This window comes from Engystomops pustulosus, chromosome 11, assembly GCF_040894005.1.
Source record: "Engystomops pustulosus chromosome 11, aEngPut4.maternal, whole genome shotgun sequence".
NCBI classification, from domain to species: Eukaryota; Metazoa; Chordata; class Amphibia; order Anura; family Leptodactylidae; genus Engystomops; species Engystomops pustulosus.
Genome location: NC_092421.1, coordinates 82,577,485 through 82,648,671, shown reverse-complemented (window position 1 = coordinate 82,648,671; position 71,187 = coordinate 82,577,485). Strand labels below are relative to the sequence as shown.

At 41.5% G+C, this 71,187-nt stretch overlaps 1 long non-coding RNA gene across 1 annotated transcript; it reads right to left on the bottom strand.

The window, feature by feature from the left end:
* Positions 1-10,639: 10,639 nt before the first annotated feature.
* LOC140106533 (uncharacterized) lies at positions 10,640-41,391 on the bottom strand. Its single transcript, XR_011850801.1, has 3 exons — positions 41,242-41,391; positions 11,533-11,723; positions 10,640-11,040 (listed from the first exon to the last, which is right to left on the bottom strand). It is a non-coding gene; the product is annotated as an uncharacterized lncRNA (long non-coding RNA).
* Positions 41,392-71,187: the final 29,796 nt, after the last annotated feature.

Here is a 71,187-nt window from a genome sequence, read left to right as displayed (position 1 = left end):
ATCACTTTTGGGTTAACATTGTGTTTGAGTTTACATTGCATCTGCTTTCACATTACGATTACGTCATTTTATCGAATTTGCATTAACATCGCGTTTGCTTTTACAACTTGTTTGCTATGTAAATTGAATGTACACACAATGTGAACACAATGTCAACGGAATACTAGCCGATTGTGTTTACAGCCTTTAGCTCAATATTGTTCATAGTAGCTTCTTGGACACAGCCTGCTGCTGATTGGACAGTATGAGAGAAGATTAGCATAACACACGCCTCCAGCCCCAGCTCCTCCTCTCTGACCAATCACAGATTACAATGGTCAGATACCAGGAGTGATAGCTCTGCAACCGTGGGGGCTAGAAAGAAAATTCAAAGAGCCCCTGAATCTGTGTAGGTGCCCCTATAATCTGCACATGTGAGGCGGTGAAAGGTCCTCTTTAAGCTCTAAAGCCCACCGGTAACCAATCAGGGCGGAACATTATGATGGCGGCTGTTGGAAAGAAATCCTAAATCTGTTTTCTACCTCTTTACATACATAGACAGCCACTTACAGGCCCAGATTTATCAAAAGCAGTGCAACGTGTGCTAAGCGCAGGTCGCCTCCCGAATGTGCAGGGTGTGTAGGATTACACACGAGTACGTTAGGAGTACTCGTTCAGTCTTCCATTATCTGGCTCCCCCTGAAATTCTGGGAAGTGCTATATGCAGGCAGCAGGTTATAGAGCAGGAGGAGCTGAGCAGATTGTACATAGTGTCCTATCTGCAGGCAGCATGTTATAGAGCAGGAGGAGCAGAGAAGATTGTACATAGTGTCCTATCTGCAGGCAGCATGTTATAGAGCAGGAGGAGCTGAGTAGATTGCACATAGTGTCCTATCTGCAGGCAGCATGTTATAGAGCAGGAGGAGCTGAGCAGATTGTACATAGTGTCCTATCTGCAGGCAGCATGTTATAGAGCAGGAGGAGCTGAGCACATTGCATATAGTGTCCTATCTGCAGGCAGCATGTTATAGAGCAGGTGGAGCTGAGCAGATTGTATATAGTGTCCTATCTGCAGGCAGCATTTTATAGAGCAGGAGGAGCTGAACAGATTGTACATAGTGCCCTATCTGCAGGCAGCATGCTATAGAGCAGGAGCAGCTGAGCAGATTGCACATAGTGTCCTATCTGCAGGCAGCATGTTATAGAGCAGGAGGAGCTGATCAGATTGTTCACAGTATCCTATCTGCAGGCAGCATGTTATAGAGCAGGAGGAGCTGAGCAGATTGCACATAGTGTCCTATCTGCAGGCAGCATGTTATAGAGCAGGAGGAGCTGAGCAGATTGTACATAGTGTCCTATCTGCAGGCAGCATGTTATAGAGCAGGAGAAGCTGAGCACATTGTACATAGTGTCCTATCTGCAGGCAGCATGTTATAGAGCAGGAGGAGCTGAGCAGATTATACATAGTGTCCTATCTGCAGGCAGCATGTTATAGAGCAGGAAGAGCTGAGCATATTGTACATAGTGTCCTATCTGCAGGCAGCATGTTATAGAGCAGGAGAAGCTGAGCAGATTGTACATAGTGTCCTATCTGCAAGCAGCATGTTATAGAGCAGGAGGAGCTGAGCAGATTATACATAGTGTCCTATCTGCAGGCAGCATGTTATAGAGGAGGAGGAGCTGAGCAGATTGTACATAGTGTTCTATCTGCAGGTAGCATGTTATAGAGCAGGAGGAGCTGAGCAGATTGTACATAGTGTCCTATCTGCAGGCGGCATGTTATAGAGCAGTGGAAGCTGAAGTTATTGATTAGATTGTATGTGTCTTCTTAACTTAACCATGAATGGTGACATCTGACTTTTGCTCCTCTAGTTGTGTACAGCAGACAATCATGTAAAACCACAACATCCTGTAGGGGAATTCTGTATAACTAGAGTAAAGTTCTATATAAGCCAATCAGTGGACAGACATTGATTTAAGTGGGGACTTTGTAATACTACAGTGAGCCTCTGGGGGCGCTGTAGGGAAACTGATCACTTGCTGAGAAATTTTCTGAACACATTCTCAATTACTTGGAATCACCACATGAGGAGAAGAGGCCATTATAAAAAGAGTACAACCCCTTTAAAGAAATTAGGAAAAGATTGTGACGACAGTGGGCAAACACTGAGTCCCAGTATTCTATACCCCGGAAGAACTTGGGACACACAGATCCTCAGTCCATGTAGTCCACAAAGAGTATTACTCAGCTTTAAGTTACTGTTCATTGTTCCAGTTCCGTAATTTCCAAGATTTTCCATTAAAACAAATTCTCGAATATTTGTCCAAGATGGCCGCCCACTGGCACCAAATAGACAAGGCTCGATGAACTGTGAAACATTAAAAATAAACCTTGGAGGTTGGATCCGCAGCAAACTATGGCTATCTGTTCTTCTTCTGTGGCACACGTCGGGGCGTTAGGCTGTAAATGAGAATTACACATGGACAAAGTCTGTAAAAGCGATCAGAGACTGGAACCGAGAAATTCTCCTGCCAGCGAACTAGAAAGAGCCGGGTACATGTACAGTATCAGGCATTAACCGCGGCTTTTACAGATTTATATGCCTGGATGAGTAGAAATAGAACACGGGCCCGGAACATGCCGGAAAATACAACTACAAAATCCAAGCTAAAGGCGGTGTTAAAGGGATCGTCCCATCCTACATCATTGATACTAGAACATCCCTTTAAATAGTATCTTCTATGCCACCAGAAGATTCCATAGGGGTTAGTTATGTCACATAATGTCACCTCGGGATCATGTTATGTTGTAGTTTGCTTCCGGAAACATTCTATCACAACTAACCCTTGCCACACCATGGCATACCGGTGCATCCTGATACAGTAGTGTGTGTATGAAGAGGGTTCCTGGACTGAGTCCTCTTCATACAAAATTGGGGGGGGGGGGGGGCTTATTCCTGCAAGAATTCACGCAGGGGCGTAACTTGAGGGGGTGAAGAGGGTGCAGTCGCACCTGGGCCCAAGAGGTTTAGGGGGCCCTTATGGTGTCACTTTCCTATATGAGAAGACTATTACTATATACCCTACATTATAGTCGGGGGCCCGGCACAGACTTTGCACTGGGGCCCATCAGCTTCTAGTTACTCCACTGAATTCACGATTATTATTACTCCACCTACGCACCACGTTGGCCTGGAGGAGAGCGGCCATCGGCAGAGTGGGCCGGCAGGGGGTGACAAAGCTGCCGGGGGTATTTAGGTACTGTCAGTACTTGGGAGCCACCATCTTGGGCAATGTCTTGGCCCCAGGGACGTTAGTGTGGGGGCGGGGGGTTGGGCTTGTTGAGACAGGCGGGAGTCTATGTGAGGCTTCGAGGTTTGTTATTCAGCACCAGTTATTTCAGCGTGCCGACGGATCAGGACGAAACTCCCCACGGTACGTATTGCAGTATATGTTAGAATAGATGAGACCCCCTAAGGTTCAAGTGTCAAAAAATACATTCAAAAATGTTTTTAAAAAGTAAAAAAAAATAAAAAAATATATAATAAAAGTTATTGTCCTGTGAACATTTACATTTTTAAATCTACATAATAAAACCTACACAGATTTAGTATCTCCGTGATCATTCCGGCCCAAAGGATAAGGTGATTTGGAGCAATCAAAACTTGACCTTAAAGAAAAAGAAGCACATGTGTGTTTTAAGTCAATTTCACCACATTTGGAATTTTTTTTCCATCCTCCTAGCAAGATATTCCTTCCAAGGGATATTAAATAACCTCACTAGGAAGTAAAAATTGATACACAGAAAACAAGCCCTCAAACTGCTCTATACATAGAAAAATACTAAAGTTCTGGATTTTTGGGAGTGGGGAGTGAAAAAAACAAACAAAAAAATGGGCTGTGTACTTAAAGGACATCTACCACCAGGATAAATGATTGTAAACCAAGCACTGACATACATGCCATGTGTGAGGTCCCTCTGGACGGATCTGATCTTCTTTTAGCTTCTTATGCCCTAGTTTTTACAAAACGCTGTTAAAATTAAGCAAATTTTCTTCAGGGGCTCCAGGCTCAATTAACACCTATGGAGCCCGGAGCCCCTCAGGCTCATTTGCATCATTTTTAAAGCCTTTTTTCCTCAAATCAAGGACATAGGAAGCTTAAAGAAGAGCAGATTCTGTCGGAAGGGGGCACACACCAGTATGTAAGTCCACATACCACATCCTGGTGGTAGATTTCCTTTAAGGGAATTAAAGGAACACGGATATGTTTGGGCAGATTTAATTCCAAAATCAATTCAGAATTTGTGCAGCACATTCATTACGTATTTTAGACACTTCTTTCTATTCTGTTATCATAGGGGGTGGTGTAAATTAAAAAGGGAAATAGCCTTAAGCCGTTTTCCAGGCTAAATCTTTGAAAACATATCTCTAGAATAGGCCGTCTGATTGGTGGCAGCTCAAAACCCACAACCCCGATTCCCCTAAAATAATTTTGTGGTATGCATATATTTCGGTCCCCAAATATCCATAGAATGGGGTCTATTGGCATGTATTTGGCGCTTAGAAGGGGAAGGGCAGGAATCACCCCGATTCCCATCTCCATGCCAAGTGGGTGCCAGGATCTGGCCAGACCTGGTGTAGAGCGGCATGTGGCGCACCCTACACCAGCGCATGACTAATACTTCCATGTTTCTAATCATTCCACCACCAGGCACAGGGGCGTAACTTAAGAGGTTACGGATTATAAACCAAATACACTTACATACTGGTGTGCGCCCCCTTTATTAGGATCTACTCTTCTTTTGACTTCTTATGCCCTTGATTTATAAGAAAATATACTTCAAAAATTATGCAAACTAGCCTAAGGGGCTCCAGGCTCCATTAACTTCTATGCAGCATGGAGCCCCTCAGGTTCATTTTGAAGCCTTTTATTGTACAATCTACGGCATAAAAAGCTTAAAGAAGTGCGGATCCTAACAAAAGGGGCACACACCAGCATGTAAATGTTCTTGGTTTATAATCCATAATCCCAATGGTAGATTTCCTTTAAGATATCAAATTCGGGTTAAAATTCTTTCCCCCATTTGTACAAAGGGCTGAAGCTTAAAAAATACCCGAATAAATAAAGTACTTGGTTCGAATCCCATTCGGTGCACTTTTTTTTTTTTTTTTTTGATCTGTCATATTTCCAACTAAAAATATTTTATGTTTACAAAACTACACAGAAGTTTTTTTTTTTTTCTACTTTTTTTTTTTTTCAAATTCACAATCGCTCGTTAGATAATCATGTTCAATGCTTCATTTAATTTCGACAATTTTGTCTCACTCCTGCTATTAAATCAGTCGAGTGACAGGTTTGTGACAGTGTAAAACACCACAAGAGATGCTTCCGAATATTTTAAAATCATTAAACAAACAAACTAACCGGAACATTTAAGTCAATTACTGCCGTTTCACCAAAGGGTCGCCCCCAGTAGGTCCAGGAACAGGCTGACGGGGGTAACATAAGGAACCTTTTCTGATTTTTATCGACCTCATAAATCTGTTTAGAATTGAAATGACTCTCGGCAATCGTTTCTACGGATTCCCTTCGTTTTGGAAATAGTTGGGAAAAAAAAAAAAGTTACAATTTTGACTCCGATTGCGTAAAGCTACAACACACCTATGTGTCAGCCCCTGAAACAATGGGTGACAGAACAGGCTGTAAATTCTGAATAGCCTGTTTCACATAAAGTGTGTTTTATAGGGCAGGTGTGCCTCCGTTTATCGATATTGTAAAGGAATGAGATCATGCCGGTAATAAAAAAAAAAAAAAAAATCTATTAATTAAAAACGTGATAAGCTAAATAAAACCGAATGGGGTCTTTAATAAATCTATATGGCCTTTGGTATCAAGTTATTTATACTGAATGCCAAAGCGCTCCAAAGTGTGTTATATACGAGGTGGAGGAACATTTCAACGGGGGGAGGGGGGGGAAGAAATCGTAAAAAAAATTAAAAAAAATTCCTTTTTTGGAATTGTAAAAAAAGTCGAACGCCGGATTTTGGAATCAAATTAATAAGAACGTTTTGAAGAGCCAAAAGTATTTTGTACACCTATTAGGATATGAATGGGAAAAATTATAAATAGGATATCCTGCAAGAGGTTTTATTACTGATTTCCTTTAGGGAAGATGTTATTGTTCGACGCTACAATGAGCAGGGAAAAGGGTGTAAAACGAGACAAGGCGTGTGACACACATTCTTCAAAGACTTCTGAAGAGTATTTTTGTATTTTTTTTTTACATGGCTATTAATAGGTCTGGTAACACACAATATGTAGGATATGTTTTGCTCTTGGCATAATGTTGGCGTGAGAGATCTCCGAGAAAGTTTTATTTTTTTTTTAAGATAGGCCGGCACATTTGTGACTAGGCAACATTTACAGTCCCTGAATAAACAACGATTTAAATAAAGAAAAAGTGGCTTAAAAAAAAAAAAGCAATACAGGCGGTCCCCTACTTAAGGACACCCGACTTACAGACAACCCATAGTTACAGACAGACCCCTGTGACCTCTGGTGAAGGTCTTTGAATGCTTTACTATAGTCCCAGACTGCAATGATCAGCTGTAAGGTGTCTGTACTGAAGCTTTATTGATAATCCTTGGTCCCATTACGGAAAAAAATGTTTAAACTCCGGTTGTCACTGGGGCCAAATTTTTTTTTATCTGGATCTACAATATACAGTTTCCACTTACATACAAATTCAACTTAAGAACAAACATCTGGACCCTATCTTGTACGTAACCCGGGGACCGCCTGTATACAAAATGTAAAATATTATTTGAATGACAAAAAGTTATTTAAAAATCACAAATTTTTTCACAGACTCGACTTCTGAAGAGTATTTTTGTATTTTGTTTTTACATAGAAAAAGCGATGACTATTAAAAGGTCTGGTAACGCACAATATGTAGGATATGTTTTGCTCTTGGCATAATGTTGGCGTGAGAGATCTCCGAGAAAGTTTTATTTTTTTTTTTAAGATAGGCCGGCACATTTGTGACTAGGCAACATTTAGGCCCCTTCCACACTTGCGTTGCAGATCACGTCAGAGTCTGATCAGGGTGCGATCAGGGTTTGGTCAGTGAAAAACGCACATTTTGCATCAGAGTGCAATCAGTTTTCAGTCAGAGTTTGTTCAGTGTCTCAGTTTTTCACGTGCGTTTTCAATGCAATTTCAATGCGTTTTTCACGCGCAGAAAATATGCGTGAAATGGACTCAGGACTGAGCTCTATCTTTTCTATGGCAATTGATGCGTGAAAAACGCATTGCACTTGCATTGCACTTGTGTGTGTCTCAGAGTGCGATGCGTTTTTGATGCGTCTCCATAGACTCCATAGACTCCAAAACGCGCGTGTGTGCGTGGAAAAAAATGCAAGTCTGAAAAGACCCATTGGTTACAATGGGTCAGAGTGCAATGCAAGTTCTGCACGTCAAAAGCACGCACAGAAAACGAGCGTGAAAAAAGCAAGTGTGGAAGGGGCCTAACAGTCCCTGAAAAAAACAACGATTTAAATAAAGAAAAAAGTGGCTTAAAAAAAAAGCAACATAACGTACAAAATGTAAAATATTATTTCAATGACAAAAAGTTATTTAAAAATCACAAAAATTCTAAAGAAAAAATTGAAAAAAAAATTGAAAATGACAACAAATTTAAAATAAAAGAATCAGTAATCTTTTTAAAAAGCTTACATCTTATTCTTAACACACAAACACACCGTAGACCTTGACAGCGGCCCAAGTTTACGCTTTCCAAGTTCCTTTTTCCAGGAAACTACAAAAAAAAAAAAAGAGACACACAAAGCGAGTGTCGTCAATTTGTTTAAGGAATTCTTCATAATTATTCCAAGGCCTGATCTAATATCATCCCGTTGAGTCTACAAACAGCTCGCTCCAAGTAAAGTGTCTAGAATGGGAAACAAATCCGTCTCCACCATCAAAAAAACCCACAATTTTTTTAATTTTTTTTTTGCTTTAAATAAGAATTGTATGTCCTGAAAACGGCATATTAAGCCGGCAGAATGTTAACTGCAAGGTAAGAGTGTTGTTTTATACCCTCAGTAACCAGACCAATTATCTGTAAAGTTTTTTCATATTTAATGTATCCCCAGTCTCTCTTCACCATCTGCCCTTCCCCCCCCTTCTAACATTGTGGAATTTTTATGAGATACGACAAAAATGGGCACTTTCCTTATTACCATCTCACTGTGGAAATCAAATATGCAAGGAAAGTAGTGTATATACTAATTAGTGCTGAATTCATAATTACTGTGTTCATTGATGGAGATACATTTGAATACATTCAGCCCCTCTGGGAGCGGAGCAGGCTGTCCGGAATAGTTTGAAAAAATGCCCTCAGCTTCTTTTCTTCTTGAAATTAGGGATCTGTGGCAAACAGTAATGTATAAGAAGAAGATTCAAAGTACCCGCAATTTCTTTAAATATAATTAATCAAGTGAAGCATGTAACCTAATGAATGTATTTGATATAAGCTACTGTTCAAATACAGATTTTATCTCTTCCTCTCTCTCTCTCTCTCTCGACGCTGAAATTTCTAAAGGAAACGATGGGAGTATCGGGGAATTCTTGTTGAAAAGCTGACTCTTCATGTCTTGAAGGATGTCAACAGTAGGCAATGCTTGTCAAATTACAGACTGACACACAGCCACAATTTTTTAATTGCCGGAAATTAATAACAATTAGGTTTTTTTTACAGAACATTGGGAAAGACGAAGAGGTAGATAAAGGGATTTTTTTTCGAGAAATATAAAGAGCGATGGGTTTTATTAATGGTTTGCGAAATATTTTTCATGTAAATTTGAAGGAGCAAAATGATGAGTAGATGCAGGGTTTTTTTTAATCCTCTATAAAGGATGATTATTATTTTATTTTTTATTAGTATTTTTAATACCAATTCTGTGTGGTCTCCTCAACGACCATGGTACATATTATATTTAATATTTGGTAAAATTGAAAATTCTTCAAACAAAGGAAGGGAGTGATGTTCTCCAATATGAAGAATATATGGTGGAACTGAAAATGTTTTCGTAGGTGGGGGGGGGGGGGTTTGCTGGGTTAGTTTTAGTATTGTTGATGAGCCAAACCCAAAGCCAGAATTCAGAAGCTCTGGTTCGGTATTTGGGCTCAGCCCCCTCCCTCTGGTCGCAGGTGTTATCTCTTTAAATGCCACTGGAAAAGCCACCCGTGTGCGCCACCATATACTCTGGGATCGTGACTCCCTGATAACGGAGATGTACGATCCTTGGAAAAATTGCAGTAATGGCGGTTGCCATTGATAGGGGGTGTTACGGCTAGGGGTGAGCTTCTGTTCTGGTTCAAAAACTGAAAAGTTGTGCTCATCCCTATTTAGTATATATTATTAATCTTGGACAAGATCCAGTTGTTGGCCATTTTAAGACCAATGAATCCTTTCCAGACTGATGAATCCAGCCTTCCCCATATGTGCCTGCCCTGGCCTTCAACTTGTACATTGGCTACACTGCTAACCTCTGACCTCCCTGAACTAATCCCTATCACTTTAAGGCCAAAAAACCAAACTAGGTTGGTAACACAATGGGGCTCATTTACTAAGGGCTCCGCGGCCGCACTTTCGTCAGGTTTCCCGAATTTTTCCGTTTTGCGATGGGATTTTGGTGCATGCAATCGGATTTTGTAGCAATCATGCCGGCTTTCGCGTGACAGAAATGGGGGGCCGTGGCCGTTGGACAACCCGACGGATTTGGAAAAAACCCAGAATTTAAAAAACAAAATGTGTCGCAAGATCAAGCACTCACATGCACCGAGAAGAAGAAGGTGAACTCCGGCGGACCTCGGCGCCTCAGACGCACAACCTTACTGAATCCCGGCAGAACCCGAACAGCACGCCGCGATCCCGTGGACAACACGCAGCGGGATCGCGACAGGACCGGGTAAGTAAATCTGCCCCAATCTGCCCAAATCTGCTATTGCATGTGCTCCAACTCATCTGTAAGCAAGTATCATGGCCGGCCTTTGTACACAAACAGAAGCTGTGTCACCACCAGCCTCTTTATACGAACAGTGATGGGGGGTGCTGTCGAAGAACGGAAGTCAGGAAAGAGGTAAGTATAAGTTCTATTTTACTTTTAAAGATCCCCCAACCATGTAATAAAAATAACTATTTCTGGGCAATCACTTTAATACATAGTCATTGAGTGGTTTCCTTAAGAAATATATATGAAATCTGAAAAGTAATGAGACAATCCCTTTAACCCAAACTTCCTAGAAATGAAAAGAATTAGATTGAATCGTCCAATACAAGAGATGTCTTCATCATGTGTCAAAAAGACTTTGGGTCCACATATGGTCACCTAGACCTTCCCACCATGTATAGCTCCGCCCCTGGAGAAGCAGGGGGACAATGAATTGGTCAATTAGGGCGACAGATCACATCAGGAAGAAGTGACTCACATGCAAACAAAAAGATTTATTTATGGAAGTCACAAAAACAGGACAACATTTTGTAAAGTAATTTTATTTCTCGTTATGAATGAAGGTACCGATGACACGTGGACATCTCCGCACATGAAATACTCTACCTTACTGGAAGTTTACAAACACCACTTTGTGCATTTTACATCTATTTGATTTCATAGCTGATTTAGAAAATTTATGTCCAACTCAACGAGCCATGTTTAACCTCTATTTTCACTCCTACGTGTGCCCTTTTTCTGACCCTCAGGCCAGTAAAGTAATTTGGAAATCGAACTTTGCCTGAGTGTTAATGATGAAGCACTGGGAAGTTTTGTCTGTAATGAGGCACCATACAGACGGAAGTACCAGTTGGGATTTCTATTACAGCCATATGTGACTCCGATGTTGCATGCATTAACATACGGCGGGTCAGGTTAACATATGTACGCTGAAAAATGACTAATGACTTATCACACTGATGTTATTTTTGGACCCTCTTCCTTGTGTGCAACCTTTCAGAAAGGAACAAGTAAAAGCAGTTTATGAATCCTCAGCCTTGGTTCCCTGTGAAGAAGCAGAAAAGTTAAACCATATGCTGAGCAGGGAGAGGAAGGAAAATTAAAGCATATTGGAAAAAAAAAAACAGCATGGGGGCATCGGCATCCGGTAGTAACTAGCCAAAGGGGATGAATGCCCAGCAATGTCCCTCTTCCTGGCAGACAGCAGTAGGCTTGGATGACAGATGCTACCAGCTTTGTCCCACAGGCTAAATTTGGTGCCCTTTGTGCCACTCATACAGATATGGCTGCAGGGGCACCAAAATTAGATTGGCAGAATGCAGAGAGTCAACTTTTTAATGCCATCAATTCGGGACGGAGAAGACAGGTATTAGCTCTGGGATCTCCGAGGTCCCCACATGCCATTAGTTTCCTTTACAGCTGCACTGGGTTCCGGATTATGAATTTGCCGCGGTTGGTCATCCATCAGTTTCTCGTCCTCACGCCAGCACAATCCAACAACAACAAAAAAGAGCCCAACACAAAGCGTAAACTTTACCTGCTGAAATCCCAGTTATCGGTAGAGATACATTTCATCAAGTGATGAAGCCTCTTATACATTATACAGGTACCAGTGAGCTCATTATTTCTACTCCATACTGCCCGGCTCCATAGGAATAAGCCACTTCCTTACTTTTCCCTGTTACACAGGAAATCTTTAAAAACTTGGCTGTGGAGTTCTGGAATTACCTGTGGAAACATATTGAACAAGGTCATGCGGAGAGGTCAGCGCTGTCAGACACCGTGTCACAATCCTTGCATCCACCACTGTAATTTGTTTTTCTAGCAATTTTTTTTCTCTCCTCCAGGATATGTAGCTGCAGAGACCTAATCCTATAAAGTGTGAACTTTACATGATGGTTATTGTTCAGTTTCCTTAAGATTTTTTTTTATAGATGTACCGTCAACTTTTTGTAATATTTTTGTAATAGTATGAAAATTAAAAAAAAAAACAGGAACCTTTCCCCACTTCTTCCTCTGTGTATTTTTACACATCCTTTTCTGCTTTTTTGTTATATAAAAACTTTTTTATCTGTGTTTTATTTATTTTGAACTATGATCCATTTCAATGTATTTATTATTTTGTGTTCTAAATTTTTAATAAAAAGGGGCCAAAAAAGTTAAAAGGGTTATCTTGTTTTAGTGAACAAAACCTGTTGGGTTGAGACTTTTTACCCTTTATCCCACCTTCACACCAAGTGAGCATAGTGGGCCAGCACTCCAGCTATAGCCTGCACCGCTATTTTGGGAAGGGCTTGACGTAGAATCGTCTGGATGTGTAGCCATGCACCAAAAATACTGAAAGTGCTTGGGGGAACTTGAAGTACTGTTGCATGATTTTTTATGAATGAAATGGAAGCAGCCAAGCAAGGATCTAGAAAACTGACATAAAAAGTATATTCTGAAATGTGTTTTCTGAAATTGGACAACCCCTTTAAAGCACAACTGAAACATTTTTTTCACAAATCAATAGCTCTTGGCATATACAACAACTTTACCTATTATCTTTGTTACATATATCCAGCAATTTCTTTGCTATCCTCCACAGTTTAACCTGGCTCTATACTAGCTGGGTCCTTTGTCTTTTCTGGTTACTCTTATGAACCATTCATATGTAAACAAGGTACAGAGTGAAAAAGGGGAGGGGATGCTGAAGAAGAAGAGCGGAAAGTCATGCGATAGGGCTCTCTGTGTATGTAGCAGTGCTGAGTGTGTTCAGTGTTGTGGATACAGATATTTCCTACACAGAATAGTATGATACAAGATCTCCCCTGTTCCCTATTAGTCCCTCCATCCCAGTCTGTGATTCTACAGAACTTTCTCTGTCTCTCTCTCTGCAACTCAACACTTCACATAACTTTTTTTACTTCCCATTCTACCACCTATTACATGTTCCATGATCCTCCATGTGATGGAAGCTGCCAGATCACTATATATATCCTGTATGTAAACTATGCAGTGTTCAGTTGACTTACTTGTAGGAATCTCACTGGATTTGCTGCTAAATTACTGAATGAGAGAACACGAGGTATTATGGGAACTGTGGGCAGAGTGAATTGGACTCAACTGCAGGGCACATATAGGAAGAGGTTAGTCTCTGACCACTTCACCACTAGTGAGAAGGATTTTTGTCAAACACTTTTAGAGCAAAAAATGTTTCCATAACTTTGGAAAGAAAATGGTGAGTAACACAATATGGGCATAGTTCTGTTTGTTTCTAAAGCGGGAGGGGGGAATCACATTTTGGTAAAATTATTATGATTTCAGATTAACGCTTTAAAGATTAGTTAACAGATGCATATTGTACCCATATTTAACAGTCTTCAGTATGTTCAGGATGTTAAACTGGCTTCCAAAACTATAAGTATCGAAGCATCTACTAAAGTTGCAGGATATATTGGTGTTACCTTACCAAAGGAAAAAAATAAGAGAAGTGACTACAACAAGCCCATCACAATGAGGCTTCAATTTACTAAAATCATGCACTTTTGTTTCGTTTGTTATCTAAAATTTACAAATCTTGCCATATGATTTTGCACACAATGGATTAATGGGATTGAACTTCAAGAATGACCTGCAAATGTTCTTTTAATCCTATGCAGATCAAGCAGATAATTCTCTAGTTATAGAGAATATAAAAATATATAACCCACAAACTTGCATTAATCTTTTGCAAATGAGGGCAAATTTGATTATTACAAAAGATAAAGAAAGAATAAAATTATCCTTCTGTAACAATAACAAAAAAAATCATTTGAGACTTTATAATTTCATCTAGTAAAAGCCGGGATCATAAGGCGGCACACACATGGCAAAGTACAATAAAATCCGTATATGGGGGCCCCTAAAACATACCATGCAATTTCTTGGGGCCCTAAAAATACAGGAAAAGGTCTTCACTTAGTTGTAGGACGCAGATGACTCTCCAAGGTCAATAGTTACAAAATCAGCCTATTAGAGACCTACATCCTGTATGAATGGCAGTTCAGTTTAAAGGGGTTTCCCAAGAAAGAAAATTCTCAAATTTCAATCCCCTGGTGATGTTTACACAATAAAGATAATTTTTACCCCCTTACTTTACAATTTTATTTAGTGTTATTGCTGTTTTACCTCCTATCACTCAGTGATGGTCAATGTAAGATTCCAGAGCAGACACTTCATGATCCCTCTGTGCTATGAGATGCTGTGTGCTGACAATGTGCTTAGATTATGAAGGTACAGGGTTTATCTACACTTTTATTTACCTTCTAAACATTTACTGGTATCTGACACATAGAAAGAGAGATGAGACATATCAGCGATGAGATGATCCATGAGATGCATAATACACACAATGAAACAGTCAGCTCTACTACATCTCTGCTCTGCCACAACACACTATCAGATCTCATGTGCCTCCGTCCCCCTCCCCTGGATAAAAACTTATCTACCTGTAGCTGTGTAGCTCACCTCTCGCTGCTGCTGTTGTTTGCCGGCCGGAGGTCAGTGTCAGAACAGATATAAAGCAGCACCAAGTTTACGATACAAATACAGCAGTAGAACCAAGCTCTCCGAATGTAGCACAAGCACCAAATGTAGTTTTTTTTAATAGTATCATAGTTTATACTGATGAAAAAAGACACTTGTCCATCAAGTTCAACCAAGGAAAGGAAGGGATGGGATGAGGAAGGGATTTAGGGGAAACAATTCTATATAGCATAACTATCAATGTTATTTAGGTGTAAAAAGGCATCTAGACCCTTCTTGAAGCTCTCTGCTGTCCCTGCTGTGCTCTGCGCCTGAGCTCTCTGCTGTCCCTGCTGTGACCGGCACCTGAGCTCCCTGCTGTCCCTGCTGTGACCGGTGCCTGAGCTCTCTGCTGTCCCTGCTGTGACCGGCGCCTGAGCTCTCTGCTGTCCCTGCTGTGACCAGCCCCTGAGCTCTCTGCTGTCCCTGCTGTGACCAGCCCCTGAGCTCTCTGCTGTCCCTGCTGTGACCAGCCCCTGAGCTCTCTGCTGTCCCTGCTGTGACCAGCGCCTGAGCTCTCTGCTGTCCCTGCTGTGACCAGCGCCTGATATCTCTGCTGTCCCTGCTGTGACCGGCGCCTGAGCTCTCTGCTGTCTCTGCTGTGACCAGCGCCTGATATCTCTGCTGTCCCTGCTGTGACCGGCGCCTGAGCTCTCTGCTGTCCCTGCTGTGACCAGCGCCTGAGCTCGGCTATTCCACAGATTGACAGTTCTCATAGTAAAAGAGCCCATAGTTCATCAATGCGATACTAGAAAAAAAGTTCAGCCCATAATTCTATTCCCTGACATCAATTGTAGGAGCGGTAAGTGTCACAATTTCAAGAGTTTTCTGTAGATATAAGTATAAATCCTGAATAAAGTGCAATTGCTAAAAACTGTAAATTCTTTTGTAAACTTTCTAAAATCAATTAGATCTCATCTAAAGAAGAACAAGCAACGGCTAAAAGAAAAAAAACAAACATGCAGAACACACTTTGGTTGTCAAGCAGCGGTATAAGATGTATATAAACCCGCCTGATAGCTTATTACAGGCACGACAACAGAAAAATAACACAAAGCATTTCAATTTTTATGTCAACGTAAAATGTTACCACTGCCACTGGCGCATAACATTCACAGGAAAGATGTTAAATTTCATTGTTTCAATTCCGTTTGATTTTTCATTAAGTAGTAACACGCCGATCCGTTTTTTTTTCCCCTCCTTCTTTTTTTGCTCTCTCCCTGCCATTAATTCCGAAGGTTTTAACCGATTCAGCCTTTTCCGCTTAAAAGTTCTGTTCTTTTCAATTTCCCTGTCCCTCCATCCTGGCCGCTCCTAAATCAAGCCCCCGCCGCGTCTGCATATACAAATAAGGTTAGACACCTTTGGCCATTGGCAGTTCAACATTATTACAAAATTAATTTTTCAAAATGCGATTCGGATAAAAGCTTGTCCCGCCGTCGCTCTCTCTCTCTCTCTCCGAGCTACAAGATTGAATCAAGCATTTGAATAGAAATGTGTGTTACAGCCTTCTTTAATATTTAAGCGTGACATCCATTGATTTGTTTCCTGTTTTCTGCAAAAGCTTGACAACATGATAAAATAAATCATAAGAAGAAAATATAGTGGTAACATCTTTTATGGACTTCACATAGTCATCAATCTCACGCTGTGAGTGAATTATCAGCACAACAAAAAGATCTATGTTTTAAGAGCTCCAACCTCATACGAGCCGGAGGTTTTTTTTTGTTTTTTTTTTCGCCAGCAAACTCAAGGCGAGTGACTGATAAGCATCATTATTGTTTTCTGAGAGCCTAGTTTATAGTGTGCGGTGAAGGTGTTGGCATATATGTTTCAGGAAACAGAGGTTTGATCAATTCTAAGTAGACATCTTCTAACGTATAAAAAAAAAAAAAAAAAATCTAACAAGGTTTCCAGCTGAGCCGTATTAAAGTACCCATCATACCATGTCAGCGTGACAGGACCCGTGGTGTTGCCTCCTTATATTTAATGCCAAATTAACCTTTCTTATCGCATTGCCATGCACAAGATGCATGGATCACGGCGTCTCCGTAGTCGGAGCGAAGGGATTGCGTCTTCAACGTGACCAAAAAAAAAAATAAGAAAAGGTTTGCCAGAAATTTGCAATGTTTTTGAATTATTCTTCTTCTATGTAGATTTATTGGTGATAAATATTATATTTCCGCAAAATTATGGTTTTTCCATAAAGGTTTTAGATTCTAAAAAATGTCATTATTACCAGCACAGAAATGATATATTGCAGCACCAGATAAATAAACATGAAACGGAATGACGTCGTATGTAATAGAAGTTTGTTATTATTGTTATTTATAGTAATAAAATTATTATTCATGCATTTTGTTGCATCTACATCTTTAATTCGCAATTTTTTGTTTGAAATTTTTTCATTTTTTTTAAGGATATTTTAAAATTCTAAGCAGCAAAGTTTCATTTTAAGATACAAAAATGAACAAAAGCTCAAAATGACGATGCGCCTGTAGCTCCAGTGACTCATGGGTCAAGGTATACTGACCCACACTGACTCTGACAGTCTTTGATATCTCAATGGGGCACCGTCCGAGGAGTTCATGCAAAGTGCATTGTTCCGACGATCATGCACTGTGCCACGATTCACTAAGATCATGCTCCCGATATCCTGCATGTGTCGCTTCCCCGCTCAGGTCTGTCGGGGTTCACCTTCTTCTTCCCGTCGGTTCGTCAGATGGCCCGCCCCCCCCCCCCCGATTTGTGCCAAAATTTGATCCCGTGCGACACAAACCCCTGCTAAATACCTGTCACAGCGGCGCAAATCCCCAAAACCATGAACAGTCCGACAAAAGTGCGATCCGCGACCCTAAGTAAATAAGCCCCAATATGTTGAAGATAACTTTAGGAATGGGACAAATTCCCCCACATGTAAAATTGTGTAGGGCACTTTATACGTTTTCACTGTTTCCCAGAGACCTGCTATTTCAGAGAAAATTCGTTTTTTATCCTTATGCAAATAGAAATCTCAGTGGCCCAAGGGTGGAGCCATGCAAAATACAGTAGGTCAATCATAGTTTAAAGGGGCAGTGGTGCATCATAAAAAGAATAAAACAAGTGCTTTAGCAGACATGGTTCCATCTCTATTAAAAAAGTCTAAAATTACAAATCGCTTGGAAGCAGGAAAAGTATAGATGGAAAGTGTATATTGTTTATTCTTTATGGCGGATGTTAAGATGGCTACTAACCTGGACATATTGGGGGCCTGGATACTTTTCTTCAGAGAAAAAATATCATAGGTTATGGAAACCAAATGTTGAGTAAATTGTATGTTGATGAATCGCGAAGGATTGTTGGGTATTTTGTCTTTCTCTTTGACCAACACTATCGGATTTATAGGTTGGTCTTGATGGACCTTCATCTTTTTTTTCACCTTAACTACTATGTTACAATAGTATTTTATTTGTGTGAATATCCAATAGGGATACTGGATGAGAAAAACAGACTACTAACCTCTTCCGAAAATAGTTTTATTAGGTTCAAAACTTACTAGCACCTTCTTTAGGAAGTTTGTGAGAGCCGGTGTATTTGGGGGACATCACTATAATAATGTAGGTAGGTATGGAGCCTTTGGGAATGTAGGTTTATGTCGGTGATATACCATATATACTTGAGTATAAGCCTAGTTTTTCATCACAAAAAAAATGTGCTGAAAACCAAAACTCGGCTTATACTCGGGTAAAAAAAAATATAGGTTTTACCAGGTTTTGTGGTTAAAATTAGGGGCCTCGGCTTATACTCGAGTATATACGGTATTTATTTTTATTGTTACTGTTAGAATTAAAATATGTTTATGCTATTATTCCTCATATAATTTGGCATCAATATTTGTATGAATATGTATCTGAGCTTGTCAAACCCTTTGGACACCCAGGTAGACCACAAGATTGATCTGAGAAATCAGTCCTGTAATTGTTGGTTATTCTGCAATGCCGAAGGCAGGTTGGACTCCTATAGTACATGCTTTATCACTGTTATTTCCAGAAGTGTCAAAATCCATTGTTTGATTGCAACTTACTCTTCTACACGTCTTTTAGGATCTTGAAGAACATTACTTTTCAGCATCCAGCGTTTATTTCATATAGAGCTAGGATATGATATCATCCTTCAACATTGCCAATTCCGTCCAAGAATTTTAATAAACACACCAAGTGAAAAATGTTGTGACAAGGTTCCGAGTACCCTTAAAATTATTTCATATGGACAATTATGTTTGGAAAATGGAAAAATACAAAAGGCTCTTGGCACAACAGAGTTTTACCTGCAGAAAAGAAATAAGAAAAAATCAGTTCGAGATCGAGACTGAGGAGGGACCAGGGCAGATCAGGTAAGAGGAAAACAGATAAAACAAGCTGTAGGACAAGGGTTCCGGCTCTCCAAGTGGTTAACTTGAATAGCAAAAGAAAAATGTTACATTTTAATGATATGCATTAAAATCGGATGTGATCACAAAAAAGAAAAAACAAAAAGACCCATAAAGAAGGGCAGTGATGCGTTTCGGACTATTTGGTAGCGTCTTTATTTATATAACTAAAGAACACAAGGCAGCCAGACGCCCTATATGCAGGTAAATCCCAAGATGGGTGTAGCAATATGGCGTGTATCATAAAGGGAGGGGGTAACACACCAGACCACATGATGCAGGTGAATGGAAGGTAAATGCAGCACAGTTTTAACTGCAGTATTGAAAAAGATCTTAAATATTTTTGAATCACTTAAAAAGTCTACTCTTGGTAGAGCCGGCTCCCTAGCCATTGTCTCTGACTGTTCATGTTATGGGGATATGTCAGTATCTTGCTGCCTCTGACTATTCCTTTTATGGGGGCTACATCTGTCACCTGCTTATAGCTCTTGCCTTTGACTATTTTTACTATTGGGATTCTTGTCTTTGACGGGTCCCGTAATATGGGTCCCCTGTCTCTGACTCTTAGGGTTACAATGGTCCTGCAGTACGCTGTAGCCAAGCCATTGCCTCCGACTGTTATTGTGATGTATGCTGCAGTGTAGCCCTTACCTCTGACTGTTTTGGTTATGTGTTCCTTTCAGTACCCTGCGGCCGAGCCCTTTCTCTGACTGTTTTTGTGATGGGGTCCCATCAGTATCCTGCCGTGTAGCCCTTTCCTCTGACTGTTATTGTGATGGGGTCCTGTAAGTATGGTGCTGTGTAGCCCTTTCCTCTGACTGTTATTGTGATGGGGTCCTGTAAGTATGGTGCCGTGTAGCCCTTACCTATGACTGATCCTGTGATGGGATCCTGTAAGTATGGTGCCGTGTAGCCCTTACCTATGACTGATCCTGTGATGGGATCCTGTAAGTATGGTGCCGTGTAGCCCTTACCTATGACTGATCCTGTGATGGGATCCTGTAAGTATGGTGCCGTGTAGCCCTTACCTATGACTGATCCTGTGATGGGGTCCTGTAAGTATGGTGCCGTGTAGCCCTTACCTATGACTGATCCTGTGATGGGGTCCTGTAAGTATGGTGCCGTGTAGCCCTTACCCCTGACTGTTACTGTGATGGGATCCTGTAAGTATGGTGCCGTGTAGCCCTTACCTATGACTGATCCTGTGATGGGATCCTGTAAGTATGGTGCCGTGTAGCCCTTACCTATGACTGATCCTGTGATGGGGTCCTGTAAGTATGGTGCCGTGTAGCCCTTACCTATGACTGATCCTGTGATGGGGTCCTGTAAGTATGGTGCCGTGTAGCCCTTACCTATGACTGATCCTGTGATGGGGTCCTGTAAGTATGGTGCCGTGTAGCCCTACCTATGACTGATCCTGTGATGGGATCCTGTAAGCATGGTGCCGTGTAGCCCTTACCTATGACTGATCCTGTGATGGGGTCCTGTAAGTATGGTGCCGTGTAGCCCTTACCTATGACTGATCCTGTGATGGGATCCTGTAAGTATGGTCCCGTGTAGCCCTTACCTATGACTGATCCTGTGATGCGATCCTGTAAGTATGGTGCCGTGTAGCCCTTACCTATGACTGATCCTGTGATGGGGTCCTGTAAGTATGGTGCCGTGTAGCCCTTACCTATGACTGATACTGTGATGGGATCCTGTAAGTATGGTGCCGTGTAGCCCTTACCTATGACTGATCCTGTGATGGGATCCTGTAAGTATGGTGCCGTGTAGCCCTTACCTATGACTGATCCTGTGATGGGGTCCTGTAAGTATGGTGCCGTGTAGCCCTTACCTATGACTGATCCTGTGATGGGGTCCTGTAAGTATGGTGCCGTGTAGCCCTTACCTATGACTGATCTTGTGATGGGGTCCTGTAAGTATGGTGCCGTGTAGCCCTTACCTATGACTGTTTTTGTGATGGGGTCCCATCAGTATCCTGCCGTGTAGCCCTTTTCATCTGACTGTTATTGTGATGGGGTCCTGTAAGTATGGTGCTGTGTAGCCCTTTCCTCTGACTGTTATTGTGATGGGGTCCTGTAAGTATGGTGCCGTGTAGCCCTTACCTATGACTGATCCTGTGATGGGATACTGTAAGTATGGTGCCGTGTAGCCCTTACCTATGACTGATCCTGTGATGGGATCCTGTAAGTATGGTGCCGTGTAGCCCTTACCTATGACTGATCCTGTGATGGGATCCTGTAAGTATGGTGCCGTGTAGCCCTTACCTATGACTGATCCTGTGATGGGGTCCTGTAAGTATGGTGCCGTGTAGCCCTTACCTATGACTGATCCTGTGATGAGATCCTGTAAGTATGGTGCCGTGTAGCCCTTACCTATGACTGATCCTGTGATGGGATCCTGTAAGTATGGTGCCGTGTAGCCCTTACCTATGACTGATCCTGTGATGGGATCCTGTAAGTATGGTGCCGTGTAGCCCTTACCTATGACTGATCCTGTGATGGGATACTGTAATTATGGTGCCGTGTAGCCCTTACCTATGACTGATCCTGTGATGGGATCCTGTAAGTATGGTGCCGTGCAGCCCTTACCTATGACTGATCCTGTGATGGGATCCTGTAAGTATGGTGCCGTGTAGCCCTTACCTATGACTGATCCTGTGATGGGATCCTGCAAGTATGGTGCCGTGTAGCCCTTACCTATGACTGATCCTGTGATGGGATCCTGTAAGTATGGTGCCGTGTAGCCCTTACCTATGACTGATCCTGTGATGGGATCCTGTAAGTATGGTGCCGTGTAGCCCTTACCTATGACTGATCCTGTGATGGGGTCCTGTAAGTATGGTGCCGTGTAGCCCTTACCTATGACTGATTCTGTGATGGGGTCCTGTAAGTATGGTGCCGTGTAGCCCTTACCTATGACTGATCCTGTGATGGGATCCTGTAAGTATGGTGCCGTGTAGCCCTTAACTATGACTGATCCTGTGATGGGATCCTGTAAGTATGGTGCCGTGTAGCCCTTACCTATGACTGATCCTGTGATGGGGTCCTGTAAGTATGGTGCCGTGTAGCCCTTACCTATGACTGATCCTGTGATGGGATCCTGTAAGTATGGTGCCGTGTAGCCCTTACCTATGACTGATCCTGTGATGGGATCCTGTAAGTATGGTGCCGTGTAGCCCTTACCTATGACTGATCCTGTGATGGGGTCCTGTAAGTATGGTGCCGTGTAGCCCTTACCTATTACTGATCCTGTGATGGGATCCTGTAAGTATGGTGCCGTGTAGCCCTTACCTATGACTGATCCTGTGATGGGATCCTGTAAGTATGGTGCCGTGTAGCCCTTACCTATGACTGATCCTGTGATGGGATCCTGTAAGTATGGTGCCGTGTAGCCCTTACCTATGACTGATCCTGTGATGGGATCCTGTAAGTATGGTGCCGTGTAGCCCTTACCTATGACTGATCCTGTGATGGGGTCCTTTAAGTATGGTGCCGTGTAGCCCTTACCTATGACTGATCCTGTGATGGGGTCCTGTAAGTATGGTGCCGTGTAGCCCTTACCTATGACTGATCCTGTGATGGGGTCCTGTAAGTATGGTGCCGTGTAGCCCTTACCTATGACTGATTCTGTGATGGGGTCCTGTAAGTATGGTGCCGTGTAGCCCTTACCTATGACTGATCCTGTGATGGGGTCCTGTAAGTATGGTGCCGTGTAGCCCTTACCTATGACTGATCCTGTGATGGGGTCCTGTAAGTATGGTGCCGTGTAGCCCTTACCTATGACTGTTTTTGTGATGGGGTCCCATCAGTATCCTGCCGGGTAGCCCTTTCCTCTGACTGTTATTGTGATGGGGTCCTGTAAGTATGGTGCTGTGTAGCCCTTTCCTCTGACTGTTATTGTGATGGGGTCCTGTAAGTATGGTGCCGTGTAGCCCTTACCTATGACTGATCCTGTGATGGGATCCTGTAAGTATGGTGCCGTGTAGCCCTTACCTATGACTGATCCTGTGATGGGATCCTGTAAGTATGGTGCCGTGTAGCCCTTACCCCTGACTGTTACTGTGATGGGATCCTGTAAGTATGGTGCCGTGTAGTCCTTACCTATGACTGATCCTGTGATGGGATACTGTAAGTATGGTGCCGTGTAGCCCTTACCTATGACTGATCCTGTGATGGGATACTGTAAGTATGGTGCCGTGTAGCCCTTACCTATGACTGATCCTGTGATGGGATCCTGTAAGTATGGTGCCGTGTAGCCCTTACCTATGACTGATACTGTGATGGGATCCTGTAAGTATGGTGCCGTGTAGCCCTTACCTATGACTGATCCTGTGATGGGATCCTGTAAGTATGGTGCCGTGTAGCCCTTACCTATGACTGATACTGTGATGGGGTCCTGTAAGTATGGTGCCGTGCAGCCCTTACCTATGACTGATCCTGTGATGGGGTCCTGTAAGTTTGGTGCCGTGTAGCCCTTACCTATGACTGATCCTGTGATGGGATCCTGTAAGTATGGTGCCGTGTAGCCCTTACCTATGACTGATCCTGTGATGGGATCCTGTAAGTATGGTGCCGTGTAGCCCTTACCTATGACTGATCCTGTGATGGGATCCTGTAAGTATGGTGCCGTGTAGCCCTTACCTATGACTGATCCTGTGATGGGATCCTGTAAGTATGGTGCCGTGTAGCCCTTACCCCTGACTGTTACTGTGATGGGATCCTGTAAGTATGGTGCCGTGTAGTCCTTACCTATGACTGATCCTGTGATGGGATACTGTAAGTATGGTGCCGTGTAGCCCTTACCTATGACTGATCCTGTGATGGGATACTGTAAGTATGGTGCCGTGTAGCCCTTACCTATGACTGATCCTGTGATGGGATCCTGTAAGTATGGTGCCGTGTAGCCCTTACCTATGACTGATACTGTGATGGGATCCTGTAAGTATGGTGCCGTGTAGCCCTTACCTATGACTGATCCTGTGATGGGATCCTGTAAGTATGGTGCCGTGTAGCCCTTACCTATGACTGATACTGTGATGGGGTCCTGTAAGTATGGTGCCGTGCAGCCCTTACCTATGACTGATCCTGTGATGGGGTCCTGTAAGTTTGGTGCCGTGTAGCCCTTACCTATGACTGATCCTGTGATGGGATCCTGTAAGTATGGTGCCGTGTAGCCCTTACCTATGACTGATCCTGTGATGGGATCCTGTAAGTATGGTGCCGTGTAGCCCTTACCTATGACTGATCCTGTGATGGGATCCTGTAAGTATGGTGCTGTGTAGCCCTTACCTATGACTGATCCTGTGATGGGGTCCTGTAAGTATGGTGCCATGTAGCCCTTACCTATGACTGATCCTGTGATGGGGTCCTGTAAGTATGGTGCCGTGTAGCCCTTACCTATGACTGATCCTGTGATGGGATCCTGTAAGTATGGTGCCGTGTAGCCCTTACCTATGACTGATCCTGTGATGGGATCCTGTAAGTATGGTGCCGTGTAGCCCTTACCTATGACTGATCCTGTGATGGGATCCTGTAAGTATGGTGCCGTGTAGCCCTTACCTATGACTGTTCCTGTGATGGGGTCCTGTAAGTATGGTGCCGTGTAGCCCTTACCTATGACTGATCCTGTGATGGGATCCTGTAAGTATGGTGCCGTGTAGCCCTTACCTATGACTGATCTTGTGATGGGGTCCTGTAAGTATGGTGCCGTGTAGCCCTTACCTATGACTGATCCTGTGATGGGATCCTGTAAGTATGGTGCCGTGTAGCCCTTACCTATGACTGATCCTGTGATGGGGTCCTGTAAGTATGGTGCCGTGTAGCCCTTACCTATGACTGATCCTGTGATGGGATCCTGTAAGTATGGTGCCGTGAAGCCCTTACCTATGACTGATCCTGTGATGGGGTCCTGTAAGTATGGTGCCGTGTAGCCCTTACCTATGACTGATCCTGTGATGGGGTCCTGTAAGTATGGTGCCGTGTAGCCCTTACCTATGACTGATCCTGTGATGGGATCCTGTAAGTATGGTGCCGTGTAGCCCTTACCTATGACTGATCCTGTGATGGGGTCCTGTAAGTATGGTGCCGTGAAGCCCTTACCTATGACTGATCCTGTGATGGGGTCCTGTAAGTATGGTGCCGTGTAGCCCTTACCTATGACTGATCCTGTGATGGGGTCCTGTAAGTATGGTGCCGTGTAGCCCTTACCTATGACTGATCCTGTGATGGAGTCCTGTTAGTGCTACTTCAGCCCAGCACTTACCTCTGCCTGTCAGTCACCTCCTTCTTCTTTCTGTTATTAGGGCCCTGCCTGGACTCTTCTGCCATAATTTATGCAGCCCCAGAAATTCCTTTTTTAATTTGAATTCTAATAAGGCAATTGGTTCACCAATGTCATGTCCTCATTACCCCGGGTGTTGCTTTCCATACCCAACCAATTCCCTTTCTTCAGATAACCAGGAGATGTGTGTCATGTGAAGCCTTGGACGACACAAGAATTAGAGAGAAGTTATTTAGGCCTAAGTAGCAGTGATCCAGGTGCTTGGGACACAACCATCGTGCACCAACTGACTAATTAGCATATGGATTAAACTGAGAATATCTTGGAGGCTGCATAATGGAGAGAAATAATAAAGTTGTGTTAGAAATCACTATGAATTACAATATTCATTGAAATATATATGAAATATATGAAATACAAGATTCTGACAGCAGATTATTACACTTGGTGGAGGTAGTGGACTCCCTTTAATTCGACTTTTCTCAGTAGTTTTCTGTGGGCTTTGTTATCCTAACAAATTTTGAGTCAAAGAATAAGTTTTACTTCCTAAAACTCAGAATTAATGAATAAATGTCAATTAATAATAAATCTTTTCCTGCCAATATACTGTACATTAATCTGCACATTTTGCTTTAAAACATTATTCCTGCAGAATAAGACATGATAGGATCTGTTTAATAGGGACATGGCCAAGGATTGACATATTGGGGCTTATTTACTAAGGTCTCGCGGACGCATTTTCTTTGGGTTTTCCGACATTTCGGGGCTCGCCAGGGATTGTGTCCCACATGATTGGATTTTGGCGCATAGGTGCCGGCTTTCATGCAACAGGGAGGCCGTCCGTCAGACGATCCAATGGATTCGGACTAAGCGCAGGATTTAACATTAAATTTTTTCGCAAGACATGCACTTACATGGCCCGGGAAGAAGAAGGTGAACTCCGGGAACCTGAGCGAGGAAGCGACACATGCAGGATATCTGGCACACTATCTTAGTGACTCCCCGCACAGTGCATTATACACAGACAATGCACTTACATGCACCAGGAAGAAGAAGGTGAACTCCAGGGACCTGAGCGGGGAAGCGACACATGCAGGATATCGGGCGCAGGATCTTAGTGACTCCCCGCACAGCGCATTATACACGGACAATGCACTTACATGCACCAGGAAGAAGAAGGTGAACTCCAGGGACCTGAGCGAGGAAGCGACACATGCAGGATATCGGGTGCACGATCTTAGTGACTCCCTGCACAGCACATTATACACGGACAATGCACTTACATGCACCAGGAAGAAGAAGGTGAACTCCGGGGACCTAAGCGGGGAAGCGACACATGCAGGATATCGGATGCAGGATCTTAGTGACTCCCTGCTCAGCACATTATACACGGACAATGCACCTACATGCACCAGGAAGAAGAAGGTGAACTCCGGGGACCTTAGCGGGGAAGCGACACATGCAGGATATCGGATGCAGGATCTTAGTGACTCCCAGCACAGCGCATTATACACGGACAAAGCACTTACATGCACCAGGAAGAAGAAGGTGAACTCCGGGGACCTGAGCAGGGAAGCGACACATGCAGGATATCGGGTGCACGATCTTAGTGACTGCCCGCACAGCACATTATACACGGACAATGCACTTACGTGCACCAGGAAGAAGAAGGTGAACTCCAGGGACCTGAGCGGGGAAGCGACACATGCAGGATATCGGACGCAGTATCTTAGTGACTCCCCGCACAGCGCATTATACACGGACAATGCACTTACATGCACCAGGAAGAAGAAGGTGAACTCCGGGGACCTGAGCGGGGAAGCGACACATGCAGGATATCGGGTGCACGATCTTAGTGACTGCCCGCACAGCACATTATACACGGACAATGCACTTACGTGCACCAGGAAGAAGAAGGTGAACTCCGGGGACCTGAGCGGGGAAGCGACACATGCAGGATATCGGGCGCAGGATCTTAGTGACTTCCTGCACAGCGCATTATACACGGACAATGCACTTACATGCACCAGGAAGAAGAAGGTGAACTCCAGGGACCTGAGCGGGGAAGCGACACATGCAGGATATCAGGCGCAGGATCTTAGTGACTCCCCGCACAGCGCATTATACACGGACAATGCACTTACATGCACCAGGAAGAAGAAGGTGAACTCCGGGGACCTGAGAGGGGAAGCAACACATGCAGGAAATCGGCCGCACGTTAATCGCGGCAGAGTTCATCCTCGTCGGACATTCCGGATCGGGTAAGTAAATGTGCTCCAATGAGGTCAACATTTAATATTCAAAATTAATCAAGTTTCACTAATCTCCTAACACATACATATATATTTATGTCTACATTTCTTACACCTTCACTACAATTTTCTATTTCCTCTTGTTGAACCTTAAGCTTCAGTATATAACAAGAATTAACTTTGTAATTAGCTGAGCCGCGCAAACTTTCCGACTGTTTATAAAGCAAATCCCATCCATTACCGTAATCTACTTTTAATATTTAAAGTTGATGTGCTACACGACCAATTAGCTGACACTTCCGATTATAAATATAATAATTCAAGTTATATCATTAGACATTAACACATTAACCAGGATGTAAAATTGACATCTTTATTAGTATTTTTCTGCAGGAACAGACCTTGTCAGGATATTACTCTTCACATAATAATTAATACAGTTTAACTAGAGGTGAAAATTGTGCAGAAACTTATTAAACTACGTTATTAATACTTTGCCATATTTGCAGCCACTTTCAATAATAATTACAAATCTTAAAAAAAACTAATATTAATGGGTCATTGATGTTATTTGCTTTACGAGTGATATTTGAACTGCAGAGTTTTTAGTGGATGTAATAGTTTTTCCGCAGATGCTGCAAAGTAAGAAATCTTATAGAATAGAAGTGATTAAAATGCATTCAGCAGCAAAACAACAACTCTGATCATCCAGCCAATGTCATAAACAACAGCGTGAAGAAGGACAAGGGGTCCGGAAGGTGAGGATATGGCCCCACAGATCTCAACATCATTTAGTCGGCCTATTTGCACAGAAAGCTTTGGTACCCAACATCATTTAGGCCACCCATGACTAAAACTTTTGCACTCTATTGTTTATATGTGTCTACATAAGCAAAGACAAGGGTGTACCTAGGAGAGGCAGGGCCCCAGAGCAGACTTCTGAATGGGGCCTCTCTTCCCCCTTTAAAAAAATACATATTTGTATAGTAACACATGTGAGTTACAATCCATTCGCGATCCAGCGATTCACGCTCTCTGCGGTGGATTCGGGTCTTTCGGCGATTCACTAAGGCAGTTCATCCACCGTCCACCAGGTGTCGCTGCTGTGCTGAAGTCTGCCGAGGTCTGCCGGAGTCCACGATCCATTGCTGGGGTAAGCGCGTGCCCACAGACACTTTTTTTTTTTTAAATGTGGCGGTTTTCCAAATCCGTCGGGTTTCCGTTCGGCCACGCCCCCGATTTCCATCGCGTGCATGCCAGCACCGATGCGCCACAATCCAATCACGTGCGCTAAAAACCCGGGGCAATTCAGGAAAAATTGGCGCAAATCGGAAATATTCGGGTAACACGACGGGAAACCGCGAATCGGGCCCTTAGTAAATGACCCCAGTATATTATATATATATACATACCATATACACTCATGCAGCAGGTATAGAATGCAGCAAACATACAATACCATATACAGACACACAGCATATACACACACAATACCACAGAGCTGACCAAAGATGGGTGGCATGAAATTAACAGGTTTTCTTAAAACCAATGTTGGAGAAAAGGACAGACTGAGTTCAAATACAATAGTTTAGTTTTATCGGACAACTTTTGTTTTTACTAAACAGTTTTATTATAGCAGCAGGTAAGGAAAAAGACATATTTTTCTGTAATGCACCCAGTGTAACTGTGAGGGGTCCTAGAGATCAAGAGAGCCCCACACAAGGGTTGGATCCAAGTTTTTCTTGGCCAGTTGACTCACGGGTTTAAACTGTATCGGCATCTTCAACCTTCCAACGCAGTATAAGGCTACATTCACACTGCCGGTGACCGCCATACCGTAGGACGGAGGGCACATGGCAGCGCTGGGGAGAGGAGGAGGGGGTAAACGCTGCCCCGGCCCCTCAACATAGAGAAAGTGGCGCACGGCGCTGTATGCAGAGGATAAAACATGTCCTATCTTTTCACGTGCGACACCATACCGCTCCCGTAGGGCACCGAGCACCCTTTGCCGTCTATGGGGGACGTGTATGGGCCGTATATACTTGCCCATACGGCAGTGTGGTTGCAGCCAAAGTTGCATGAGCAGCTCCTGCACGGTTCCTGTTTGCCACAATTCCCCTGAGGTGTGGTGGCTTTAAAGAGTGATGGGACGAGCTTTTGTCTCTTTGTCCTCTGACACTGCAGCATTGGTGTTCGAAGAGGACCGCGCCAGTCAGAAAGGTTTGAAACCTTTAAGCTGCGATTAAATAACATTTTTATTTTGAATCATTACATTTTAGAGCTCACTACTGAAGGACCTTATGGAGGTGATGCATCATTCTATTTGTCTATGTGAGACATAGTTCTTTTGATGCCATTGAGGTGCAAATGCAGTTTTGCGACTTTCCACTGTGCCAAATTAACATGCAACAATGCAAAGTCATTTTGACAATGAGTCTGACCCTCTCATTATACCCCTATTATTATAGGGGTATTTTCATCTGGGCGTTGACATTCACACCATCAACCATTTGTACTGAATATACATTTCTTCAATTGGATGTTATTAAAAGAATTTACCTGAAGATATTCTCCCATAAATGTAGCCATGTCCCTCAGATAAAAGTTAGCTGTTCTTGGATACGACCACCCCTGCAAGCTGACCGCAGTGGCCAGCTATGCTTTTTTAAGCCCTGTCTGAATGCCTCAATTCAAGGTTCATTATCACAGGACGGCTGTGGGACATCCAGTCATGTCCGGCCATTTTATAACCAAACACAATTTCACAGCAGTCTCGTTACTAAGAGACAACATGGCTACATTCTGGCTACATGGCTTCTTTCAATAACATCCAATTGAAGAAATGCATCTACTTGGTAGATGAATTAAATGAAATACCAATGCCCAGATGAGATTATTCCTTTAAACTTGCATAGTCAGGTTTTCACAATAGCATTGACTTCATGAATTGAAACATTTAGGCACAAGTTTCGGCACAAGTTGACTCCATTTCCCAGCCTGGTCTATGAGCTTTGATGTTTGATAGTATTTTTTGACTTTCGAAAAGCAACCCCCATAGTGTATGAACGCTGCAAACAGATTTTTCAGGGGCCAAAAGCCACTTTAATAAATCTGATGGGCAGCGGAGCTCCAAAGACAGACATAGAACTGTCGTAAGGAGCCGCCTAATGATGTATTTCCCTCTCTATGTCCATGCACAAAAAATATTGTTTTTAATAGGCAACATATAGGGAAATGATTAGTTTCCCTTGAGGGGGTTTGGCATTTTCTTCATAGATAACAGTTCACTTAAGGGTCCAAGCGCTTTATTATTAGCACATCTTCACATCTTTGGATTTTAATTGTAAGCAGCCACCCCTCCAGAAAGACACATGTGTGAGTGGATGTTCATTTGTAGTTGTCACTATATTATAAAACATTGTGGCTTGTTTGAACACCCCTGGAAACTGACTATTACCTTCTCATGCTTAATAATGCATCGCCTCTATCTGTCACAAACTCCCCAATCTCAAGTGACATCACGGGGTGCACCTACGTTAGAGAACCTCAAATTTAGCACATAAAGTCCCGCAAGATGGCGCCTTTACTCTAAACTTTACTCTCATAGCCCGGCTCTCACTTCACCCAATCCTCACTGCCACCATTGACTTTTAAATTAATAACTAATATTTATAAGGCAAAAAGGTCCCTGTCTACATAAGTCCCTCGGCAATTTAGAAACCCAAGTTACAGATTAGTAATGACATGATTCTCTACAATTACTAAAAATGAATTGTGGTTAATCTATCTCTTCAAAAACGTATGTTCTCTAAAGCAGAGACCTATTACATTTTAAAATTTAATAGACAAAAAGTACAGTGCCCACATAAAAACAATACAATTATCAAGTAAAACATTATAAAACAATATAAATGCAACGCAAACAGTTGCAAAATAAAAAGGGTAATAAAACGGATAGCCTTACTAATGAGCATATATATATATGATATATATAATAATAGTAGCAGAAATCGGCAGCTGTAAGACACAGCTAAGAATTCCTTTAGGCAGCTCTCTAGGTGCTATCAGGAGTCTCAAGATGACTGATAGAGACTAGATTCTGACATGCTCTTTGGAAATCTCTACCTAATCCCCTTTATGATCTGAGAGGGGTGGGCTACACCACGGTTTGAGCTTGGGGACATATTCCTAGTTATGCTATATCTTCTTCCAGGGGTTTCCTAAGGAGAAGATATTCCCAGCACATTCCCCGCCATGAATTTACAAGTCTAACAATACCAAACACCATTATGAATTGTTGGGCTGATTGTCGAACATCTATTTTATTGGCTTCCTATTATTTTCTATACCTGCGACAGAGGAAACACAGAGGGGGGTAGATTGAGCATTTGGCCTTGTAGTGGATATGTGTTAATTCCATTATTTTATAGACAAAGTGGTTTTAGCTGGGAGGTGGGGGGGCGCTTAATATCCCATAACTCATCACACTTCTCTATAACTTGGTTATGTAACTTGAAATTAGTAATCTAAAACGTTGTAATCATAAACTCTAACCATTTTGCATTCACATTCTTGGGTCTCCATTCCTATATGTGTCTCCGTGGTAACAGACTTCAAACAAACCCTCTGTAGTCTCTTACTTCCCATTTATTGTATGATGGCAACACGTAACCAGCCGATAAAAGTTAGTTTGATTTCTGCTTATTTGTGGTCTGTATAAAGGTCTGTAGAGCTGTAGACACTAGAAGGTGGTTCATCGGTGGTGTTTATTCAAAATATGACCAAGAGTCCAAAATCCAAAAACTGATATCTACCTTATTTCCAACTTTATAGATCCATGGATACATTAAAGAGCCGAATTATTCTTAGAATTTTGTGATCAGTTGTAAAAAACAACGAGTGGGATTGAAGCTCCATTGACTTCTAACGGCAGACAATCACGTTTCACCAAACAACTTGGGTCAGTTACGAAGGAAGAAAGTCATTAGTCAGCTGCCTGGGGCTTCTACGTATTTACACAAGAAACAATTTATGAATCCTATATCCACAATTTGTTCCTGTGAATATCAATATGGAGCACTTGAAAAACAATTACCCTTCTCAACTCATCTAACTGTTAAGAGGCAACCTTATTCAATTCTGTAATATCGCGTCAATATTCTCCTAATAGAGAACAACACATGCAGTTTGCTCCTCCGCTGCCTCCCTACTCGCCCCCTTATGAAGATATGATTTGTAGCGCTGACTTATTGGGGCCAATATGACATAGTGTTAAATTAAAGCTGCCCTCCATTCAATCGGAGGCTATATTGACCCTAATATTGAAGTTAATCATCGACAGCTTGTAAATTGTAGCCGGCATATTTTGGACACAGCAACAATTACCGTTTGCCGAAAATAAATAATAAAAAACAGAGAATTTTAATAGTGTGCTTATTCCATGCCGTCCCCCGGGGATATGATTCAAGGTTGTCGAGAAATTAACAATTATATTTTCTTCATTGTTTTCAATGATCGGGGTTTTTTTTTTTTTTTTATTCCTGATGGTTCTACCTACTATGCAATTTAAATGATTTGAAGTAATGTTTAGGATCTCAGTGTGAAGTCGATTCTTTTACTGAAAAATAAATATATTGCTATTTAATACGGAAAGCATATGCAAGGCAATAATAATTCTGAGAGCGCATGAGAGGAGACGCGCAGCCCCGATGTCTTCTAATACATCCGGTGTCTGTATCTCTTGATTTTCATCGTTTTAGATGTTTATATGTTGTGGAATTCAATTTCGTTTTTAAGAGAACGTCTTCCTCATTATTCAGACCTGTATAGGAGAGACGCATGTTTTAGGATACTGCATCATATACAATTTCTTAATCATTTCTCACTGATTGAGTTGTTTTGGCCCCAAGTAGGGGCAATCGAATGTGAGAAGAGGGGTCCAAAGCCAACTGTTGCATCGAGCCTTGTTATCGAAGCTATAAGCATCTCTGGGCTCGGACAACCCCAAATTTCCACTCAGCAGAACCAGGGGCCATTTTCTTGCTCATCCTCGTAATAAACCACTAGGATTCTCCCAGGTGCTAGCGGGATCTACGGTTCAACCCCTAAAATTTCTGATTCCCAGTGAGACACCCACCTCCGCACATCTTCTGCAGTACAGGTGGTCCCGGGGTTACGTACAAGATAGGTTCTGTAGGTTTGTTCTTAAGTTGAATTTGTATGTAAGTCGGAACTGTATACTTTATAATTGTAACCCCAAAAGTCAAAATTTTTTTTTGGTCTCTGTGACAATTGGATTTTAAAAATGTTGGGTTGTCATAAGAACCAGGATTAACAATAAAGATTAATTGCAGACACCTTTGATAACTCTTATAACTGTTTATAGTAAGTTAAGTAAATTACCAAAATCCAGAGGTCCGTTTGTAACTAGGGGTCGTCTGTAAGTCGGGTGTTCTTAAGTAGGGGATCCCATGTACAACCAAACAATTCTATGACTCAATTGAGAATCACAATGACCTGTTCCGTCCCCTCTCCGACTTTGAACAGGTATTACTAGCCTCTACTCCCACACCCCATGCTATTTCTTCCATCTACAAACAAAAAAGGCAAGTCCACTGTCTTTATTACTCACCCCTGCGCCAGCCCCTAGTAAGGTGTTGTACAATTTCTAGAAAACATCTTTCATTTCATAGGGGAATAAAGGTGAATGTTAATTATTCCTATATTACTTGGTGTCTGCTATGTTGGAAGCCCTTGGGTATGATGATGTCCTCAGCACCCACTGTTGTTCTATGGATTGTGACCTCTGCATTATTGACTCTCCTTCTGCTGCAGAAGTTGAGATTCAGCCGGTTGAGATTCTGTCCAGTAGCTAACTTAAAGGACTATTCCAGGATTGATATCTTTATCCTTAGTTTAGGTGATCATTGGGTCGTGACACCAGTGGTATAAGCTGTTCAGTCTGCTTGTCTGGATTCTTCACAGTTGACTTAGGAACAGCGCCACACATTGAAAAGTGGATGTGCTTGGTATTGCAGTTAAGCCCCATTCATTTCAGTGGGACTCAGCTGCAAACAAACATGATGTCAACAGTCTGTGAAGTGGATATTGGGTTTAATAGAGCACCGCAACCACTTCTGACCACAGATAGACCCCCACTAGTTTGATATTAAATTTAGCTTAAAGGAAATTTACCATAAAAAAGCATGATAAACCAGGGGCACTCACTCAAAAATCCTTTCACCGTGAATATAATAATCTTCTTATATTTTTGTCTACGGCCTCCTTCCATAAATCCTTAAAAAGTTCCTAAAATGAATTTTTATATTTATGTTAATGAACCACAAGGGCACTGGAGGGTGTTACCAGAGCCCCTCCATACTGTAACTTCACAAGCTGAGCTGAGTTCCACCCTCAATGTGTGAGATTACATTAGGCAGAGGGAGGAGGAAGTGCTGAGGGAGTAAAAAGATGGTGAGGCGTGCTTCAGCAAAGTGCAACAGCCTGAGAAGCTAAAGCACTGAGGGGCTCTGTTGATGCTCCCTATAGCCCTTGTGGCTCATTAGCATAATTGTAAACGTTGATTTTAGAAGGCAGGATTAACAAATAAGTTAATATAATAAGATGACCACAGTCCCGGTGCCTGGATCTATGAGTAATGTCCCTGGTTTATCAGGATGGATGTTGGTGAAGTGTTTTTATGCTTTAACTTAAAAATGCATGAATTTATTTTTGGTGATAATTTGTTACATAATGGTTTTGAGAGTGTCGTTTAGCTCAACATTTTATAACATTTTCGATTTTTCTTGCCCCTTCAAACTAAATGTTAATATTTATCATTTTTCATTCCCTTTTTTCCAAGATTTTTTTTTTTTTTTTTTTTTTTACCAGCTTCTTTTTCTGCAAACTGCTTTTAATTATTTATTTTGATCCATCTGATACACAGGTAAATTAATGCTGAAGCATTTCACTGTTTGTGCCAAATCAGTGCTTCCCAGTAGGACGTTAGCCCATCTTAGCGAGCGCGCGTTCACTCGCAGTAGGCAGTCCATTTCTGCAGAGTGCCATTAAGCTAATTTCAAAAAGAGCCAGTAAAGGTATATGGAGCAGACATTAATAGCACGGCAAATATACAAAATTAGTAGACCCCAGCAACACAACTTCCATGCCATTGTCATGCACTAATAATTAGTAGTTTACATATTGAAAGTCACAACAATACGAGTTTCCCGGTTAAATCATTCAGGTAATTAAATACAGTGTTAGCCCAGAAAACAACAAAAAGCTTCTTTGTGCCGATTCGTTTTTTGTTGTATTTTGTCTTCTTTATTTGTATTTGTATTTTTGATTATTTGTTGTATATTTTTGTTTTTCATTTTTAATTTATTTTTTTTCATTCACTTACATTTGCTTATTCATTTTTCTGTTGTTTCTTTCACTGCAATCCCACAAAATTTACACCCTCTCTTACACCCATATAATCTCAATTTCAAGGAATCGCAACATTATAACGTACAAGTGCAAATCCAGTTTCCCTCTGCGGCGTAACTACCCAGAGATTATAAAAAAAGCGGCATCAACTATCCCAGAAAAGGTTTGCGGGAATGATGGTGGAGAATAATTTGTAACACATGAATATCATTAGATAAATTGCACAGTAAATTAGGTATCACAAGGTTTAGCAGGACCAAAAAGCAGAATTTATTTTTTGTAATATATGTTGAAAGATAACAAATCAGATTTCGGAACAGCCAATAGGGTTAATACGAAATGCGGGATGTTTGTTTATCAGTATCTTCGATTCGCCGGGACGTCCTCTGGAGATATTGCCTCCGCTTTTCATATGGCTTCATATTAATTTGCCATGCACAATTGTGCACGTACAATATGCAGAGCGTTCATCTGAAAACAGACTAATGCCTGAATATCTCCAACACAAATAGTGACTAAGGACCTTCTGGCCTATATAATCATCGCTGTTTTCCCTACTTACCCTTTATGAAAAAAAAAATCCCTTAAGAGCTTTTTTCGGCACATACATTATGAATACTGAATTCATACGACTACACACGAATGTTTAATTAATTTATTGTATCAGTCCAAAACTTCGAATCAATATCACAAGCCCCCGGGATTCACGATGGACCAAGTATAAATAGACAACTCGGGTTGAAGCTTCTCTTCCCTTTGGGTCCAATGGCTCTGATGTGGAAGGTTTTTATTTCTAAATTAGTTATTTTGATATTTAAAACAATGCATAAAAATCAACAGTAAAAAAATCTGTAGTTACTATATGTTACTTTTGGCTCTTTTTATACTACAGGCAGTCCCCTACTTAAGGACACCTGACTTACAGACGACCCTAGTTAAAGACGGACCTCTCTGCCCACTTTGACCTCTGGTAAAGCTCTCTGGATGCTTCACTATAGTCCCAGACTGCAATGATCAGCTGTAAAGTGTCTGTAATGAAGCTTTAATGATAATCCTTGGTTGTCAACGGGGGAAAAAAAATAATTTTGTCTGGAACTACAATTGTAAAATATACAGTTCCCACTTACATACAAATTCAACTTCAACAAACCTATGGGACCTATCTTGTACGTAACTCGGGGAACTGATTGCATTGGTCAAGAGTTTTATAGTATACTAGTACATGGATCAGTAAATCCATGCACCATCAAAACAAATGACCCCATGGAAGCCATGAAGTCAATGTGATCAAACCCTTTAAGAAGACCTTTCCCTACATCCACCAGATGCAGCTCTTTCGGCCCTTTAATAAGTGTCAATCCAAGGAATTGTTGGAATTGTTTCCTGTAGTCTCTGTTTCTAAGCAATTAGTAATATTACTTCCCCAATATGCTAATTGGGTTCTCTAGCGTCAGGTGGGTGGTCAATGGATGGATCAGACAGTAGACATCATCCAACTAAGAGCCCTAAGATCATATTGAGTGCAGACACTAAGAGCCTAATTGGGCGACTCTAGTGTCATTTACGTGGTCTCGGGATGGATCACACAGCCTGGCGCAGCGCACCTAATTGTAGAGAGCCCTGAAGTAATATCGGGGACATTTATCATGTCTTCTATGCCAGTTTTCTGGCATGCAAGTCATGAAAAGGTTGCAAGTCTCAAGTGGGAAGGGAGGCAGCGTTGAGGGGTATGGTTTGCAGGCTACCTGGTACAGGCTATAGCAGAATTATATGCCAACCAAGACCGGCCATAGAATTCAGTTAGGGGAACCTCTAAGTATATCGGATGCACTGTGCATCAAGGGGTGAGTATCAGACCTGGCATGTGGTGAACCCAGTCTTGGCAAGTCCCCCCCCCATTGAGTGCAGGCACTAAAAGCCAACAGAGGCACTCTGTTTTTAGTTGGGTGGTCCTGGAATGAAGCAGATAGCCCGGCACTGCCCAACCGGTCAGGGAGGCAGAGAGTCCTATGAGCATATTGAGTGCTGAAAATAACAACCTTTAAAGGATGCAAAGAGGTGGGGTCTGTGAAGTTGGGGATAGGGCCTCTTTAAAGGGACTCATGAGTCAATAAAATTTTCCTTCATAATAACTAAAAAATGGATTTTTATAAATAACGTATTCTACATTTGGAGATGAGCATAAGATCTGTGTCATGGAGGTAACAGCTACTACAATGTGGGAACCAATGTGTGTACAAAAACTTTAAAATACAGTCAAAGGCACAACCAATACATGAGTAGTTAAAATTCTGAAATGTAAAATTTAAAAACCTCTTCGGTTACACAAACCCCGACCCCAACTGGGGCTATTAACTGTTTAAATGAAGCTGGGAAAGTCGCTAGTGGCATTTAGATTACTGCAGTTGCCATTTTGGGTAGGGTCGTGTTCCCGATTATGTCATCCTGAAGTGACAACCCTCCAAAAAATGGTGAAGCCCAACATCATGCAACAGTTTAGTGATGGCACACGTGGCCACTGCAATTTAAATTTCCACTGGTGACTTTGTCAGCGGCATTTAAGGAGTTAACACCCACGATCAGGGCCAGAACCCATCACTGGCATCAACGGTACAGGGGGAGTTTGAAGCTCTAGCCAAACCTATAATGAATTTTGAGGTCGGACCCAGGAGACTAGAACCTTCCAAGTTCTTTACAAACCCGAACTTTGTAGTCAGGTCCTCTGAACACAAATTATATTCCAATTAATTTGGCAAACTACACCCCGTGTTCAAATTCAACAAACTTATACAGACATCAGTGGGTCCATGGTGAAGGAGAATGACCAAGTTGTCTTGCAGCGTTTTGATACTTCGGAATGACCCTAACCCTAATGTACATTAAATTTATGTGTTCTCCGATGTTTGGGTGGGTTTCCTTCAAGTACTACAGGAATCATTCCCCCAAAATTCCCCAAACTGATGATGGGTTAGTTAGGTTTTTAGTGACTGAACTAAACGAGGAGCATTTATTAAAGGAAATCTACCACCAGGATGAAGGATTGTAAATAGAGATGAGCGAGTATACTCGTCCGAGCTTGATGCTCGTTCGAGTATTAAGGTACTCGAAACGGCTCGTTGCTCGGACGAGTATTTCCCCTGCTCGAGATCGAGCATTTAATTAAAAAAACACAGTGAAGAACAATGAAGAATAGAATAAAAACAGTGAACACAGTGAACACAGGATCATTTAAGTGAAAAAGACAGTGAAGAACACAGTGAAGAATAGATTACAGATGTTCGGCACATCTGCTTACTTGTCGGAAGATACGCGCGGAACGGCAGCAGGGAGACATCAAGCAGCAGGGAGACATCAAGCAGCACGGGGAGACATCGGGCAGCGCGGGGAGACATCGGGCAGTGCGGGGGAGACATCGGGCAGCGCGGGGGAGACATCGGGCAGCACGGGGGAGACATCGGGCAGCGCGGGGAGACATCGGGCAGCATGGGGGAGACATCGGGCAGCACAGGGAGACATCGGGCAGCACGGGGGAGACATCGGGCAGCACGGGGAGACATCGGGCAGCACGGGGGAGACATCGGGCAGCACGGGGAGACATCGGGCAGCACGGGGATACTTCAGTGGAAGAAGAGGAGCGATCCCGGGACAGCGTATCACCCCGACAAGTAAGCAGATGTGCCGAACATCTGTAATCTATTCTTCACTGTGTTTTTCACTGCGTTTTTCACTTAAATCATCCTGTGTTCACTGTTTTTATTCTATTCTTCACTGTTCTTCACATCTGATAACTTGTCGGGAGATAATATACGCGCGGAACAGTGAAGAATAGATTGCAGATGTTTGCATACATCTGATCACTTATCAGAAGACATTCTTTTTCAATTAAATAACACATTTTATTCCTGAACCATGGTCCCTTTGAAAAATGCTCGGGTCTCCCATTGACTTCAATGGGGCTCGTTATTCGAGACGAGCACTCGAGCATCTGGAAAAGTTCGTCTCGAATAACGAGCACCCGAGCATTTTAGTGCTCGCTCATCTCTAATTGTAAACTAAGTGCACTTACATACTAGTTAGTTCCCCCTCTGGTAGGTTCTGCTTTTCTTTTTGGTTCATAGGACCTTGTTTTTACAATAAAAAGGTTTCACAAATTATACAAATGATCGTCAGGGGCTCCAGACTCCATATATGTCAATGGAGCTTGGAGCCCCGAAGGCTCATCTGCATAATTTTTATAACCTCTTTTGCGTAAAAACAAAGGCATACAAAGCTACAAGAAGAGCATCTTCTGCCAGAGGGGGCGCACACCAGTATGTCAGTGGGCTCGATTTACAATCCTTCATCCTGGTAGTAGATTTCCTTTAAGACTTCTTGATATCTTCCAGTGCAGGCTGTACATCGTTTTTGATACAGGACATAACCTGCAAGTCATGGACATAGCCTAGGTTAGGTCGAGGTGCATCTCTCTACATGAACAAGGAGTGGGCATAGATATTACTAGTCTTTCACACCAGGAATATGGCATTTGAGGTAGTAAAAAAGTTGGAGACTTATGGTCCAAAAACTTTTGTAAAAATAGAAGTTTTTCACCACCCTCATCCTCAAGTAAATGAGTGTTTCCCATGGTAAGTTATGTGGCATAATAACATCCCTGATGATAAAAAAAAGGAGGAGTTGCCAAAAGCAACCAATGAAATCACTCACTTCTGCAAGTGGAATCTGATTGGTCACTATGGGTGTGCCAATAAAAGTTTTAAAAAATACAAATATAACCCATTGCTTAATCAATAGCCACTGGCATGGAGCAAATGTTTTTTCTTCCGAATCTGTGGGAACAGCCTGTACTACTAGATACTATGCCCTACTTATACTTATTGCCCTTTTTATGGAAAAAAAATAAATAAAAGGAAACCTACGGTGTAACTCCTGCAATAACAGATATCAGCACCAGGTGGCAATGTAGATTTTCCATGAACTAATCAATATCGGTTCTATATATTACTATATACGTATATATTACGTTACCTTTTAAACCACCCATTGAAAAAAATGCAAAAATGTAAATTTTTGGTAAAATATTTTCAGAATGTATAAGTGTTAAAAAATTTTACACAACTAAAATATATACATTTTTTTTTCACAGATTTTTTTTTTTCCGTCTCTCTCTCCTCTTTCTAAAACCAATCCTCTCGGTTGCAGCTTTGTACAGTATTTTTGTATTCCAGCTCTTATCTCTTATGTCGGCTTTTATGCCAATATCAATACAGCCAGAGCCAGAATTCCCTCCCAGGTCTACGATTTTACCCTCCTATTCTTGGCGACTTACCTAGATATGTCTTCTCCCGGGGAGAAGATAAACAAATGAGTCTTGTGCCGCGAAACAGTCAATGCCAACAAGGCCGTCGTGCCGATTATTTTTATACCAGTTCACCCGAGTCCGGTTGTGGTCCTTGTTCAAGTACAAAAGAGTTTTCTTCATTTTCTAAAAAAATTTTTTAAAAAACCACTGAAGACCGTGGCACGGAGCCTGCACATTTCACTCGTAATTTACAAAGAAAGCTCATCAGGAAAGTGACCATGACAGTGTCAGGGTTTTAAGCCAGCACAGATTAACAGAGAAATACTTGGAGGCTTGGGAAAACACCTCGTTCTGACATAACTAGATCATGTACATGTTCCCCTGTGAGATGTGAACATTTGGACCTTATTCACAAACACAGGCATACAAAGCTATCCCCTATTCTCCCAGGTAATGTTCTGAGAGAGCAAGAATCAGTAAGAATGGAATTTCTCTATTAATATAATATGAAAGCCTTTCATGCAGACACATTTCCACTCTCACATTATGGCACTGCATCATAATAAATTAGTTGTCAAAGACGACTCCGGATGACACGTCGGTGTCTCACAAATACTCGCTATAATATTCAGATTTTACCAGATTTGCTGAAAATACTATATGATCTGTTTTATTTCAGATATCACCTTTTTTACCCGCACCTGGGGCACCTTAAATCCCCAAAATAAGAGATTGGCCATATCTTATCACTTTCGAGAATGCTATGATCTCTATTCTCTCAATTTTAGAATTTTTTTTTTTGTAAGACCTCTATTCTTTTCAGTCTACGACTCTGGTGGACTTTAAGAAATGTAGTAGAATTTTGGGCTCAGTAATTCATCCATTATTCAACCGAGAACCAGGTCCGATGCAAAAATGTCAACTTATGGAGTAATAATCTTATCATGAGAGGCGGAGAGTCCTTATAAGTATAAAATTTGGTGGGTGGTTTGGGTGGCCCCTAGAAGGCTTGGGCCCCGGGCTACCACTTATATTATAATCCACTAATGCAGACCATTGGTCACCATAGATCCTTCTCTTTCGTTTCATTTGCCATTTCACGTTGCACTGTGGGTTTTGGCTTTAAAATTTAACAATGGTGAATTTGGAAACATTTTTTATCACCATAGATGACGCAGATGTCCAACAAAAGTTCCCCACAAAAGTTTCTAGCCTTGACCAATTATGGAAGTTGTCATCAACATTGATTTTATGCATCTGGTTTGCATTGCAGTGAGATTTGCCAGTGATACTGATATATAAGAGCACAGAGACAAAGCTACATTCGCAATTACTTTGGGCCATAGAGATCAGGGGGATCCAAACCCTGGAGGGATACAGCCAATTCCTCCAGACCAGTTTCTAGAACAAGTAGGACACTTACCCAAGGATTTTTCCCTTGTGTGAATTAAACTGTCCATCACATGGCTTTGATATAGTGTAATGTCATGGCAGACTTCCTGCTCTGCAACTCGGAACAGAACTGTGCAGTAGGGGGACCCCAGGCATAACTGCTTGAGGCTCCATAAATGGCAGGGACACCACCTTCCATAGGGAGCATTTAAGCCCCCATATACATAAGATGGTTGTTAGCCAAATGATTGTTCATTCTCCTGTTTCCTAGGACTCCCTTTCGAACATGCACAAGACCTTAGGTCAGAGAACATGAGGAAAATATAGAGAGAGCTTTTGTCTTCTGGTAGAAAAATGGGCAGTTGAAATCAAGGCATCAAGAGTTGGGTAGTCCCTTCCACTATATATGTGCCTAAGATTAGGAATATGTTTCAAATTTCATCTAATGTGTATGGGACCCTTTACATGCATTGCTTCTGGAGAAAAAGTATACAAATTAGCTCTCTTTAAGAATTATGGGCCCAAAACTAATATATACCAGTCAGCTTTGGACATTTGGATTTCAACCTTTATCCTGCAGATTGGGGATTTGGGGGAGGGGGGGGTGGAAAAACGAATTAGCTATTCCCAGCAACAATTGGCTGTCATAGAAGCTGTGTGCACTAAACGGTAGGAAAGCCATCATCAAGACTGGTGGGGTGCCATCCTGAGCACTGTGGGGTTAGGTCCCTGGACCTCATCCAGAAGTTCAGATTTGGTGTTTGGACTCAAACACACCCCCTGACCTCCCCACCTGTAGCAACAAAATACTGGGTGTTAATTGCCCGATTGTGGGTGTTTCCAGTTTGGGTGAGTAATGAGATTTAGGTCATGGGAAGCTGGGTGAACTCGAACCCAAACAGGTCCACTCTTCCCTAATCATGTAAGGGTGCATTCACACAGTGGTTTGCCTGCTGGGCTGGCATACTGCTATGCGCTGGAGTGGAGGAGGAGGAGGTGACCCCTCCTCCCTCCATAGAAAACAGTGGCGCATGTACTGTCGCCGTGCCACCATTGCCGTCTATGGGGACGTATATACAGCCATCTGAATGAGGCCTAAGGTTTTTTTATATACCATTTTAGATACAAATCAGGTTTTAAAATCCCCTGTAAAAATTAACAGATCCCTTCAGAGCTTAATTTCAAGAAGATGAGACGGATTTTTGTATTCATACAAAGTCTAAATGCTTTCGGTGATCATTTATTTTGTAGTGAAATTTTCTTTTGCTGATGGATGAAAGTTTTACTCGCACATTTATTGCCCTGTAATAAGACGTTCACACGCGAAGTGTTTGAGCAGTGAATGGATTAGGCAGAATTTTCTGTTGTTATGCCAAGTGATTGAATAAAAATGGATTTGCAGCCTTAATCCCCAGTTGCCACTTGCCCTTACATCTTAGCTAGAAAGCTACCTCAGTACAGACAATAACACTTCCAGCCTAGAGTTCTCCAAGCCGGAGTACAGAGAGTGTTGTTATCTCTTTAGTGCTGCATTGTGAACTCTCGAATAATTAAGACATAATTAATTCCCATCCTATATACACTTGTAATTTAAGTTCACAAGACAATTAAGTGGTATGGTAATGAGAACGCCATATTGAAACTCTTTAATGACTAAATCTCTGTCTTCAGATGCCCTTCGAGTATGGTTACGATAAGACATAGTTGCAAGAATGCATTTAGGCACTCTAGGCACTTGCCTAAGGGGGACATAGACAGTATAATATTTACAAACAGAATTCTATCTTCCAAATTGTCCTGGCTTCTAAAGTTCTGTACACAAAAAAGGGATAAGTCTTGATTAAGTATATGGTGAGAAATTCTGCCGGAACCCACATCCTATGTAAACAAAGAAAGCACATTGGGTATTACCGGTATTCTCCAAACCTATACAAAAAGAAATACCTTACCAAACCCTTACTATATAGTAAATTCCTGTACTTAGTCACCAAATAAATACTGGTTTAACATTGAACTCTATGATACATTGGGGGTCATTTACTAATTTTACCGTTTTGCACCGATTTTCCCTGAATTGCCCCGGGATTTTGGAGCACGCGACCGGATTGTGGTGCATCGGCGCCAGCATGCACGCAATGGAAATCGGGGGGCGTGGCCATCGGAAAACCCATCAGATTTGGAGAAAACGCCATATTTTTTAATAAAAATGTGTCGCTTGACACACACTTACCTGCACCTAGGCTATCTTGGTGAACTTCAGTGCACGCCGATGGAATTCATCGCAATAGTGACACCTGGTGGACATCGGGCGAACTACCTTAGTGAATCGCCGGAAGACCCGAATCCTCCACAGAGAACGCGCCGCTGGATTGCGATTGGACCGGGTAAGTAAATCTGGCCATCGTATACAATAAATTCATATAGGCAGCAACATATTTATAAGGAAGAGAGTTGTATCTCTGTGTAACGAAATGCACCAATTACACAAAAAAGATATTGTATAATTTTCACACCGGTTCCCCCCAAACTTCAACATCCTTTTTCCTTGCTCAGAACTTGGGCCATAATCCAGTCTCTGTCTTTTGGAAATGTTCACCCTAAAAAAGGGTCAAACCTACCTGGATAGTGGACTAAAGTGTGATCCTCCGTACCCTGGATTGTTTATCTACTCTGCCCGCCCTGACTGTGGGTTCTCCACAAGCCATGCCAATCTTTGGTGTCTTTTGACCCAGGATGACCTTTCACTGAACAGAGACTTGAATATTTAACAGTACAGTGTTTTCCCTGAATTAAAGTCCAGATCTATGTTTGGAGGTTAAGGGGTAAAGACCAGGGGACATCTAAGACTGCATCTCTAGGAGTAGCCGTATGTCAAGTCAATTCATTCAGCAACACAGTAGGTTCACACTTGCTCCATTACACACAAAGGGGGTCATTTACTAAGGGCTCAAATCACTTTTTTTTGTCGGGTTTCCCGAAAATTATCGATTTGCGCTGAATTGCCCCGGGTTTTTGGCGCACGCGATCGGATTGTGGCGCATCGGCGTCGGCATGCACGTGACCGAAATCAGGGGCGTGGCCGTCGGATAACCCAACGGATTTGGAAACAACACGGAATTTTTTTTTTTTTAAATGTGTCGCTTGACACACGCCTACCTGTACCCAGCAACGAATGGTAAACTCCAGTGAACTCCGACAGACTTCATCGCAGCAGCGACACCTGGTGGACATCGGGGGCACTACCTTAGTGAATTGCCGGAAGACCCGAATCCTTGACAGAGAACCCGCCGCTGGATTGCGAATGGACCGGGTAAAGTAAATCTGCCCCAAAATGTTTATGGTGATAAACTCTATCAGAGTCCATGTCCTGTAATCTAGATAGACAGACCCACTGCAAGGCAATGAGAGAAATAATCTAAAATTCCTCCCTGAGAAACAAATATCTCGACAGAGTAACGAGCAAAATATTTAACAAGTGTATCCTGAGAAAATAAATAGGCATTAATTACTAGTAAGAAACTTGTGGAAATTCATTTGGTTTGTAAGACTTGAAATTGAAGCGTGTTGTTTGATAAAAATTTGATTTTATTCTGAAAAAAAATCTGAGATTATGAAAGGCAATTTGTACTCTAATGGCAAAAATTTACAAAAAGTCCATATTTTATATCACCAATAAAAAACGAGAGTCTGAGTAAATTCTGGGTCATTAAGGCTAACAAAAAAGCCATGCAACTTTTTGGTCATGCCGGTGCAAAAATTTGTAGTGGTTTACCTCTATAGACCAAATTTATCAAGACTTATTGCAAGGTCAAGATATTTAAAGGGTGGCATCGAAAATGGAGTCACATTTCATCCCTAGTCCGAAAATAGTGTAGGATGTGTGTCCAAAATGGGTAGTAAAATGAATACAGGTCCATGGAAAATCTGGAAAAATTTCTTAAACAGCAGTAAAGTTGGTGATTATGCAGGAAGGAGGTTACTTGGTGCATGGAGCCGTTTGGTCACTGTATTCTAGTATTATTTGAGTACTTTCTCCTGGCATTTACTTAGATGTTGCATTGTAGTATTATGCATATATTGATGATGCAGTGAATAGTTGGCCACTGTTTATGCAATATCTTAAAGTTGTATAAAAACCGTTCCATATGATACTTCTTCTTTTTTCTTCATGATGTACACGATGGGCTATCATATAAAGGAGTTATAGAAGGTGGCATTCTAGACTATTGTCCAGCGATCCATTTCCTACAAGTCTCCCTTAGGACGGAACCTGTAAAAGCAACATTTATCATTGACACATTCACTTCCTATGACCACTTGGAAATAAACATCAATCCTTGTACTGTCTTAGACAATTATACAACCCAATTAAACCACCACGAATTACGAAATGAAAAGAAATCTACCAAAAATACTGATCGCAATGCTGTTAAGATAGGTAAGAAGTTCAAGTCCTTAGATTCTCACAACTTCTGTCCCTGCCTACTTGCCGGCCCTGTGCTAAATTGCATGCAACAACTGGGTAAGTGCACAGTACAGAAAGACACAAGACAGACAATAGGGCAGCTTCTAACAAAGCAATTCAAAACCAAGATAGCGGTGAGGTACCAAATTTTAATGCAGAAGCGTAGTCACAAGATAGTACAGCATCTCAGAAAGTCTTTAGAGCGGACTTCTGTCTGAGCCACAACAGGTGACCTGGCACTCAAACAGCCTCATGTATAAATCACACCCGGGTGTGGTACCCAGTCACAAGCATTCATCTGCAAACCCCTGCTCCGGAAAGAAAAATTCTGTTAAAATAATTCCTAATTGTTGCCCAGGATTTTTCATTCTCTGTAACCAACATGGGTTATTTTTTATGATAAATAAATAAAACATTGTCTTACAATATAAATATTCACGAGCAATGGTCTCTTTTTATCTGTTACTTTTTTATTTAATAAATCCCCCGTTATCAGATTAAACCTTATAAAAAATAATTTTAAAAAGCTATTATAAAGGTTAACAAAGATAATAATAACAATTCCTTTATTTATAAAGCGCACACAGAATACGCAGCGCTGCACAGAGCTTACTAGATTACTTCTATATTACACCATTAAAATACAAAGGAACACAGGAAAAAGAATGGGATAAAAACATATGAATTTGGTCAATCAGCAAAAACATGTCAAAGTTGATGGCAAGCTTGTAAATAAGCTCCAAGAAATGTCATGTTACTTCCTAATAGTTACATGGACAAACTAAAGGATTCCATGCGAGGAACAGATGTAAGGTAAAGGCTGCACATAAACCGGAGTGGAGCAGGTCAGGCCTGATGCCGGAATAATAAGACATCACTCACTCCTTAGGCCATATGTTTGGCGACATGTTGTTAGGTACATTTGCTACAAAACTTGGATGCTTATTTGGAGCCTTTCACTTGTTCCTTGCAGAGCCGCAGCCATAAATCATGCTGTATGCACTTGTAGCTCTTGATAAGCAGCACTTGTCATCACACTGTCTAATCCATGCATTGGATATGGCACAAAGAACCATGAAGACAGACCTGGAAATTCAGGAAGATAGGTGACAGTGGGCATGGATATACCCTCTATATCAGTCATGGCGAACGTTTTTGTGTCCGAGTGCCCAAACTGAACCCCAAACCCCCCTTATTAATCGCGAGGTGCCAACCAAAAATTAAAGAAGTAACGTACCGCTCCCTGTTCAACAGCTTCATATTTGCCTCCTGAGGACATTAACACAGTAGAAAGATGGAAAATTTTCATAATTTTTGCTTTGTTCCAGTGTCCCTCCTTACACAGAATCGTGGGGCCAGAAGGAGGTCCTCCAAAGATAATTCGGCCCTGTCTACTTATTCTCCCTCTTCCTCCCAAATAGCGAAGTAAGTATCAAACTATGACTGAAAGCAGCATATTTTAAGTTGCTTGGAACTGGAGGAAGGTTCTTTGAGTTCTGCCTGGTGTTCTGGGGTGATGGCCTGGGTGCCCCCAGAAAGGGCTCAGAGTGCTGCCTCTGGCACCCGTGCCATAGGTTCGCCACCACTGCTCTATATCATATACTGACACAAAATAACGATGGTAAATTTGTCAGGACAAATATTTCCTAATTTGATTTCTGATACATTATAAAAGTTTTACTGTAGCGTTAAGTTTCCCTCTCATCTTTTCCCCAAACCATTTAATAATCAGACATTTTGTATTCCATCGGCCTGTATTTTGCTTTGGACTTTGTGTGCTGACCTCTAGGATCTATCTTCTCGGAGCTGCTTATTTAATTATAACATTGGTGGTGCTTGGTTTTATTTTTCTAGATTAGGGACAGTGTGCTGAGGTATATGATAAAAATTATTCCCCATTACCCCATTAGTGAAGTATATGATCTATAAAACCCCAGCATGCTAAGAGTTAGAATAACTTTTCCATAGTTTTCTTTTGAGGAGATCCTTTCCAAAAAACAGGGTGGGCAAGGTGGAAACTGTTGTGATTGGTGGGAATTCAGTAGATTATAAGACACTCTTCTGCAAGAAAATTTTTTGTTTAAACAGGATCCGTCATGGCGATTCGGGACACTTAACCAGGTACTTATGGACCAGTGGTTTTGTGTCCCAAATCGCCCTTGAGAAAGTCCCCAGGTGCCTGCTATTGAAAGAAAAAAAATGAAAACATTGGGGCAGATTTACTTACCCGGCCCATTCGCGATCCAGCGGCGCGTTCTCTGAACAGGATTCGGGTCCGGACGGGATTTATGAAGGCAGTTCCTCCGCCGTCCACCAGCTGCGCTGAAAATCATCTAAACGCGCCGGAATACACCGAGCTGGACCAGGTGTAGGTAAGCGCTTCCCAAGCGACACATTTTCGGTTTTTAAATGCGGCGGTTTTTCCGAATACGTCGGGTTTTCGTTCGTCCACGCCCCCCGATTTCCGTCGCGTGCATGCCAGCGCTGATGCGACACAATCCGATCGCGTGCGCCAAAATCCCGGGGCAATTCAGGTACAATCGGCGTAAATCGGAAATATTCGGGTAACACGTCGGGAAAACGCTAATCTGACCCTTAGTAAATGACCCCCATAATGTAGTCTACGTTGTGCACTTGCAAATTGAGGCCGGGGTGTACAGCTCCAGCTTCATTGAAGTTATGCGTTGTGTGGGAAGCACAAGAGACGGGTCAGATACGTCTCATCGGACCCATCTCTAGGTGAGTATAAATTTTTTTTTTTATAGTGCCAATATAGGGACTTGCTGAAGGGCGATTTTGACACTAAACCACTGTTCCATAATTACCTATAGGTGGTTTAGTGTACCAAATCGCAACGGCAGGTCATCTTTAAGCTTTCATAACTTATAACTTGAGCGAAGTTATCATAAAGTGGGATAACTGATCAAATAGAGAACAGTTTGGCTGTAAAATTCTACATGTCCATGATCAGTGGACAGAATACAGGGAAACCAGAAAGATACTTACCGTATACCTATGATAGGACATAGGAGTTGGAAAAATAGCCCTGGGAAATGTGCTTCATATACAGTGTCAGCCTTGCGGAGAGAGGAGTAATGAAGAAATGCCGGGAGAGTGTACCCTAAGACACTGGTGTATTGAGTGCCAGTCTTAATCCCCCCTCTGGTGTACTTCATGCAGAATTTACTAAGAGACTCTGATGGAGATGGAGATTTTAAATGTAGTCTCCAATGGTTTTCTGGTGGAGATATTAGAAAGTGCTGTGTGGGTCGGAATTGTAACTTTTTTCAAGCCTTGTCTACCAAGTCATTATAAATATCCACCACAGAGCAAGAAAGATGAAGTCATGCTCAAACATTGTTATTCTGTTCTTTTGGGTGTTGAGAAAATACAAATCAGCCAAAAAATTCCACCAACATAAGTAAGAGCCCATTGGTGAGACTTTGGGGGTTTTAATTTGGTGAGGTAAGAACTCCACCTCTTAGGTCAGCCTTAGCATCTCTCTAGATTTAATTTGTCAAATTTAACTTTTCTCTTCAAGCTGCTAAAAATACAGGTAAGGTAAGACCTTCACAAGCATGCCAAAATGTAGGCTGCCATCTACATGAATTTGAAAATTCCTGAAAATTTTAATTAGAAATTTTCAGATCCATCTAAAGCCAGCAGTATTTAATGTTAATATCAGAATAATTATGGTAAAATTTGATGGCCTCAAAAGTGCGGCTTCACTTTAAATAAGAAGAACTCAACTGATTTATAACATGTATAAAGCCACTTATTACTTTTTCACATGTTGCACTACATGATTAATTTATATAAATATATGAATGGTCCATACAAAAAATATGGTGGCAAGTTGTTTCAGATTAAATCAACTCAAAACACGAGGGGGCACTGTCTCCTTCTGGAGAAAACAAGGTTTAATCACCAGAGGCAACAGGGCTTTTTTGCTTTGAGAACTGTTAATCTGTGAAATAGCCGAGCTCAGGCGCTGGTCACAGCAGGGACAGCAGAGAGCTCAGGAGCAGAGCACAGCAGGGACAGCAGAGAGCTCAGGCGCCGGTCACAGCAGGGACAGCAGAGAGCTCAGGCGCTGGTCACAGCAGGGACAGCAGAGAGCTCAGGCGCAGGTCACAGCAGGAACAGCAGAGAGCTCAGGAGCAGAGCACAGCAGGGACAGCAGAGAGCTCAGGCGCTGATCACAGCAGGGACAGCAGAGAGCTCAGGAGCAGAGCACAGCAGGGACAGCAGAGAGCTCAGGCGCTGATCACAGCAGGGACAGCAGAGAGCTCAGGAGCAGAGCACAGCAGGGACAGCAGAGAGCTTCAAGAAGCGTCTAGATGCCTTTTTACACCTAAATAACATTGATAGTTATGTTATATAGAATTGTTTCCCCTAAATCCCTTCCTCATCCAATCCATCCCTTCCTTGGTTGAACTTGATGGACATGTGTCTTTTTTCAACTGTACAAACTATGATACTATTCCAGAGTCCCGGGACGACTCGTGTAGAGCATCCTAATAGGGGGCCTCTTCTATAAGTAATAAAGGCATAATAAAGTGCAAAGCCGCAGCAAGCAAACAATTCATCCCTAGACTGTTTCAGACACAATTGTGAGGATTATGACTCCACAATATCATCGGAGGCCGCACAATAGGTTTCTTTATTTTGGATTCTTTTCATAGCTAATAACTGCCCGGCCATTCTGCTCTTAATAATAGAGTCATGATATGAAATTGCATTATTTCACTTACAACAAAAGGAGTAGAATTGTGCTGGAGGTTCACGGCCTGTCATTGTTCTTTCCACAATAATAGTCGGCCATTAAATGCTCATTTTTCTGCTCTCCGTTTATATTCCCAATGGTGGCGCTTTACATGTAGTCTATGGAGCTCCGGATGCACGGGAAAGTGCTCTGCCCAAATTTGCGGAACACATTGCAAGTGCAGTTCTCAATTATTCAGCTTTCTGTGGAATTTCGCGGCTACGCAAGTTTGATCTGAGGTCAATTTCTTTCTTTCCCTTTTCTTCAATGAACAAACTAAATCTTCAGACTTCTCGGCGAAGTAAAATGAATGTTATAGATTTCACAAAGATAAAAGGCATCGAAGATCTCAGTTATAAGGAGAGATTAAAAGAATTTGAGCTATTTAGTCTTGAGAAGAGACGATTAAGGGGGAAATGATTAATTTATTTCAGTATTTAAATGATCTGTACAAAGAAATGGTAAAAAGTTGTTCCAGGTTAAATGACATGAACGGGGGTCATGTGATCCTTTCTTCATAAAGGACAAGGCTGCTTTATTATCAGAACTGTGAATCTATGGAATAGCTGAGCTCAGGAGCTGGTCATAGCAGAGACAGCAGAGAGCTTCACAAATGGTCTAGAAGTCTCCTTGGCTTACTTGTATCTCCTTAAATCCCTCTTCCATAGGCTTCCTGGTTTAATTTGGTGGAGTTAGGTCTTTTTCGGCCGTAACAGATAATGAAAAAAGTTTTAAAAGCAAATCTATCTCTAACCCTTTACATGAATATAGTGTGTTTTACTCTCATGTCCTGCCCTTAAAAGAAATCTTCCATCAAACTCAAGCATGGATAATCAAGGAGCACTTACTCATAGATCCAGGCACCGGGACTGTGGTACAGGCAGTCCCCGGGTTACGTACAAGATAGGGTCCGGAGGTTTGCTCTTAAATTGAATTTGTATATAAGTCAAAACTGCATATTTTATCATTGTTGATCCAGACAAAAACAATTTTGGCCCCAGTGACAATTGGAGTTTAAATATTTTTTGCTGTAGTTGGACCAAGGATTATTAATAAAGCTTCATTACAGACACCTTACAGCTGACTATTGCAATCTGGGACTATAGTAAAGCATTCAGAAAGCTTCACCAGAGGTCAGAGGGGTCTGTCTGTAACTATGGGTTGTCTGTAAGTCGGGTGTCCTTAAGTAGGGGACCGCCTGTATCTTCTTATCTCTGTTATCCATGGTCTCCTTCCTTCTAAAATCAACTTTTAAAATTGTACTTGGACTTTTGGTCCCAGCAATTGGATCAACAGAGGAGCATCTGTCATTTAGTATAGAAAAGTCCGATGGGCACTATCCAATGTCAGGGCGGCCCCTTATGATGAATTCGCAGCTACTTTATATGAGTCGGAGCACCTGCTATTTAGGGCTCATTGGGAGATTCTCTGGTACTCTAGTAGACCCATATGATAGATTAGAGAAACCTATCTGATAATTAATTAAAAATTAAGGGGCTTGCCCAAGGATAAAAGTATCCTCCTACCCATAGGATTGGTAAGAGTTTAACCACTGTGACCCCCATTGATCATGAGAAAAGGAACCTCCTACAAACTGTCTAAATGGAGTCGGTGGTCTAGGTTTCCCATTGCCCCTCCATACACTGTACTACGGATAGGAAATCATTTACATTTTGAGGACCGACATCTTTTATAAAATATACAGAAATCTCATAATTCTTAAAAAAAATTACAATTTCCGTAATTTAATTCCCTTTTTCTTAAAAGGAATGAGCCCAATAAAGTCAAATACTTGGCTATCTATAAGGACATTTATTATCTGAAGTCAATATACTAAGTACATATAAAATAAAAATTACTTAATGCCATCAAATTATCTTAAGCAGTCGCTGTATAAATTCTGATAAATTTTAAGTAAAGGTTAGGAATAAATTGGTTCTTTATGGAGCTCAATAACCGCGCTCTTCAGTATTTTATACCACTGTAAAATCATTAAAATCACGACTATACATTGAAATGAACCAAAGTCACAATAGAGAGGCCGACCAGAAAGCATAAATTCAGGTTTTATATGTTAATACTTTTATTGGACATTTAACTAAAATGCAATGAAATACATTAATTTATTTCTATTTTTAATCAACTGTCCAGTAATTAAACCTTTTGTCTGTTGAACCAAAGTATAAAAGGCATTGTTAGAGAAGAATGCCTTTAGTTAAATATAACCTTAGGTTGATACTTTAACTGATGTGAGATACAACTTGCTACCAAATAATTGAATATGGTGTGACAAGCATTTGTCAGGCTTCAGGGGTAGTGAACCCCCTGGACCACCGCGGACGATGACACAAGCCGACACCTGGGACCGGAATCTAAGTGACACCCAGTCTTCACCAGAGCCTCACCAAAGCAGGTTATACTTGCTGTGGCATGGTGCCACCGGGTCATTCTACAAGTGCAACCTTGTCCACGGTGGCAGCCAAGAGTAAAGAGTCAGAAGGCAAGTCCGTGGTTGGGGACCGGCAGGAGGTCAAGACAGGTGGCAGAGGTTCAGGGTCAGAGGCAGAGAAGGAGGTCAGGGCTGGCTGCAGTGGAGTGTAAACGGGAACAGGTCTGGGGTCACAACGGGAGATCAATACACAGGAATATAGAAAGGGAACAAGCTTTCTCTAGCGCGAATATCCTGCAGGAAATGCTGGAAGAGGCCGGCTTTTATCTAAATCTGGGAAATGGCCAGCACCAATCACTAGCACGGCACTAGCGCCCTAGGAGATGGGGGCGCACACGCTGGGAAGCCGAGGCGGGAGCAGGAGAGTGATGCCGGGGAGAGCGGGCACCACAGAGAGGGGCACGGATGCATATGCCACCCAGGATTTGGATTGCAGGAGCACCTGTGACAGCGTTGAGTTGAGCCACCATGATTGACTTGGGTCATACCATTCATGAAGGCAAGTGGTATCCTGAAAGTTTTGCAAAATTTTTCTTATGCCAAGCATCAACATCAGTTGACATTGGAGGAGATATTTTTGGTCAAAACAATTGGAAATATGGGAAGACATCGAGACATCACTCAAGTAATAAAGGACTAACCCTAATATCAATCTATTCTTGACCATTTGTCCAGAAGACCATTGATGGAGAATCTTTGAAGAGGACTTCTTCCCACCTTCTACAAATTTGATTCATTGCATCTTATGATAGATGTCCCTGTAGATGTAATTGTTTTCTCTAGCCCTCCTCATTCACACTAAGCTAGTTGGTGCCAACCCATTACCACCCACTTGACAGTAGAGAGCCATATTAATGTATCTCTTGCCAAATCAGGAGTGATTTGGGCTAGATAAAGTATTCCAATGGTGTGATACTTCTTTATGGAGTTGGAGAAGGTTGAGGTGGTGTAAGATCCTAGCTAATATGCCCAACCATTCTGTAGACCATTTGAAGTTCATTCATGGACTCAGATTTCTTGTGTTGACTAGATTTCTGAGATATCAAATGGCCTTATTTGTGTAGAAAGCTTAAGACCTCCCCAATAAATTTAACAATTGGGAAACTTGATCATATTTACTTACAAAATTTTTCACATTTGCATAATTTTCTTTAATAAACCATCCACGGCTGAATACGGCCAGCCATGAATAAGGAAAGAGATTCCCGAAATGCGTAGGCGACTACTTGGTCTCCTCGCTACACTATGCATACCTCCATACTTCTATGTTGTATCACAACTTGTTTTAAAATTTCCGAATAAACGCCATGATTTTTTTTAGCTTCACATGGATTCTGTTTGAAGCTGGATCTTTTGTCTTTTTGTCTAAGTGTGCTCGGAGACGAGGTTTTCCGTTGATCATTGTATCCATTGAAGGAATCAATGTTTCCTACATCCAGGTGAGCTTACTATTTTTTCTTTGTTTCTTAATTTTCTCTAATGACTCTTCAAGTCTTAAAAATAATGGGGCTCATTTACTAAGGGCCCCGTGGACCACACTATCGTTGGATATTCCGACATCTTCCGATTTGCGCTGCTGGGACAAGAATTTAGAAGGGGATTTTGGTGCAAGCGATCGGATTTTGGTGCAGCGCTGTCTTTCATGTGACACAAATTGTGGGGGCAAGCCGTTGGACGATCGGACTGAATCTGCGGATTTAACCTTAAAATTGTGTTGCAAGCCAAGCACTTACATACACCGGGAGGAAGATGGTGAACTCCACCGGACCTGAGCGGGGAAGAGACACATTCAGGAAATCGGGCGCACGGTCTTATTGAATCGCGTCAAAGTGCATTGTCATCGGACAATGCACTTTCGGTGAACTCCTTGGACCGGGTAAGTAAATGTGCCCCAATATGTTTTCTCATATGATAGAATGTTGCACAATGGGTTTACCTTGTACAGTAAATATTTGGGATCTACAGAGTTTTCGAGAATAACGTGTGGATAAATTCTAGATATGTTTTCCTACCGTAGTCTCTTTCCTCTTCTTCTTGGCTTCTGACTCCATCTACAAAGCCAACTGTGCCCGAGGCTAAAGTATAAGAAACACTGTATCCAATTTACACACAGAAATAAACACCTTTTTCAGTGGATCCAACATAATCACTAAACAAAACGGCAGAAAGATTTGTCTTGATGTATATTCTAAGCAGGCATGACCCTGAATTTCTCGGGAAAATAACACTATTACCTAAGGATGTCTTGTGCCGGAATCCCAAGCAGCATCACAATTTTCTTTCTTGTTTACTAAAAAAGCTCCTATTTTGGCTTTTGTGTCACACCTTAGCATATTGCTTAGATATATTTGTGCATTGAGATTGTATTTTATTCCCCTGCTCTGTATGGAGAACAGAGCAAGACTCTCTAAGGATTATACCTGATTTCTGTATTGAGGAGAAAGCATTTTCACGGTGGCAGGTATCTCGAGTTCAAATGATACTGAGACTGGATAAGAACGGCAACTTAGTAAAACAGCAGCCGAGTGGGTGAGAATGAATCAGATATGAAAATGTCTCAAGCAATAAATTAACACACAGCATGGGGGTGAGAGCTTAATCCTATCTAGTCCAAACAGTACCTGACACCCATTATTGTCATAGAAGGTAGCTCATTGTAACAGTACTAGAGCGAAAATGATCATCCCCATGTGGTTTGCAGCTAGGCAGTAGGTTTGATAATGTGATTCCAGAATACAATGTACAGGATAACGCAGGTAATGCTGAATATAGGTCACTCAGCATAATGGAAGGATTTTTTTTTCTGGCATAACTAAGAAAGACCATGTCAGGGTCACAATGATCTTTGAGGGTTATTTACAATGGGACCATCTCAATACTCAGAGCAGTCCAACTTCCCAATGTGCACAGGAGAATTTTGTGTTCCATCATCTTTTTCTTTTTTCTCACCCGTTCAACTTTTCATGGGACTCCAAGCCACCCATTCCCTTGGTTGCTCTCCTCTACTTACGTTTTATCCTAATACATGGGTCGTCCTTAACATCGACGACATGGGTCGTCCTTAACACCTAAGGATTTATTTAGAGGCATAAGCTAATTTTTGGCATTTGGCATTCCCAATCCAAGCAAATACTTACTGTACCAAACCTATTCCGATTTTGCACCAATGATGCAGGGGGTAACACCTCCCCTTTGAGCTCAAATAAATGCATGCCTCATAATAAGCAAAAAGAAAAAAACTGAATGAACGCCTACCATTGTGTTGTACTACTACCCCTTAAAGGGGTTGTCCAACTCTCTTTAAAATCCTGCAGGTGAAGTATTTTTGAAAACATAGCTGTACTCACCTCCTTCATCGCTTCCGGTATCCTGACTCAATGGCGGCAAATTTACTTACCCGGTCTGGAGGAGATCCCGAAAGTGCATTGTCCTACGACAATGCACTGTGCCACGATTCAAGAAGATCGTGCGTCCGATTTGCTGTATGTCTCGCTTCCCTGATCAGGTCCACCAGAGTTCATCATCTTCCTCCCAGTGTATGTATGTGCATGGCTTGTGACAAGTTAAATCCTGAGGTTTGTCTGAATCCGTCGGATTGCCCGCCCCCGATTTGTGTCGCATGAAAGCCAGCGCAATTGCGACACAATCCAACCGCGTGTGACACAGTCGTCTACTAAATACCAGTCCCAGCGGCGCGATCCCCGAAAATGACGAAAAGCCGACGGAAATGAGGCTGTGGGACCCTTGGTAAATAAGCCCCATAATGCCCAGAATCACAAGGGCCTATGTGCAACTGTAGCCTCTAACCCCCCTTATGCCCCTGCTATCGGGTATACCACGTTAATGGCAAAACGTCAAGTTCAGTTACATCTCTACCACCCCTAGAGTCTGGAGATAAGTTCCTTGTGCAACCAGTTTGGTGGCAAATGTGATGACCACTTCAAGACATACAACTCATGCACCAGCGCTTGACGTAACTCCCATCCAGCAAGGGCTCCAGCCCCACCTGGCATACAATTGCGCCATAACCATCATCAGGAGCTTGCACAGGCTATAGCTAGTGCATCATAGTAGGGCATCATCCACGGACGGGCACAGTCCATTCTACATCTCTCTCTGCCCAATTGTCGTGAAGGTGATGTCATGGTGAAAAGTTAAGGCCAAGAATTGCGACTGTTTCAAGGCCAATATAAGACTTGATAAATCCCCCCTAAGTTGCTGCCACATAACATTTCCAATATTCTTATTTTATGTCTTGATTGTAATTTGGTAACTTTGTCTATAACCAGATCATATCAGGGGGGTCTGAGGTTAGAAAGTGGGATCTACAATATTTTTCAGAAAATGTTCCACTCTTAGCAGTGGGTTGTTCCTGGTATTGCAGCTGAATAAGAAATGTGATACCACAAACAGCCTTAGGCTTCATTCACATTGATGGGTGCCTGGCGTACCGTTGCACGGCGGGCATACGTCGGCACCCGGGAGACATGTCCAATCTTTCTACGGGCTACATAACGGTACGGTGCCCCACATGTGCGGCACTGTACTGCTCCCGTCCAACGCCATGAGCCCATTGCGGTGTATTGGGGTAGTATATACTGCCCCCATATGTATGTGTGAATGTAGCCTTAAAACAAATGTGCCGCTTTTTCTGGGTGGGAAAAAAAAATGAAGATCATTTTCAAAAATGTAACGTGTGAATATGTGAATTCACCGACTGAAATCCCTACTGATGCCTTTATGATGGGATCAGCTCCCAGACAATTCCTTGTACTAAGGGATAACATTACTGGAGAAAATCCTTTCCTGGGTATTAGGCACTTTTTATTCTGGAGTCAGGTAGAAAGAAAATTAGCAATTAAATCTAAGGCCAGATGGCAAAGACAATGAGGCCGGTCCTGTTTGTATACCTGCAGTAATTTCCATTTAACTGATCCTAAGGCAAATAATTGTCGGAATTAATTCTGCTCCTAATCGGAATTCAGAACAAAAGGCAAATGATCTTATGTTCAATTTATTTTACTTAACTTTCATCACTTCTGTTTGATATAGACTTAGGTTATAAATAATATGACATCTTAACACAAACTCCTCTTCTCTCACACTGAAGGCGCTTTACAAGTCCTTACATAGAAGACACTGACGCTCGGATTGGAAAGACAGGAAAGCAAAGGATTCTGGGGGCCCCATGCAAATATTTCCTGACCCTGTGTCCCTATATACAGGATAGGGGTAGTAGTATTGTGCTGAGTCCATATATACAGGATAGGAGTAGTAGTACTGTGCTGTGCCCATATATACAGGATAGGAGTAGTAGTACTGTGCTGTCCCCATATATACAGGATAGGAGTAGTAGTACTGTGCTGTGCCCATATATACAGGATAGGAGTAGTAGTACTGTGCTGTGTCCATATATACATGATAGGAGTAGTAGTACTGTGCTGTGCCAATATATACAGGATAGGAGTAGTAGTACTGTGCTGTGCCCATATATACAGGATAGGAGTAGTAGTACTGTGCTGTGCCCATATATACAGGATAGGAGTAGTAGTACTGTGCTGTGCCCATATATACAGGATAGGAGTAGTAGTATTGTTGCTGTGCCCATATATACAGGATAGGAGAAGTAGTACTGTGCTGAGTCCATATATACAGGATAGGAGTAGTAGTATTGTGCTGAGTCCATATATACAGCATAGGAGTAGTAGTATTGTGCTGAGTCCATATATACAGGATAGGAGTAGTAGTACTGTGCTCTGCCCATATATACAGGATAGGAGCAGTAATACTGTGATGTGCCCATATATACAGGATAGGAGTAGTAGTACTGTGCAGTGTCCATATATACAGGATAGGAGAAGTAGTACTGTGCTGTGCCCATATATACAGGATAGGAGTAGTAGTACTGTGCTGTGCCCATACATACAGGATAGGAGTAGTAGTGCTGTGCTGTTCCCATATATACAGGATAGGAGTAGTAGTACTATGCTGTGTCCATATATACAGGATAGGAGCAGAAGTACTGTGCTGTGTCCGTATATACAGGATAGGAGTAGTAGTACTGTGCTGTGCCCATATATACAGGATAGAAGAAGTAGTACTGTGCTGTGGCCATATATACAGGATAGGAGTAGTAGTACTGTGCTGTGCCCATACATACAGGATAGGAGTAGTAGTGCTGTGCTGTTCCCATATATACAGGATAGGAGTAGTAGTACTATGCTGTGTCCATATATACAGGATAGGAGCAGAAGTACTGTGCTATGTCCGTATATACAGGATAGGAGTAGTAGTACTGTGCTGTGCCAATATATACAGGATAGGAGTAGTAGTATTGTTGCTGAGCCCATATATACAGGATAGGAGTAGTAGTACTGTGCTGTGCCCATATATACAGGATAGGAGTAGTAGTACTGTTCTGTGCCAATATATAAAGGATAGGAGTAGTAGTATTGTTGCTGAGCCCATATATACAGGATAGGAGTAGTAGTACTGTGCTGTGCCCATATATACAGGATAGGAGTAGTAGTATTGTTGCTGAGCCCATATATACAGGATAGGAGTAGTAGTACTGTGCTGTGCCAATATATACAGGCTAGGAGTAGTAGTACTGTGCTGTGCTCATATATACAGGATAGGAGTAGTAGTACTGTGCTGTGCCCATATATACAGGATAGGAGTAGTAGTACTGTGCTGTGCCTATATATACAGGAGAGGGGTAGTAGTACTGTGCTGTGCCCATATATACAGGATAGGAGTAGTAGTACTGTTCTGTGCCAATATATACAGGATAGGAGTAGTAGTATGTTGCTGAGCCCATATATACAGGATAGGAGTAGTAGTACTGTGCTGTGCCAATATATACAGGATAGGAGTAGTAGTACTGTGCTGTGCTCATATATACAGGATAGGAGTAGTAGTACTGTGCTGTGCCCATATATACAGGATAGGAGTAGTAGTACTGTGCTGTGCCCATATATACAGGAGAGGGGTAGTAGTACTGTGCTGTGCCCATATATACAGGATAGGAGTAGTAGTACTGTGCTGTGCCCATATATACAGGATAGGAGTAGTAGTACTGTTCTGTGCCAATATATACAGGATAGGAGTAGTAGTACTGTGCTGTGTCCATATATACATGATAGGAGTAGTAGTACTGTGCTGTGCCCACATATACAGGATAGGAGTAGTAGTATTGTTGCTGAGCCCATATATACAGGATAGGAGTAGTAGTACTGTGCTCTCTCTCTCTCTCTCTCACTCTAATTTTTTTAACAGAACATTCTCCAATTCCGGCATTGGCATGTTTTGTGCACAACTTTTTGCCTGCTTTAAAGATGTTTTTAGAGCTTATACATGAATTTGTCTGCTCCTGGTCGCTTGTTAAAGCTTTTATAACTATATTCCACTAAATCACTTCTAATGGAGGTGACGGTGCAGGAGGTTATGAAGATACTTTGCATCAGCTAATAGCCGGGGAGGCACTAAAAAAACACATCTTTTTATGAGTTACAATACAGTAACATTTGGGGTCAGGTTTTACAGAAATGTGACTTTTCAATTTTAGGAATTAAATAAAAGCACTTAGAATCTTTGATTTAAAGCCCAGTAAAGAATTGATAAACTGTAACCTTACAGGATATTTTACAAACATATGTTCAGAATGAAAAGACTTCCACTAACAATGTGCACTTTCTCATAACAATTTAAAGAAGTTAATTGATCAGAGGTCACGTGACCTGTGTCCTGCTTAGCAGATCAAGTCCCCATCAAGTCCCGAGGTAAAGTCACATGTCTCTATTCTTACCTATAAAGAGTAATCCTGAAGAAGGACCCTTCCCCTCACAATGACAATATATAATATGGACAGCATGTGGCTCCACGAGACAAGTCCTTTAAGACATTACAGGATATTTTAAATAGAATTGCAGGAAAATTAATTAATGCATTTAGTTCACAAATATATGAACCCCTGAAAGCTCCATACCAGAAAACTGGCAAAACTTCAGCTTTTAAGGAGGTGGTCACACTTGCTGATAATCCATTAAATACTAATGAAACAACAGAGATTGGGACAAGGTTTCCCCTGGTGTAATAGAGTTTAACACCCATGTTATACAGCGTGAGCAGTATAGTAGCAGCCACTGCTTTTGCACAAGGACAAGCACAAGCCTAGATGTCCACCCTTACGGAACCACCAGACTTCTTGTTATAGTGGTCAGGGAACTAGGGGGACACAGCTGGGAATCGGAACACAGACTTCAGCCAGAATTTTGGGTACAGTTTTTGGCTCAACCCCCCAACACACCATTAACTCTTTACATGCCACCAGTAAATCCCAACCAAATTTTAACTGGTCCGCTCATCCCTAGTTTTCATACATGTTCTAGAATTAGGTACAGTACAATGTAAAAATGAAGAACTGTACAGAATCGGTAGAATATCATATCCGCATTAGATGAACGTTGTCTGAACTTAATCCAATAAGTAGGTGTCTCCAGACTTCCATCGTGGGATTTTAACATGTTTGATCTTTTTGTTCCCATGGAAGGTAATCTGTTTATCAGATATGTCTGACAGCCAGGGGTAGATTAAGACTACCATGGGGTCAGGCTGTATGAATATTATAGCCCCTGTAAATCTGTAGTCACTTCCCACATCTCCTTCTAGAATCATGGAGGATGTGTCCTTTCTGTCTGTTTTCAATCTACGGTTGCAGGACCTTTGGAGGACCTTCAAAGGTCCTGAAATGGCTCTTGTGTACATGTGTATTGAAAGCAGGAACAGACAAACGACCTGGAATGTTTTTCTCGGTATAAAATGTGGTGAGTGTTTTGTGTGACCATGGGCCCCTTAGAAGGCCACTACTGCTGGTAGGAGCTTCATTTCCAGGTCATAAGACATGCACTCCAGGCCAAGCCAGTGCTTGCTACACGGCTGCTACCACTAGCCAAAGCCAAAGAATTGTACCTGTCACATGTAATGTAGTTTTTATAGCCATATACAGGCCGTCCCCGGGTTATGTGCAAGATGGGTTCTGTAGGTTTGTTCTTAAGTTGAATTTGTATGTAAGTCAGAACTGTGTATTTTATAATTGTAACCCCCAGCCAGAGTTTTTTTGGTCTCTGTGACAATTGGATTTTAAAAATGTTGGGTTATCATAAGAACCAGGATAAGCAATAAATCTTAATTTCGGACACATTTGATAACTTTTATAGCTGTTTATTGTAGCCTAAGGCTAAAGAACAACAAATTACCAACATCCAGAGGTCCGTTTGTAACTAGGGGTCGTCTGTAAGTTGGGTGTTCTTAAGTAGGGGACCGCCTGTACAATATATAAGCAGTTATTTTTTAAAATTGATGCCTGGTTTATGAAATCAAGTCACATCTTTGTCCATCTTATACAATATTTATAGGTATTTTATTGATTTTAATGTATTTTATTTATAGTTATTTTATTGATTTAACTGTATTTTATTTATAGTTATTTTATATAAGGAACATCTTTTTGTAAAAATCTTCTAAAACTAACTTTTTATTTAGAGATGAGCCCCGTAATTTCTATACATGGAGTCGCAATTACCAGACACAGATACAAATCTACGATGGGACTTGTATCACCCTTGCATTTCCCTACACCCTGATATTGAGATTCCCCTTTGCACTTTGTTTACTATCTCTGCCAATAGTGTAATATTAAACAAAAACAGTGCGTCCGGTGCCAGGATGATTGATTACCACGCGGTGGCAAGGTCACCTCCTAAGAACAGGCTGAGTGCAGTAAGGGCCGTCTGACTCATACAGTTAACACTATATCCGTATTGTATGAATGTCATCGGCGATCCAGTGATTTATTACTTGGGAAGCTCCGTTCAATTTTTTTCTGCCTGACCAAATTGCACATTTTCTAGAAAAAGAAGCAAAAAATATTTCAGCCCGCAGATTACCAAGAGTCCTCATTTTTCCCAAAAGGTTCAATGAAGCTTTCAGAAATAGATACCTATCATCAAAACCGTGTATTTCTTTATTTATTTTCCATTTTCCACACATTAGGTTGAGCTTATTTTAACACTAATGAAATGCTGCCGGAAGGGATTACAAAAAATGTTTTATCAGATTTTATTCTGCAAATCAGGGCAACTGTGATCTTTGATGGAGAAAGCGAATTGGAGTTTATGTGTTTTATATATTATTTTAAATATTATTATTATATATTATTTAAATATTATTATTGCTATTATTATTATTATTATTATTTTTATTATTATTGTATATTATTTTAAATAATATTATTATTATATATTATTTAAATATTATTATTGCTATTATTATTATTTTTATTATTATATATTATTTTTAATATTATTATTATTATATATTATTTAAATATTATTATTGTTATTACTATTATTTTTATTATTATGATATATTATTTTAAATATTATTATTGTTATTATTATTTTTATTATTATTATATATTATTTTAAATATTATTACTCGAGTATATATACTCGAGTATAAGCCTAGTTTTTCCACACAAAAAATGTGCTGGAAACCCAAACTCAGCTTATAGTCGAGTAAAAAAAATATAGGTTTTACCAGGTATTATTTTTATTATTTGTATTATTATTACATATAATTTTTAAATATTTGTAAATATTTTTTCTTAATTTTATTTTTCAATTTTATAGTGACTTTTTTTTTTTTTTTACATTTACTTTTACTTCCACATGCAGAAGCCAATCGTTAAAAGTATTCGGAGCACTAAAATATGATAAGGCTTGTATTGTTCACTTGGCTGACAGTGAAGAGTGATGATGGAGCTGACTTATTATCATTAAGCAGTGCTATGCTGTCAAAAGTACATATTTTAAGAAATATATTATTATTCAGGATATTTTCTGTTATCTCCCAGCATGATTTATATTTCTCAAATATCCTAAAATTTATTGTCAATAAAAATACAATGGGGGTTGTCTATAAAAGAGAAAATATTTCACGGCAATTCAGTTTATTTTGATTTACTTATTTATTTTTTAGGTGACTAAAATAAAATACCAAATTTTAATGAGGTGTGAAAAGTAAATCTGAAAGAAAACCTACAACAGCTCATTAAAAAAAAAATCTTTCAGGAATTTGATATTGAACCAAATTCTTACAAATAAGAAATATTAATAAATACAATTGAACACATTAATCTATTGCCAGTTTTTAAATATTTTATTTATTCAGAATAGTTTTATAATTCTATCATTGAATAATGTATTTACACTTTCATACAGTCTAATAATTTTACCGTCATGTTATTATTTTCTTGATTTAAATGTATTTTATTTGTACTGTACAATTATAATTTTGAAAAACCATCTAGAAACAGGAGAACCCCAAACTCCTCTATCTACCCTTTTATACACAGAGTTAATACAGGCGGTCCCCTACTTAAGAACACTCGACTTACATACGACCCATAGTTCCAAACGGACCTCTGGATGCTGGTAATTTCTTGTACTTTAGTCCTAGGCTACAATAATCAGCTGTAACAGTTATCACAGGCGTCTGTAATGAAGCTTTAGTGTTAATATTGATTCTTATGACAACCCAACATTTTTTAAATCCAATTGTCACAGAGACCAGAAAAGTTCTGGCTGGGATTACAATGATAAAATATACAGTTCCGACTTACATACAAACTCAACTTAAGAACAAACCTACAGACCCTATCTTGTATGTAGCCCGGGGACTGCCTGTAGTTTCTCCTCTGTAGCTTCCATATGTTATATATGGCCCACTCCCGGCCGGCCGCCCCCCCCCCCCCTTTCACGCCCCACTGTAGGTGGCGGTTTGGGGTAAATGATCACAAGTGCTAGCAATAAGATATAAGCACTTGTGATTATTTCCGGGCTTCTTTTTTTTTTTTACAAAAACTGGCAGGCTAAAAAGCCCATATCCGGACAGAACAAATTAAAGCTAAGGCCGGTTCCACACTTGCGAGTGTGATGCGATGAACTCGCATCACACTCGCAACGCATGCTGCCGGGAACGCACGGCCCGAACGCTGCACACCGGGAGTGAACTCAGCATGTCAGTTCACTCCCGCGGTGCAGCGTTCATCGCATCACACTCGCGAGTGTGGAACGGGCCTAAAAGTTATTAACTAAACAAAAGTAGCGTGTTCTCGAGGGAAAATGTGTTTAAAAACACAGTGGGGGTCAGTTACCAAGGGCCTAAATCAGGTTTTTACGTCAGGTTACACGAATTTTACCATTTTGCACCGATTTTCCCTGAAATGCCCCGGGATTTTGGCGCACGTAATCGGATTGTAGCGCATCGGTGCCGGCATGCACGCAACGGAAATCGGGGGCGTGGCCGTCGGAAGACCCGTCAGATTCGGAGAAACCGCCGTATTTTAAAAAAAAAAATGTGTTGCTTGACCCGCACTTACCTGCACCCAGTCTGGCTTGGTGAACTTCAGTGAACTCCGACGGAATTCAGCGCAGCAGTGACAACTAGTGGACATCGGGGAAACTACCTTAGTGAATCGCCGGAAGACACGGATCAGCATCGGAAAACCCGCCGCTGGATCGCGAATGGACCGGGTACGTAAATCTGCCCCAGTGTAGTCTACAACATAGGAAATGTCAGCCAAACTATACTAAGTACATGGGACTTAGGATGGAGTAGAGTTTATAACCTGTGCGGATCAATTATCACAGTCACACTATTGGTCTGATTGGGTTGGAGGTCCAATACAGTGCTGTCGATATAGCAAGATAATTATGATGTGCCCAACGAGCGGTATACTGTGAAACCCCATTGCCGCCACAGTTACCCCTGCTGGGGCTGCTATACCGGTCTGCCTATTATATTCCATACACTGCATACACCATCTGACCCTATACTCAATGAGTGATGACACAGAGATTCTGAAGAGGGAGGCTGAGACTCAATCTTTCACTGAACTTCTTGTCGTTCCAATATCTACTAATCAACCCTGACATCTCCATTTCTATAGGGAGGTATCACTATAACTCCAGGGCAGAAGGCCTGTCATCTTGGGGTTGTGCTGGACTCCAACCTCTCCTTCCTGCCTAATATACCAATCACTTGCACTCTCCTGCCGCTTGCACCTCAAAAACATTTCTAGAATCCATCTCTTCTTTCTAAAACCCTAATTGTGGCACTGATTTGCTTTCATCTCAACTACAGTACTTTCCAACTATTCAGCCTTCCACCTAATAAACTTTCTCCTCTACAGTCTATTTTTAACACAGCAGCCAGAATTTATCAATGTCTATAAATCCCTGACCACTCTGTGTCAGTGACTGCGCTGGCTGGCCATCACCTTTGGTATTTTATTCAAATTAATCACTCTCATCCACAAAGCTCTGCACAGTGCTGCACCCTCCTATCTCTCTGCCCTAATCTGAGTCTACCACCCAGCCCACGCTCTTCGTTCTTCCAGTGATGTAAGATTACTTTCTTTAGTAGTTCAAACCTCCCACTCACATCTCCTGGACTTCTCCGGAGCTGTACTTATTCTCTGGAATGCACTACCTTGAACTATCAGGCTATTACCTAACTACCAAACTTTCAAACGTGCCCTAAAAACCTATTATTTCAGGCAGGCCTATCACATTACCTTATTATATGTAACTTTCACTTTCTTTTCTCGTAACCTCCACTGATTTATCCTGATCTTTATGTAATTCCTCATCACTTGATACAATTAAACAGGTTTCTCTGTAGACGATGCTGATGGTTATTGCAAATATTGATAGCTGCATGTGACTGGTCATTCAGCATTATATATCTATTTAATTATTCTATCCCTTAAAGGGAACCTACCACCACGAATCTACCTAAAAAGGTAGATCGGGTGGTAGGTGGATCAATAGGACGTGAGGATAGCCCTTTTAAGGGCTAATCCTCACTTCCCCGCAATGATTTGAAAACTTTTATTGCCCCAATATTAAAATTTTGTTATGCGGCTACTGGGGCGTGGAGTAGCCGCATCTGAGGTTACACCAAAAATCTTCGGCGCACAGCTACGAGGAGCTGCGCGCCCTCGTCCGGCACATCTGCTGTCTGCGCATGCGCAGAACAGCAGGCCCGCGCCTGTGCAGCTCCGACTCCGTAGCAGTGACCGCGCATGCGCAGACAGCAGATGTGCCGGACGAGGGCGCGCAGCTCCTCGTAGCTGCACGCCGAAGATTTTTGGAAGGAGGAGAAAAGAGGCTACCGGGGCGTGGAGTAGCCGCCTCGTGTAACCTCAGATGCGGCTACTCCACGCCCCAGTAGCCGCATAACAAAATTTTAATATTGGGGCAATAAAAGTTTTCAAATCATTGCGGGGACGTGAGGATTAGCCCTTAAAAGGGCTATCCTCACGTCCTATTGATCCACCTACCACCCGATCTACCTTTATAGGTAGATTTGTGGTGGTAGGTGCCCTTTAAAGAATGGCTGGACATTTTACAAACCCCTTCATCCTAATAGTCTGTAAGCTCTCGTGAGCAGATGACTTCCATTATTATTGGTTATCCTAGATAGGCTAAAGCCATCAATATCAAAAGGAAGGCATTATATTAGATGGAGCCTTTCCATTAAGTTCCGAAAAACTTTGAATGTTTACCAAGCATAATGGGGAGATCAATTGGAAATAGTTGTGTCAACCGTCTTTCACTCATAAAAAGAGAAAAGTCATGTGTTCATTTAAAATAGTGATTTCTCCCTAGTCCATTAAAGGAGTATGCCGTTAATATGAACGTCTGATACAAAAACCCATAATGCTATAAATAAATGAATAAAACAACACTCAATGTCAGTTGTCATGAAATGGAGCTTAAATAGTTAGATTTTACAATTCACAAAATGTTATGGCCTCTCTAAAATAGGCGGAGTTATCACCAAGATGGCCGCCACTGGAAACTACAAGTCCCATGATCTCTCAGTTCTCAGTAACTCTTTCTCCCTCTTTTGCTCTGCTCCCAGTGATGATGTAACAGACTGTCCTGTTCTGTTACCATAGTAATGATATGTAACTGGCGTCACTGCACATTATCTCACTGAGATGACGTCTCTCCACAAAACCGGCCATACTGGATGCACTGCACCCAACCGACTACAGCCTAACATAGTGATAGTCACATGACCTGCCCAGGCAGCTGCAGGACATGTGATGTGGACATGTGACCAGCGGCATTTTCCGTCCTGTGCTGCTCCGGAGGAAATCAACGGGCTGATTAAAGGAGCGTTTTAATTCTTCATTACAGTCTATGTCAGCAACATTTTAAATTGAAACTAATGACATATTAGCTTCTATTTAACTGACCCATTTGTATATGACTTATGCTGATTCCTGGAAAGCCCCTGTAAGTATTCACAATTAAGATTATGTTACATAATATATTATTCTAAAAAATATTTTTTTTCAAAATTGTCCGCATTATTTTTTGTAAAATTTAGTATATTGAATATTAGGTTTTCTATATATAACCGAAATGGTTAAACAAACGGCAAGGTTGCTGGAGTTTTACAATGACTCTTGTACGTTCACACATTCTGACATTTTAATATTCATTGTGACCTTTTTCTCCCACTTTGGTGAAGGTGATAGAGGTTGTGGCACACAACCTGTCATATATCTCTGATGGGAATATGTACTTTTTATGCCCTCCTCGGTTAATGAGCATAAATAAGGCAAAGTGTTAATTTGTTTATTCATGTTTTTTTCTATATTTTATTTTCAATCGCTGTTGATACATCACCTTATATGACCGGGAGGCTTAGGATCTGCTAATTGATTGTAATGATAATAGTCTTATTCAAGGATGGAGCAAATTATCTTGTGCATACATTAACTATAGCTGTTTGTGTGTAGGAGGATGATGTACTAGTTAGAGTTTATTATATAAAATTACATAAGAGTATTAGACATTGCATATAGAGTCTAGCGTTTACTCAGCTGTAGCAGCAATGTCTGTAATGTAAACATTTTCTACAATGTAATAGCCATTGAAATATATATATACTGGCCAACCCCAGGTTATGTACAGGATAGGTGTGTACTTAAGTTGGATTTGTATGCAAATCGAAACAGGTATATTTTATATTTGTAGCTTCAGACCAATTATTTTTTTGCACCTGTTACAATTGGATCTTAACATTTTTTGCTGTCATGAGAAGAAGGATTATCGATGAAACTTTGTTACAGACACCTTATAGCTGGTCATTGCAGCCGTGGACTAAAGTAACAGACTTCCCCAGAGGCCCACGGGGCAGAGAGGTCCATCTGTAACTAGGGGTCGTCTTTATATTACTACATGATATATCTCCAAAAATAGTTTTCCTTATAGAGTTTTTGTGTATCATTCAACCCTTGTACAGGAGATATGGGAGTTTATTTTTTGCCATAGGGAAGATGTGGATCAGGGTCCCACTTCTCTGTGGAGTCCAAAATGACTGTTTTTCTTAAGGCCCTTCCTTCAGTTTCTTCTCCCTCCGATCTGTCAAATAATTAAATAAATTAATAGGCTGCGTAATTGTTAAAAACGCCCCCACCAACCACAATCAGAATCTACTATTGTAGTAGGTGCTTCAATCCTGCGTTTGTGGTTAATCAACACATTTTACCAACTGTTGATATGATGATGTGGGGATCCATCACCTGACAGTCAGTCACCCCTTGTAGTGATACGAGGGCTGTGTCCAGTGCATCGCGCGGCCACATTCATGGCCCCCAATTAGAATAGAGTGGACCTGAACTTTAGGTTCAGCATCCTCTGATTGGCAGCTCTGTGTAATTCAAAGTGAACCTAAAGTTGGTGCCACCTATCTCTACCCCCAATGGCAAGGAGTCTAACTGGCATTTCTAAGGAGGATACTGTTCCCTTAAAGAGGTTA